The sequence below is a fragment of the Eschrichtius robustus genome, chromosome 9 (genome assembly GCF_028021215.1).
Source record: "Eschrichtius robustus isolate mEscRob2 chromosome 9, mEscRob2.pri, whole genome shotgun sequence".
Lineage (NCBI taxonomy): Eukaryota > Metazoa > Chordata > Mammalia > Artiodactyla > Eschrichtiidae > Eschrichtius > Eschrichtius robustus.
Genome location: NC_090832.1, coordinates 13,916,582 through 13,988,670, shown reverse-complemented (window position 1 = coordinate 13,988,670; position 72,089 = coordinate 13,916,582). Strand labels below are relative to the sequence as shown.

General features: G+C 36.9%; 1 protein-coding gene and 1 pseudogene across 2 annotated transcripts; both read left to right on the top strand.

Annotated features, from left to right (window-relative positions):
* Positions 1-29,837: 29,837 nt before the first annotated feature.
* Positions 29,838-44,532, top strand: MYCT1 (MYC target 1). 2 transcript variants are annotated; one of them, XM_068551378.1, is made up of 2 exons: positions 29,838-30,018; positions 43,902-44,532. In XM_068551378.1, the coding sequence occupies exons 1-2, from the start codon at positions 29,838-29,840 to the stop codon at positions 44,411-44,413; spliced, it is 693 nt and encodes a 230-aa protein (XP_068407479.1). In that variant the 3' UTR covers positions 44,414-44,532. The 2 variants fall into 2 exon arrangements, with proteins under 2 accessions (XP_068407479.1, XP_068407480.1); XM_068551379.1 differs by having other exon boundaries at positions 29,923-30,018; positions 43,993-44,532.
* Positions 44,533-52,045: 7,513 nt separating this feature from the next.
* On the top strand, positions 52,046-57,512 carry LOC137769092 (mitotic checkpoint protein BUB3 pseudogene; annotated as a pseudogene).
* The last annotated feature ends 14,577 nt before the right edge of the window (positions 57,513-72,089 follow it).

Sequence of the window (72,089 nt, the reverse complement as noted above, 5' to 3'; positions counted from 1 at the left end):
TGTAGGATCTGTTAAATCCCAAAGTTTTTACCCCCTGAATTTTTTTGAGCACAGTTTTGTGATCCCTCTGCTTATGTTCTAAGATAAATCTGGCAACCAACAGGGCCTGCAATGGATATAAAAATTAATTTTCCTCTCCAGGCGCAGAACCAGAGCCCTCAGATTCCTCTCCAGCCTTCATGTGGCATGACAGGGACACAAGCATAGAATGATAGTAAAGACCAGAAAAGGCAAGACTCAAAATCCAGGAAGATAAGCAGAGTTAGGGCTCAGAATATTCATTCATTCATTCATTCAATATTTACTGAGTGCCTACTATGTATAGGCCAGGCAATGTTCTTTGTGCTAATTAAAGCAGTGAACAAAACAGGAGACATCTTTGCTTTCATGAAGTTATCTTCTAGAGGGGGAAGAAGACAATATACACACAAATATAAACTATACTGGATAATGATAGATGCTATGGAGAAAAATATAAAACAGAGAAAAGATAAAAGTTGTGCCCAATAAATGGCTGAATTTTTAGTTAGGGTGGTCAGGAAAAACAGCACTGAGAATGTAACTTCTGAGAAAAGTCCTGAAGGAAGTAAATCAAGAAGTAATAGTATAACTGGGAAAAGCATCCCAGGGGGAGGAGAGAGCAAGTACAAAGGCCCTGAGGTTGAAAACTTGTTCTATCTGAGGAATAGGTAGGAAGCTGGAGTAGCTGGAGTGCAGTGAGTGATGGGGAGAGCCATAGGAGATGAGCTCAGAGAAATGCTGAGCAGTAGTGGAGGACAGATCCTTTCGTCCTGGTTAGTCATTTTGGGACCTTTGTTGTCACTCTGGGTGACTCTGAATTCACTGGACAGTCCTGAGCATAAGAATGGCATGATGTAACTTGTATTTTAGGAAAACTCTGGCTACTGTGTTGAGAATAGCCTGAATTATCAAAGGCAAAAGCAGAAAAACAAATTAGGAGGCCATTGCAACAGAACAGGTGAGAGATGATTGTATCCTGGAGCAGCGTGATGATAGTGTGGGTGGTGAGAAGTGATTAGATTCTGAATGTATTTTGAAGTGAGAGATTTTAAGATTTATTGACAGACTGGATGTAGCTCATGAAAGAAAAGTCATTAGGACCTTAAGACCAGCAGAGTGTTTCCAAAGGATTCCATGAAAACATGAGTTCTAACAGGTCTGAGATTGGAAGTGGGCCATTCTCCTGGAGCAATTAACGAGTGAAACTCTGGGCCAGTTGGGATGGATAGACTAACAAAGTTTCTTAACCCAGGATAAGATCCAGAGTGAGCTAAGGTGAGGCAGGAATGGCTGAGGAAAAAGTGACTGGCAGATCTATACCAGGGGATCAACACAGTTTTAGTCAGGGAGGCCTCAGGATGCCTAGAAACATGAATCATGATCATTTTGACTCTAGTGGACTTAGAGCATTGGGCAGCAACTTGATCATTGTGGAACAAGGAAGCAATTCATTGGTTCTGAGAGAGATCTAGTTACAGAGAATCAGACACATCGCTAGGACACCCAGGCTGGAGCTGGACCAACATCATAACAAATTTGATGCTTAGATATTGAACTATTGTCCTAATGCTCTTTGTATCGTCTCCGCTAAGCCAGGGCTGATCTCAGAGGTGAGGCTGGGATCAATCCAACTGGAGAGTACAGCAGATTACATGACTGGAAGCCAAGCAAGTTGAGACCCTGAGGCTTATTGCTCTCAAAGACTTGAGTGCTAACAAGACCTGAAGGTCAACAATAAACTACAGAAGGCATTTTTGTCCTTCTGGGGCTTCCACAGCCTCTGCTGCCTTGGCTGCTGCTCCAATGACTTTGTGGTGGTGCATTCAGTCTGGTCACTATGTATATCATGGAGGTGGCTCCCTGGGACTTCTTTGGACAGGGTTTCTCCTACTCCTGACTGTTACTGAAGTTGGAGAAAAGAAGTGCATTCCCAGATAGAGAAGCTCAGACTGTGAAAGCCATGGAAGTAAAAAATTATTTGGCATGTGTAGAAATGGTGAGGAGTCATATTTTTTTGAAACATGGGGATGGTGAAAGGTAAATCCAGGAAGAATGCCTTTAAAGACCAGGGTGAGAAATCCCTAGGGGGAGTCATTAACACTTTGGGAGGAAGAGAGTAACAGTATGAGTGCTGCAGTTTAAAAAGCATTATCAACCATCTTTGTGAAGGTGTCTTAGTCTGCTGAGGCTGCCATAACAAAACTCCACAGACTGTGTGACTTAAACAACAGAAACACATTTTCTCATAGCTCTGGAGGCTGGAAATCCAAGATTAAGGTGCCAGCAGGGTTGGTTTCTACTGAAACCTCTTTCCTTGGCTTGCAGACAGCTGCCTTCTTGCTGTGTCTTCACATGCACACTCATCCTTGGTGTCTCCTCCTCATCTTATAAGGACACCAGTCATATTGGATTAGGGACCCACTCTTATGACCTCATTTAACCTTCATTACCTCTTCAAAGGTTGTATCTCCAAATATAGTCCCATTGTTTAGGGCTTTAACATATGAATTTTGGGGAGATACAATTCAGTCCACAACAGAGGGGTGTGAAAACAGAGGCAAGGATACAATTGTAAGTTTCTAAGTGGGAGGAAATTGGGATCTGAACGAAGGTAATCATAATGGAAAGGAAATGAAGATGGGTATGAAAGACATTTCCTAGGTAAAAGCTACAATGACTGAGCAATTGGTTGAATACAGAGGCCAAGAGAGAGGAATCAATGATAAATCACAAGTATTGAGCCTGAGTGACAAGGAGAATGATATTGTCCTTAAACAAAAATACGGCCTCTTTATATGTATATTTGCCTCTTTCACTTTGTCCTTCATTTATTTTCTCTAGAAACCATCTCCACCCCATTATCTTTCTCTACTTCCCATCTCCAATTTACTACAGCAACAGAAATTCTGACATTCTCTACAAGGTTAATCTTCCTTAAGACAATGCCAGGAAACAAATCTTTCATGTCACTTTTACTGTACCTTTCTGCCCCTCTTCCTACATTTTCAGGCATTGCAATTGTTTCTTTTGATTGCTTTATTTGTTTACTAATTCATCTGTTTTTCTTGGTTAACCTTCTCCCCTCCCATCTTTGCTGTCATTTCTTATTATTGCCCTTAGAATCATTATGTCCAAGCTATTGCTGGATAGTGTACATGTAAAGAGATCATTTTAAAAGAGGGAAGCAAAATACAAATAAAGAAGTATTCCTTTACAAAGTATGAAATGTGCTTTTGAAACTAAATTTTCCAAAGTGCTACTGACTAAAATATGAATCGGTTAATATAAACTCAGGAATGAGGGAACGAACCCAGGTAGGATATTATAAGAATGCAGGCTTAGATAAATTTGTGCACAATTGTTAGAAAATAGATTATAATGGAAATTGTATTATTTGAGGGTATTTTCCTAAATTTTTGAGATTTATGTAACAGCAATATTTTCCAAATACTATATCTCAATAATCTGGGGATCTTAATAGAAATATGGGGGGTTTTTTTGGACCCCCAACCTCCTACATTTTGATTTTCTAGGTCTGAGATAAGGCATGGAAATCTGTACTTTAAATAGACTCAGGAAGCCTGGACACCTAGCCAGGTTCAGAATCAATTACAGAAAGGATAACTATACTCCAGTGGCTTACATAAGAGCCAAATACTGACAATGCTGGTTTTGATCTGACAAGTTTAGAAACTATTGTAATTTCTTCATACTAAAAATGGCTGATGAGATATCCTGCTGACTTTGCTATCTGAAGTTGACAAAATGGAACCATCTATAGGCAACTCTAGGAAAGAAATGTCATGCTAATAGAGTGAAAAATGAGATCCCTGCCCCCAAACAAAAACAAAGCAACAAAAATTAAAAACTGTTGCATCTGGGTAAAAATACCTTCTCATTATATTTAGAAAACTCTGATCATAGTAGACAGACAAAAGTATTTCTTAGTTTACATACTGTTTGTCAGGTGCTGAAGATAAAAAATAATAAATAAGCCTCAACTTCATTTGTAAGACAATCTAACCACTTCTACCCCTATTATATAGGAATTTACAATTAGAAATTAATATTGATAATAAATCTTACAAAGAATTCTAACATTTTTGAATTGCACAAACATATATGCCAATGTATTAACACTTAGCAAATTAAAACTTAAGCGTGCAAATAAATATTGTTGTTGTGCTTATATTTGTGCTTATTATATTGTGTTGTTGCAGTGTCAAACGTCCATAAAGAGTAGTTACTATGATACTGCACATGATTCAGCCAGGATATTTGATTCCATCGAATGTGAAAGTAACCCCCCAAATCACCCTACAGTCTGAAAATGCATTTATCTTCTCCTTTGTTACTGAAAGCAAAACAAAAACAAAACTCAAATCCTCAGAAGTATTACTTCCTTTTATTTTTGCCTTCCCAGAGCCATCAAGTTGAAACACTTATAGCTATGTTTAATTTGTATTTACCTTTAAATAACATGCTTATGTTGCTAATTCTTGATTTTGATATATTAGGCATTATCTGTTGACTTTTCACCATGGAAGACAAGCTTTTAAACCTGTTCCAATACTCCTCTCTACCTCTCTTGTACACACATACACTTCCTGTCCTCCGTGTTCCTAATAGAGTTTAATCATAATTCTACTTTGATATATATCCAGAATTTACAATATCATGGCCAGGTGAGTGAAATTCACAGCTGAACCACAGATTAAGCTGTGACTATTCATCATTCCCTGTACAATTCCTTGGTTTCCCTGGCGTTAACAATTTCCTTGTTACTTTGTTAGTGTATTTTTAATGAATTTTTTACAGTCTCAACACCCAGGTTTCCCTGTCAATAGTCGAAATCTCCTCTCAATATGCACAAATGAATCAAGTATCCCATTGGCTATTGTATCTTCGTGGGGGAATGACAAGTCAGTCATAGTCCTCCAAAACCTAAAATTTTAGCCAGACTCATGTTTTTCATAAAAAGGGCCTGGAGAATAACAGTGGGGAAAAGAAATCTTAGGAAATGCAGCTACCACAGCCATCAAACCTAAGTGGTTTCCCTCTGCTGGCACCTCAGCTGGATAGATTTTTGCCTGGTGGGAAGACCCAAACCTTCATTCTGAAGAATCTGAGCTCTTGGTGGTATTGTCTTTAATGCATTCCTGCAGTGCTCAATTTAGCACTACTAGGTAAGGGAATACACACGACATCCCAGTAAATCCCCTAGGTTCCAATCATAACTCTTCATGTCTCATTGAATAATAGCAACACAATTGCCCCTGGAATTGGTGCTCAGTAGGGAAACCCTTTTCTTTGTTCCTGTTGAAGAAGCCCAAGGAGCCTGCAATGGCCAGTGGAGAGTATCAATTTCCAGTTCGTTGGAATCACAACCGTGTTTCCTGGTGGACTCACTCCTCTTCTAGGCCATGGAACCTTCAAACCCACAGTGTGTAAGGTTGTGGGCACTTTAAGCAAAAATTCTTCCAGTGACGATTAGATATATATAATACCCAGTTCAAGGTATGTAACCCAGATGGCGCAGTCACTTGTTGTGTTAGTTTCCTAGAGCTGAAGTAACAAAGTACCCACAAACTGGGTGGCTTAAAACAACAGAAATTTATTCTCTCTCAGTCTGGAGGCTAGAAGTTCCAAATCAAGGTGTTGCCAGGGCCATGTTCCCTGAAAACCTTTAGGGAAGAACCTGTTCCATGCCTTTCTCTTAGGTTCTGGGGTTGCTGACAATCCTTGGCATTCCTTGGCTTACACATCACTCCAATTTCTACCTCTGTTGTCACACGGTGTTCTCCCAGTGTGTCTGTATTTGTGGCTCTTCTCTTTTTATAAGGACATCAGTCATATTGGGTTAAGGGCCCACCATGCTCCAGAATAACCTCATCTGAACTAATTACATCTACCATGACCCTATGCCTAAATAAGGTCATATTCCGAGGTTCCAGGAATTTTGGGAGACACTATTCCATCTCGTATACCTCTGGTTCCATGGGCAGGTGTTTAGTTTCTATCAGGACCAAGAAAATTCTTTCCCAGTCAAGAATGGTTGTTGGTAGAAGAGAGCATGACCTTACTCCCAAATCCTAAGGGTCTGCACTGCCATTCTCTTGACTGGGGCTTTTCAGAGGCTCCACACAGAATCTGTGTCTTTCCAGATACTTCTATTACCCACTGCGTCATAAGGGCCAAGGGTCAGGCCGCTGCCACAGCCTGGACCTGCTGCAGAGCCTTTTCTTCCTCTGAGACCTACTTAAAACAATCAACTTTATGGGTGGTAGTAAATGGGCTGGAGCATCTTGACCAAATGTGGCGCGGATCACCTCTAAAATCCAAGGAGGCTTCTGGAGGGTGAACACATGGAGGTGCTGGGAGGGTGACATTTGCCTGGAGAGGGCAGGGGAGCCCCTCACCCCATACCTTACCCCGTGAGTCTCTAACATTTGGCTGAAGTGGGACCAGTCCTGTGGGGCTGAGCCCTTACCCTGCGGGGTCTGCGCTAACCCTGGGGAAGTCAGTGCCAGCACTGATGCTGGGACACCATCTACTGTCCATGCAGAATCCGAGAAGCTCTCCATGTGGAAACCACACCCCCTTGGTGTCAGACGCACTGTGAGCACAGCAACGAGTGTCTTCTTCGGGGGAGGCTCAGAGAACGGCACCTTTACCCGCACTTATGGGGGACGTAAAGACCTCAGCCTGCACTCAGAGGAGGAGAGACACAGACACAGAGGAGAAGCCATGTGAAGATGGAGGCGGAGATGGGAGGGATGTGGCCACAAGCCCAGGGATGCCTGGAGCCCCCGGAAGAGGCAGGAAAGACCCTCCCCTGGAGCCTCTGGAGGGAGCGGGGCCCTGAGACACCTTGATCTCAGACTTCTGGTCTCCAGGACTGGGGGAGGATAAACGTCTGTTGTTTAAGCCCCCAGTTTGGGGTATTTTGTTACAGCCGCCCCAGGACTCTTACCCACTGATAATATCCCCACATTCATTCCCGTGTCCCATTTTTCCATGTGTGTAAATCCTTCCTCCAACAGAGAGAAACAAGATTCCTGTCACCCTCATTAAATCCATTCATTAGCTTAAAAAAAACCCCAAAATCCAAGGAGACTCACTATTACACAACCTGCCCCATGGTGGGCTGGGCAAGGTACAGCAACACGTCTCTTACTCTGGAAGAGATATTCTGATTGCCTCCTATCACTGGACCTCTAGAAACTTAACCTGTGAGGCAGGTTCTTGAACATCTAGAACATTTATCTGCCATCTTTGAGTAGTTAATATATATTACTAAAGAATTTAGAGCGCTTACTACTTCTTGCTCACCAAGTCCAATTAAAATAATGTCAACAATGTAATGGATCGATGTGATGTTCTGTGGAATATTGAAATGATTGATGCTCCCCTAGACTATGTTATGATAGTGGGAGAATGGATATAATCCTTTAAAAGTATACTTTGGCCTCTGCCACATAAATGCAAATTGCTTCTAATTTTCCTTGAAAATAGGAAAAATTGCTAGGCCAGTAACTTCATACCAAGTACCAAGGGCTGTTTTTATTTGCTCCAGCACAGATACCATATCTGGAAATGCAGCCATAGTTGGTTTCACTGCTTGATTAAAGGTGCTATAATCTACTGTTATTCTTTGTAACCCATCTGGCTTTTGCTCAACTAAAACAGATATGTTAAATGAGAATATGGTAAGAATCACTAGGCTTGCACCTCTCAAGCCTCTGATGGTGGCACTTATCTCAACAGTTACCCAGGTATGTGGCATTGCATATTGTTTACTCTCTAGGAGGAAGGTGGAGGGTAAGGGGGAGCAATTCAATTCCAGGGGTTTCCAGTCTGCCTTTTCTTCCAGAATGGACCTTACTCCGTATATCAGGGAGCTAATTTAGAGATCAATCTTGTACTAATTGTATCTGTTTCCCCACTGGACATTTTGGAACTAGGATAATAACTATGGAATAATGTTTGTGGGTTTAAATATGTTATTAGGAAAGGTCTTAAACATATACAGGAGAGAGAACTACCGTATATCCATCCAATTCTAGAACACAGACTTGGACAAGACTGTTACAGACTCCACAAGTCTCTACTTTGACAATGGACTAGGTGTTGCGGGGTCTCCCAGAATCAGGACAGAATCCTATTACTTCTTGAAGAACTGAGTATTTCCCTTTCTCCAGTAATCCTGCTAAATAGCCTCAGGTTGTCCGAAGAAGCCTCAGGGAAAGATTCATTGTTTTCATCTATGGTCAGTTTACAAGGCCCTTCCTTAAAGAAACCCATTTGCCCCCTCAGTCTAAAGACTCAGAGTTTGCAAAGTGGTTTGGGTGTGAAAATTAATTAAGAGGCTGTGAATCCCCATGTTGGCCATTTGAATTCTGTTTCTGCCAAATACATCTAAATTTTTCTTCCTATAGAAAATTGTTCTTCCTATATGTCATTTCCCAGAAGAATTTTGAAATTGATTATCTTACAGGTATTGATGTCATGAAAGAGAAATCTGATAAAGTTGATTCTTAATTTGAGTCTCTTTTGTTTGTAGGTAGTATTTTCTCTTTCAAATAGCATTTAAAATCTTTCCTTTTACCTTAATATTATGAAATTTCATAGGATGATGTATCTAGTTATGGCTAGATTTTTTTTTAATTGTGTTTTTCTTATAGCTGAGACATTCTCTTCTACTTTTTACTTAAAAATTTCACTTCCACCTTATCTTTGTTCTTTTTCTGGTAGAATATGTATGGAATATTAGACCTTCTAAGTGGCCCTCTGCATCTCTTACCTCAGCTCTCATTTGTTTGAAATCTCTTTTTAATATACATTCTAGAAGATTATATGACAAGTTTTAGTCTTTAATTTTTATTTCAGCAATCATAATTTTAATCTTTAAGCATTCTTTCTTATATGATGCTTTTTATAGCATTCTGTTTTTATTTATGGACGTAATAATTTCTCAAATCTCTCTCAGAATATTAATCTGGCTTCCTGAATTATCTGTCTCCTCTAACCACAATTTTGCTTGTTTACTTGTGTTGGCTCTTCTTTTTTTTAATATTTATTTATTTTTTATTGGGGTATAGTTGCTTTAGAATGATGTGCTATCTCCTGCTGCGCAGCGAAGTGAACCAGCCATATGTGTACACATATCCCCTCCCTTTTGGATTTCCCTCCCATCCCGGTCACCACAGAGCACCGAGTAGAGTTCCCCATGCCATACAGCAGGTCCTCGTTAGTTATCTATTTCACACCCAGTGGCATATATATGTCAATTCCAATCTCCAAATTCATCCCACCCTCCCCCTTTCCACCCCCTGGTGTCCACACATTTGTTCTCTACATCTGTGTCTCCACTTCTGCTTTGCAAATAGGTTCATATGTACCATTTTTCCAGATTCCACATACATGCACTAATATATGATATTTGTGTTTCTCTTTCTGGCTTACTTCACTCAAACAACCCAATCAAAAAAAGGGCAGGAGACCTAAATAGACATTTCTCCAAAGAAGACATACAGATGGCCGAGAGGCACATGAAAAGATGCTCAACATCACTAATTATTAGAGAGATGCAGATCAAAACTACAATGAGGTATCACCTCACACCGGTCAGAATGGCCATCATCAAAAAATCTACAAACAATAAATGCTGGAGAGGGTGTGGAGAAAAGGGAACCCTCTTGCACTGTTGGTAGAAATGTAAACTGATACTGCCACTATGGAGAACAGTATGGCGGTTCCTTAAAAAACTAAAAATAGAACTACCATATGACCCAGCAATCCCACTACTGGGCATATACCCTGAGAAAACCATAATTCAAAAAGACACATGCACCCCAATGTTCATTGCAGCACTGTTTACAATAGCCAGGACATGGAAGCAACGTAAATGTCCATTGACAGATGAATGGATAAGGATGATGTGGTACATTTATACAATGGAATATTACTCAGCCATAAAAAGAACAAAATTGGTTCTTGTTTATACTGCCAATTCTTCTCATATAACTGGCAATCCTTAGGTATCAGTTCGCATTTAAGAAAAAGGACAAGGGACTTCCCTGGTGGCGCAGTGGTTAAGAATCTGCCTGCCAATGCAGGGGACAGGGGTTCAATCCCTGGTCCCAGAAGGTCCCACATGCCGCAGAGCAACTAAGCCCGTGTGCCACAACTACTGAGCCCATGAGCCGCAACTACTGAAGCCTGGTGCCTAGAGCCCGTGCTCCGCCACAAGAGAAGCCACCGCAATGAGAAGCCCGTGTGCTGCATCGAAGAGTAGTCCCCACTCGCAGCAACTAGAGAAAGCCTGCACACAGCAACGAAGATCCAACGCAGCCAAAAATATAAATAAATAAATAAATTTATTAAAAAAAAAAAAGAAAGAGGACAAGATAGTTGGTGTGATTTTTCTTTCTATTGTATATATATGTCCTTTATTCTTGCTACCATTTTTCCTGATTAATCATTCTGACCGGGAGTTCTGTGTGGGCAGGGAGGGCCATGTATCATCTAACAGGCACTCTTGCTGAGTGATTGCCCACTTGCAAGTTGCTCAATTACCAGATTGAGGAGAATTTTGCTCTCTTGGGCATAACCATTGACACTGGAAGCCTTAGTTTCTTTTGGAAAGTTCATTAAAATTCTTTAGGAAGAGTCATAAACTTTGCTTCCCCTCTTTTCTCCCTTCCCCACATCCCGCCACTTTAGTCCTAGGCAAATTGGGACAGACAGTCACCCTCGTTAGGCTACCTGTGTTGGCACATGAGGTGGGATGGAGGTCTAGGAGGACCTCCTGGTATCTGTGTCCTATATACAGATCTTTAATGAACCTCCCCTTTTCAGCAATACTTCCCATTCCTACTCTCCTTACTTCTCTGACTTTGAGGCAGGAATCCCTATTGGGTACCTTGTTTACAGAAATCATCCACGTAGGATATTCTCTCAGTTATGGCTTTCTTTGTTGATTTCATTCATCAACATACACCCTTCAGTCTTCCAGAAATGCCTTGGCGCCTCTCTTATACTAAAGATACGCTCTCCTATTATCTGTCTCATTTTGTGGTTATTCCTTTTTCATGCTTCTATTTTTTTAATTTCATTGGAACGTCAGATGGATGAGAGGCAAATAAGTGTGCTACTTGCTGTCTTGAACCAGATGCTTCTTCTCATGTCATATTAACAAGATACTATGTGTGGCTTGGTACATTTTGTCATGAAAAAATTTTAAACAAATACAAAAGTAGAGAGAACGCCCAATATACCCATGACCTAATTTTAACAATCTTCAAGATTTTGCTTTGTCCAAATTTTAAACATGTTTTCCTTTGATGAAGTATTTTAAGGCAAATCTTAGGTATCAAATTATTTCACCCTTACATACTTCAGTATGCATCTCTTAAAAAAATGGTATTTTTTTAACACAACTGTAGTATCGTTATCAGTGACAAAATTAACAATTCTTTGATGCATCTAATATGCAATCTGAAATTAAATGTTCATAATTGGTTGTGAAATGCTTTTTTTAGAGTGATTTTCTTTGGGTTTTTTTTAAACTCAGGATTCAAACAGGGTCCACACAATGCATTTAATTGTTGAATTTCTTAAGTATATTTATATCTGGAGCAATTGCCCTGCTCCTCGCTCTTGATTTCTCCTGCCGTTTACTTCTTACTGAAACTGGGTCAATTGTCTTGCATAATGCCTGACATTCTGGATTTATCTCTTTGCTTCTTCATAGTCTTAGTTCATGCAAATGGAAATTGGGTCCAAAGTTCTGATTAAGTGCAGGAACACCTTCATGTTACAAATTTTTCATCTGTGCTGTTGAGTGCTTGACATCACCTCATATAAGGAGACACATGATGTCTGGCTATTCTTTTTGTGAAGTTTAAAATGACTGGTGGGCTCAGATGACAAAACCTGATACTTTTATTGTAGTGTTCCCTTTTAACCTATCTTTTGATGGGTTTACTCAATGATGACCGTCGTTTGATTAATTATTTCACTAAGCATTGCAAAATGGTGATTAAAAAAAAAAAAAAGAAAAAAACTTGATCATTTCTTCTACATTTAGCAGTTGGGAATCTTCTGTAAGAAAGCCTTTGCTTCCATCAGTTGGAGTTACCCAGACATACAGTTTGTTCAGGAAAGACAGAACAAACACTTAGTTATTTTCTCTCAGTTTCCAATTTTCAGAGTAAGAACTTCATGCTCTGGTTGAGTCCAGTGGTAGTTATTGTTTCTGTAAAAACTATTGTTCTCTCAATTTCTGCAATTGTCGCATAGATTTTTTTCTCTAACAGAATCATTGTTTAAGAGAGTATTCAAATTGTCACATGGAAGGGTACTTTGATTTCTGGTGTGTTGTTTATTTCTAGTTTTATTACTTATTGTTTTTTTAAAACTTCCTCGAAATATGATAAACATCACATTTAAAGTATTCATTTTTATCAGTTTTGACATATGTCTATGTATATTCTTCTTAACAATCAAGGTAAAAAAATATTTTCATTACCCTGCAGAAATTCCTTGTGCCCCTTGGTAATCCATCTTTCCCTCTCTAGGCAACCATTGTTCTACTTTCAGTCATGATGGACTAGTTTGCATTTTATAGAATTTTGTAGAAATGGAATCATATAATATGTATCCTTTCTATTGCTTGGCTTCTTTTACAAAGCATAGTGATTTTGAGATTCATTCATATTGTCGCTTATATCAATAAGTTTTTCCTTTTTATTGTTGAGTAGCATGCTATTATATGAATATGAAACAATTTGTTTATCCATTCAGCCACTGATAGACATCTGGGTTGTTTCCAGTTTGAGTAATTACAAATAAAGCTGCTGTGAATATTCTTGTATAAGTCTTTGAGTGGATGGATACTTCCTTTACTCTTGGGTAAATACCTAAGAACAGAATTTTTTTTTTTTGTCATTTTGTAGGTATATTTTTAACTTTTTAAGGAAACTGTCAGCCAGTAAGTTCTTTTTTAACCACTATGTGGATCTCAGCTTTTTAATTGGCATGTTTAGAGCTTTTCTGTCCAACACAGTAGCTACTAGCTACATGTTGCTATTGAGCATTTGAAATATGCCTAATCTGAACTGATATGCCCTTTAAGTGTAAAATACAAACTGTATTTAAAGACAGTCCAAAAATGTAATATATTTAATTAATAATTTTTATATTGATTACATGTTGATTCAAATGTAAAATTAGAGGGACTTCCCTGGTGGTCCAGTGGTTAAGACTATACACTTCCACTGCAGGGGGCATGGGTCCAATCCCTGGCCTGGGAACTAAGATCCCGCATGCCAGAATGGTTTTTTTTAATTTTTAAAAATTTTTTAAAAATGCAAATGTAAAATACAGCTAATTTTGATAAGATGATTCTACTTTATGTTCATAAATCTTGCTATGTACATTGTTGAAAATAGAAAAGGATAAGGAGGACCAGGACATGAAAGAGATGTCTTCCTATGGGCCTCCAGATCTGAGATTTTTATAGCACTGGACTTTTTAGCTACCTGGTCATCAATAAAACCCATAAATCTGACAATGCCCATACTGCCCAGTGATCGAAATACACGTAGTGGGGGTGGCCCAGTGGATGGTGCCCTGGTGGCGCAGTGGATAAGACTCTGAGCTCCCAGTGCAGGGGGCCTGGGTTCGATCCCTGGTCAGGGAACTAGATCTCACATTCTGGACGCAACTAAGAGTTCACATGCCACAACTAAGGAGGCTGCCTGCTGCAACTAAGACCCGGTACAACCAAATAAATAAATAGTTTTTTTAAAAAAGGACTTGTATCTCAAAACTCAATGGAACAAGCAAACAACCCAATTAAAAAAAAAACAAAAAAACAAAAAGCAAAAAGCAAAAATATACATAGCATGCCTAATGCACATGACCAACATGAAAAGGATTATTTGCAATGGAGGTGTTTTAGGCTGACTACAAGCAATCTCTAATCTTTTGGCTGCAGCAAATTTAATGGCAGAGAGATACGGAGTTATGTATTGCCATCTTCTGGTGAGTTTCATCTACTCCTGGCAGTACTTAATCAGATGGTGGATAAGGTTTCACAATAGACCCTTAACATAGCTGACTTTCCTAAATTAATGCCCTTATCAATATGAATATATGTATTTATTAAATTAACAGTGTAAATTACGCCTGAAAAAGAATTACCTATTTTTATTTTTGTTTTTTTTTCTTTTATTCTGGCCGTGCCACGTGGCATGTGGGATCTTAGTTCCCCCACCAGGGATCCAACGTGGCCCCTGGCAGTGGAAGTCCTAACCACCGGACCGCCAGGGAAGTCCCATTGAACTACTGACTCCTAGACATAGACTGTTTTTAAGTTTCAAAGGGCTGGGATTATGATTGTTTTGTTCATCATTGCATCCCTAGTACCTAACACTATTTAGGGTCAATCTAGGTATTCAGATATGTATGTTGAATAATAATAATAGGTTTTGTTATTGTCTTTATATTGTCTGACTTTGCTTTTTGAATCAAATGGAAATGATTCCTGAGTCTGAGGCCTCAGGGCTATCTCACAATTTTCTAAGCTCCTCGCCTTGCTTCTTGTTTTATCCAACGTATTTCCATTACTTCTGGGTGTTAAAAAGCCCCAGTTTTCTACGAAAGAGGTGATTTGCTTCCTCTTCCAAACATCCTGTCTCTTCCAACGTCCTGGTTAGTTTCAAGCACTTGATATTTTCCCCATGGAATATACAAACAATGCCCCAGATCTTTCCCTAGGGATGAAATTTTATCTTGTTGACTCCTTTATTCTCTACTATGGAAGGTTTGGCCACATTGACTTGTAACAATTCTGTTCTCCATTACTGTGTTATCCTTCACGCATGCTCCTCTGGCAGATGGACCTTGCGTCTTTACTGGGATGCCTCTTTCTGATGAACGACGATCTCAGAGAATGCACATTTTGGTTGTCAGAGCCAAAGTACTCACCATACGTATTACATACTGAATCTGGAGGGGATAAATATCAACTAGTCCACCGAATGGATTTTGTGTATCACAAAACAGTGGCATATCAGTTTAGAGTGACTTGTTTAAGGTTGTAAAGCACACCAGGAATAGATGTTCTTCAGCAGTTTTGCCACCTTTTTTCTCTTGAATCTTTTAGCCATATTTGCCTCTCTAGCACAAGAAAAATAATTTTATAGGAAAGCTGTTTCCTCATAGTCTTGTAGTGAGAAATGATTTTTCCTTCCTTATTTGATTAGGGCATTATGCTTCTCACTCCTCTCTGGTACATTTCCAGGAGGAACTTCATCTGAGATTAGTTTTTCCTTTCCTGCCCTGTATATCTGTATCTTTCTTCTTTTATCATCTCTCCTTTTCCCCTTCATACCAGTTCATTTTCTCATTATCCTCTTCCTGACTCACTGATTCCTTTGCGCTTATATATTTTCCTGTCCTGGCGTGGTCATTTCCTCCCTGTCCTGTGATTACCACGATTCCAAACATTTTTGGTGTTAAACTTCTGAAATAAACTGAGGCACTTATAAGACACTTTTTCTAGCAAATAAAACCTCACACCTTTTTCAAAGGCATGGTTTTTGTGTATAACCATTAACAGCTTTACTCTCTTCCCACTTGTTAATTGACAAAAATGATAACTACCATAATTGAATACCTACTATGTCTCAGGTACTGTAGGAATCACTTTCCATACATTATTTCTAATATTTATAAATTTCTTAGGAGGTAAGCGTTACATTATGCGAATAAATGAACAAAGTCTCAGAAACTAAAAATAATACATCCAAGGTCACTCAGCAGAGGTAGGATTAGAACCCAGAATTATCTGAGACCAAATTTTATGTTCTTCTCATGAGGTTATATAACCTTTTAAAACTAGGTTTAGTAGAAACCTAAATAGTAGAAGCATATTTCTACTATCTCATCACTACTTTATAACATTTGAATAACCCCAAAGACATTTAAAAATAATCCAAATTTAATGGAAGCTTTTTCCAAATCTGGTAATTGTAGGACAGCACAGTCCAATAAAGCTGTCTGTGATGATGGAAATCTGTATCCGTGGTGCCTAATATGGCAGCTACTAGCCACATGTAGCTTGAGCACATGAAATGTGGCTAGTGTGACTGATAAACTGAACTTATAATTAAATTTAATCTTAGCTCATTTATTTTTGGTTTTAAATAGACAAATGTGGCTACCACATTGGATAGGGTGGCTATAGAATGTACAAGCATTCCTCCAATTTTTTCCTGTTGTAGTAGTTTTACAGCATTGCTTGCCTACTTTTAGGTCTTTCTGTTCCATTTAGCCACTCTGAAATCACTGTGAGAAGGGCGAAATAAATTATCTGAGTCTTTGATTCTGATCATGGTAATGGGTGTCAGTGGAAATTATTTTTAAATATTAATTTCTAAGAGCAATATTATGGCATCACCATATATCTTTGCTCTTGCTTAGCTTCTTTTCAATGAATGTTAAAAACTTAACACTTTTTTCTTTAATTGGGACTTAATTAGCTTCCACGTGTAATGTAAAGGTTTTCTTTTAACACCACTAATTCACAGCATATTTTTTTTCTTTACTCCACAGCATGATTTATTGCTCTCTATATGCCTTGTACGCGTGCATTTAGTATTCAAGATACATGGAGGATGAGGTTACATACTCTACATTGTGGGTATCAGCCCTGTGTCATATAATTTATGTCATATAATTTATGTCATATAATTTATGTATCAAAACATTAAAAAAAAACCCTCAAAATGAACTGGGGATGTTAATATAATGTGTCATATAATTTATGTCATATAATTTATGTATCAAAACATTAAAAAAAAACCCTCAAAATGAACTGGGGATGTTAATATAATGTGTCATATAATTTATGTCATATAATTTATGTATCAAAACATTAAAAAAAAACCCTCAAAATGAACTGGGGATGTTAATATAATGTGTCATATAATTTATGTGTCATATAATTTATGTATCAAAACATTAAAAAAAAACCTCTCAAAATGAACTGGGGATGTTATTCACATAAATTTTTTTAAAGATATTCTTCACAAAGTATATCTTTTTAACAAACTAAAACATACAATGAAATCTGTTTGAAATAAATAAAAACAAAATTATGTAAAGATAAAATGTGGACCCACATAATACATATCTACCTTGTTTTTAAAATATCATTTATTGTTTGATTCTTTTGTATTATAAAATGAATCACCATTTTACCAAAAATAATCCTCTAAAGGTTCCTTTAATAAATGAACTCTTTTATTAAAAGGAGATTATAATTATCTTTTGGGGAGTATATCTATTGCCTACATATAATACATCTAAAATTATTTTGGTAAGGGCCAATTCAGGTTATAGTAATGAATAAACCAGAGTTGTTTCAAGGAAAAGTTTGTACTTTGTAGCGTATAACACAATCTCGGTTACAAAATGAAAGTATTTGGGCACTGAGAACTTTGAATGTATAGGCATTTGGTATCCACTAGTGTAAACTGTGTGTGATTAAAAAAAAAAAATCATTCACAGGGGAATACAATTCCACAGACTATACATAGATTTTCAAGGACGTTTCTCTACTGTCTCTTCTCCTGGAATTCTTCTGTTAGGGTGTGAACTAAGTAAGAGGAAATGAGCGTTTAATAAAACTTAAAAACAACTACTCCAGTGTTAGCCTGCTTTTTGTTTTCAAAATTTTAAAGACCTGTAAGAGATAAGGAAAAAAGCTGGTGGAAGCAAAAGTTAGAGAAAAAAAATTTAGTTATTTAGAGTATTGTATTTCTCTTAATATAATAACACCATTTCAAAGCTTAGACACATTTTATTTATAACCGAAAAGTACTTTTGGTGGAGAACACTGTTGAGAATATTTTTATATCTGGACAATTCATTTGAGCTGGTTAGCCATAAGCTTCTGTGTCATGAATTCCCTTGAAACAAATAAATGTGACGGAGGTATTTTTTCCACCTATGGGATAACACAAACTATCTTTCTCATTTATCGTTTAAGTACACTTCTTCAAGGTTAAATTTATTTTAAGTTATTCAAAATCATAAAATCATGCTGTTACATGTAAGAAACAACAATAAATTATGTTCAAGATTTAATACTCACCAAAAAATACTACCACTGTTTTCCTGTTTTCCTTTTCCATTTCTACTAGTCATTTATTTTTTGTTATTTTATATAAATATAATTTCTACTAAAATATATATTTAGATACTGAATAGACCCATTTTAGTCCTGTCGAAGTCCACTACTACTGTTTCAGCTTAACTTTATTTTATATCTTCTCGATTAATAGCGTGACATTTAAAAAATGAGAACTTGGGGCTTCCCTGGTGGCGCAGTGGTTGAGAGTCTGCCTGCCAATGCAGGGGACACAGGTTCGAGCCCTGGTCTGGGAAGATCCCACATGCCGCGGAGCGACTAAGCCCGTGAGCCACAATCACTGAGCCTGCGCGTCTGGAGCCTGTGCTCCGCAGCAAGAGAGGCCGCGACAGTGAGAGGCCCGCGCACCGCGATGAAGAGTGGCCCCTGCTCGCCGCAACTAGAGAAAGCCCTCGCACAGAAACGAAGACCCAACACAGCCAAAAAATAAATATAAATAAATAAATAAATTTACTAAAAAAAAAATGACAACTTATAATAATGTCACTATAATTAGGAAATTATCACCATAAAATTATCTAAAATAAAACCTAGAATAGCTCTTAGAGATTTTCTAATCCAAGTCATTTTTTAAGACATTAGGAATAGGGTTTGTATACGTCAGGCACTATAGTTACCATGGATTGACCTCGGGATCTAAATGCTTTATAAGAGTCCTTTCATTAACTCATTTGTTAGTTTTGGGATGAGTATTATAATCACCTCAATTAACACATGAAAAAATTTAAGTTCAGAGACCTAGGAAAGAGTGGAAGAAATGAAAGAAAGAAATCAATAGTCAAACAACCGAAGAGGTAAAACACCTGCTATACATGATAGGAAAGAGGAAATTAAATTTCTAATCTATCAAGTTAGAAATGATTTGAAAGATAAAATTGAAGCTCTCTTGTTTTCTGAGTACTCCATTGTACAACCCTTTCGGCCTCGGACAACTGACTGTCATGTAAAATAAGCTTTTAGGGCAAACAGAGTTTAAGTATGTGCACTTCCGGGTTAAATTGTTGAATCTCATTTTACACGTTAGGGAAAAACCTCATTGTAGTTAAATGACTTGGCCAAGGTCATAAAGTGATTCCTTTAAGTACCTGAATGTTGACAAAAAGTCTAGACCAGGGCCTGGGGGCTGGGAGGAGGAGATTATAGAAGGGGAAAAGAAAAGGGAATTCTTACCTCCTTCCCTCCGTAGAGCCATTTTCCATGTTCCAATTATTTGAGAGTAGGAATGAGCTTCCTGGCTGTAACTTTAGCAACTGCCTTGATGTCTTGGCAGACAGGAACAGAAGGAATTTGGGCAGCTGATCTTCTGACTGTGGATCCCAGTGGAATGTAAACCACCGAATGCTTTGTGACTAAGCTAAAACTTGAACCAGGGCAGAAGGGGCAGAGGGTGGGGCTTGGCTGAGAAGACGAACCTGCAGCAAGCAGTGTGTTAATTATCTCTACACCACACCCCACTCCCACCACAGTCTTCAGCCTTGCTCTCCATTTTGTTCTTTCCTCCTTAGATTTGTTAAAAGAGAAACTGAGGCATATTAAACTTTTTAAGAGCTAGTTGAGGAAAAATCTGTTGGAATTGGGCGGGGCCAAACCAGAGAGGTTGGAAGACCTCCGCCCCACCCATAAGGGCTAGGGGAAAGATTTTACCGAGAAGAGGCGGAAGCCAAGCAAGGAGATTATTCCATTGGCTAAGCTTAAGCATTTACCTTATTTGGCTGTTCGTGATTGGCTGTTCTTAGGTTCTGACTTCTTAACCTTGAGACATTTCAAGCTTAGGTTTTGGTTTGCTTGTATAGGTTACTATGGCATTAAAGGCCCCTCAGTCTAATGGCGTCCTTGTTAAGTTAATTTAACAGATTTAACACTATTATTATTAACCAAACCTTGCCAAATTTTTTTTTTTTTTAATAAATTTATTTACTTATTTATTTATTTATTTTTGACTGTGTTGGTTCTTCGTTTCTGCGCGAGGGCCTTCTCCAGTTGCGGCGAGCGGGGGCCACTCTTCATCACGGTGCGCGGGCCTCTCACTGTCGCGGCCTCTTGTTGCGGAGCACAGGCTCCAGACGCGCAGGCTCAGTAGTTCTGGCACACGGGCTTAGTTGCTCCGCGGCATGTGGGATCTTCCCGGACCAGGGCTCGAACCCGTGTGCCCTGCATCGGCAGGCAGACTCTCAACCACTGCGCCACCAGGGAAGCCCCCTTGCCAAATTTGTATTTGCCAAAACTTGCACAGTCTATCACACTTTGTAAAGTTATGTTGTTTTTTTTTTATTAACCCAACTTTGTGTAGCCTATCACATTTTGTGAAGTTATGTTCATATCCATTCTCTTATTTAATTTTTACCATAACTGGACGTGCCTGATATTATAATCTCCATTTTACAGATAGGGCCTTTGCTTGACTGTGAGTAGATGGGGAGATTGTAAGCAGACAGGGTAGGGGGTCCCCGGAGAAAGAGAAACAGGTATGGTCTTCTTGACAGAAGTAGAAGCCAGTTTTAGCCTAAGCCGTTTTGTGATCTCAGCCTGGCCGCAATCCTTGCCCTTGAACAGATCTCAGTAATTAATGATCTTAAGGGATCAAAAGAATGCAGAATCAAATGACTAATATCAGGCAAGAGAAGTAACTATAGCAAAGATAATATATCAGTTGTAAAGGCTCCCAGTTCTGTTTCAGTGGTAATGATTAGCCTGAAGCGCTCAACCACCAGATCAACTGGAACCTAAGGGATGATGTTGTTGACCTTTTCTAACCCTCATGACTTCAACTGAAGCTTGGACTCTGTCCACGGCCCAAGCCCTTTCATGAATATGTATGTACTCAGCTTAAAACTTCCCCAATTTTGCTGTTTGGGGAGACACTGCTTTGGGAAAGATCCCCGGTGTTCTCCTTACTTGCTGCAAGTAATAAATCCTTCCTTCTCCTGCTCTTTGGCTTGGTTGTGTCTTTTTGCCTGACACCCACAAGAGGCGAACCCTGTTTTCGGGTAACTGGATGGCTGTAGTTCTGTGACATCCCGTAAATGCTAGCGTTCACGTGCTTTGCTCTGGAACATGAACTACTAGACTGAGTGCTCTAGTTTTCCCCAGAAACTTCATAGAATCTCTTTAGAAAGAAAACCACTTTTTGCAGAAGGGAGGAGGGGGGAGTGGTGATGGAGGAATGGGAGTTGGGAGGTGCTATGGAGAATACCTGGTTATCTGGCTGTCAGGTGTCATTTGGGGGGAAATGGGCAGTGGACTGCACAATAAACGTATTTACAGTCAATCAACTTATTTTCATTCCCACGTCTCTCATACTTTTACTCAAACCTGGCATTTTCATGTCCCAAGATTCTCTGAGGTTTGGCGGGATAGACTTGATCCCTAGAGACCTCGTCCTGTGTCTCCTGTCCTATTTCATTAGTCGCCACTCCATAGCTCATTTCAGTCTTTCACAAAGTTTTTTCTAAATCCAACTGTGTATTCCTCTTTGTTGTATGTATGCTCCATTCCTTTTCCTATACTCCCTTCCTGTTCCTTCCTTCCTTTTTTTAAAAATTTTCATTTTGGTATCATTGTAGACTCACATGCAGTTGTAAGAAATCATAAAGAGGGATCCCTTGTACCCTTTACCAAGTAGCTGCCAATGGAAACATCTTGCAAAGCTATGGTACTACATCACCACCAGGATACTGACATTGGTACAATCCATTGATCTTATTTAGATGTCCCCAGTTTTACATGCATTCGTGTGTGTGTGTGTGTGTGTGTGTGTGTGTGTGCATGTGTGGGTGTGCTTATGTCCTTGCAATTCCCTCAAGATTCATCCAACTTGCAGGTAACAATGATTTGTTCCACCTTCTTGCTGGATTCTAGCATAATGGGAATTTGAATATCAACTTATCAAATGTAGCTTTAGAGAGCCATAGAGAATACGAAAGTTTTTATTTTTAAAAAGAAAGAAATTGGTTCCAAAACTTTTAAATATTTGCCATCACTCCTAATAGGTTTTAGAAGGAGTTTTTGAATGAGTGACTTGGGGAGTGCTCAAGAATGAACCCTGATCATTGGAGGAGCCTGTATTATTGTGATAAAAGCAAGTCATGCCATGTGAAATTAGTTTTCTTATTAAAATATGTCTAGGCTGTAGGACCCTCACTATTAACAATGATCGTATCAAACAAAGTGAACTATTCCTGTGGGTGGGATAAAATCAGTGAAGCATCACTGACTCAGCTGTACTGCATCCTTCAGACCCCACTGGGTTTCTTCTCAACGTGACAGGCATGCAGAGATTTGAGTGTGCTTTTCATGTAAAAATGCAGGTAGGTGATGCAGGCTGTATGGTAGCTCCAGTTATGAGAGTTGCAGGTCCTTTTCTTGGGTTCACATTCCTGACTGTGTTGTTCATCTCCTGGTCCTGGGTGTCTGCTCCAGCAACTTCCATATCCTCTGCATTCCAGCAAGAAGAAAGGAAAAATGGGGAAACAGAGGGCACTTACCCCTAACAACAGGGTTGAGAAGTGACCCTTCTCACTTCCATTCACACCTAATTGGTCAGCACTTAATCCCCTACACATACCCAGTTACACAGCATACTGGGACTTTATTTCACCCAATAAAATAATACACAGAAGAGTAAATATATAAGAATGTACGAATGAATACATATGTAGACACATGAACTTCTCTTTAAAATCCACTTCCTAGAAATATATCTACAGTTCACTGCAGCATAGATTGTGACCATAAAATGCAATCTTTTTGTTGAAAAAACTTTTGAATTAGCAAAAAACTTGGGAACAGCCTAAATGTCCTTAATAAGATCAGTTAAATAATTCCATTTATTTTATTGGATCCAAATCCAATAAAATAAAGGCAATAAAATAAATCTTGTTAATAAGATCTTTTAAAGTAGATATTGCAAATGAATCTTTGGTATAGTATAGAATGTACTGATATGTGCTGATATCTTTACGTTTCATGGTCTTCCTACTCCAAGAGTATGGTGTTTCTTTCCAAATATTTCTTTTCTTTTATGAACAAATTTGATTTTATAGTTTTCTTGATATAGATATTGTACATTTCCTGTTAGTGTATCCTTAACTATTTTATAGCTTTTCTCATTAAGATGACTATATTCTACTACATTTTCTATTGTTTATTTAAGATATATAAGAAAATCACTGATTGTTAGTGTGTTGGTGTTTTATTCAGTAAAATTACCAAACTCTTATTGCTTTTCATAGTTTAACAGTTAATTCTCTTGGCTGATACCTGCTATTGAAAAATCACAATCCCTCTCTCAGATTCCAGACCTGAGCCAGTCTTAGACCCAGAGTCTATCAAATACAGTGGAGTCTATGACCTCTTGAGGATAGAAACTATAATGCCATGGGAAGAGTTACACAGCAGCAGTTTCTTTCAGTCTTCCCACAGAGTGACCTATGGCTGGGATATTCCTTCGAAGGGATAGGAAGAGTTATTGCATCTTGCACCTGACATGTAACATTCTATTATATACTACAATGTCTTTGGAAATAAAAAATAAAACTATAATTATTTGTAGATAGAGTGATTGTCTATTTGCAAAATTCTGAAATCTATTGACAAATTATTAGAAATAATAAGAACCTTACAAAAGTTTGCTGGATCAATATACAAAATATACAAATATACAAAATCGATTAAGTTTCTACACCAGTTTGTGGTTTGTATTTTCATTTTCTTTCTGACTTTTTTTAATGGACATAAATTCTTGATTCTAACATATTCCATTTAGTCAACCTTTTCTCTTAGGTTTGTGTTTTTGGTACGTTTTGTTTAACAAGTCCTACTTTGTTTTCTAAAAGTATCTATCTGGAACTCTTATTTTTGTATGGTACAAATTTGGGATTCATTTTCTTCCTATGTGGTTATTCAATTGTACGACAGTGCAGTTTTCTGAACAAACCATCTTTCTCCATTGTTGCTGTCATACATCAAGGATCCATTTCTGGATTCTCTATGTACCTGGGATCCATTTATGGATTCTCTATTTATCCCGAATCTATTTCTGGATTCTCTATGCTGCATAATTGGTCTGCTATTTTACCCCTGAGTCAAAACTATACTGTACTGGGTACAATACATTATAATAAGTCACAGTATGTTTATAAGTCTCCTAAGCTAGTTCTTCTTCTTAAGTGTCTTGGCTATTTTTGACCCTTTGGTCTTTCATATATATTTTAGAATCAGCTTGCTAAATTTATTGAAGAATGCTCTTAGGATTTTTTTAGGAGTTAAAAAACAATATGTCTGAAAAATATATGTATGTTGAAAAGAATTGATACCTTCTCAGTATTGAGTGTTCCTATCCATGAATATATTATATCACATTTTAAAATTCTTCCTTCACATCCTTCAATAAAATGTTATCATTTTCCATATGAATCTTGCACAATTTGTTATATTTTTCTTCTTTTCTGTATTTTGTTGCTATTAATAACTTCTTTTTTTCTTTTGTACGTTTTGTATTGTTTGTGGTAATATAGATAATCATACATAGATTGTAAGAAAAATTATAATTTCATTTCTATCTTCCCATTGTATATTTATTTCTTTTTCTTATTGTACTGGCAAGGCTGTGCAGTCCCATGTTGAATGGAAATTATAATAGTGGTCAGATTTGTCTTGTTTCTTAAGGGAATGTTTTAAAGGAATTATAAAGGGAATGGTTTAATATTTCTTCATGTTTATAATGTTTACTGAATTTGTTTTTAATTCATACTACATTTCAGGTTAAGAAAGTTTCATTCTTTTCTTTAGACTATAATTAATCATCAGTATCTTTATCCCTTTTTTGGACAATTAAGGCACCTGAATATTTTAGCTCATTTTGTACCTTTTACTTATAGGCTGTACTTTCCTACAGGATTTTAGTTCTGTCTTGATCTTTTTAGTCCAACAATTTAGAATTTATTGTTATCGTTTTCATAATATAAACTTTTGGATTGACCCACACACTTGCCAGTTTTTTTACATCCAATTTGCTCTCTAAAATAATTTTCCTTCTTTCTGACCTTAAGTCTTTGGTAATTCTTAGGATAATAAAAATCACTCAATTATTGTTTTCCTGAAAATGCGTGTATTTTACTTTTATCTTTGAAAAATGGCTTCATTGTATTCTCAGTTGTCTAGGTAGACAGGTTAATATTTTCTCTCACAACTTTGAAGATATGATTGCATTGTCTCTGGTTTCCACTGTTACCACTGCAGTTCAGCTTTTAGAGAAATCGACTTACTTTGGAAATAATCTGTTTTCGTGGGTCGGAAATCTGGCCACAGTGTGGTTTAGCTAATTTCTCTGCTCCAGGTCTTATAAGACTAAAATCAAGATGTCAGAAGACCTGCATCCCTAACAGGAGGCTTTGGGGGAGAATCTCCTTTCAAGCTCATTCAGGTTGTTGGCTGAATTCAGTCCTTTGAGATTGTAGGACTGAGCTCCCCATTTCTTTGCTGGCTGTCAGCGGAGTGCTGCCCTTGTCTCCTAGAAGCCTCTCTGGTTCCTGACGCCTACATTTTAGAACGAGCAGCAGCGTGATAAATCCGTATTAGTCTGGGATCTCTCTGACTTCCTCTTGGCTGCATCTCTACTGCCTCTTTTCCATCACATCTCTCTGACTCTAGGCAGAGAAAGTTCTCTGCTTATAAGAGTTTATGTGATCACATGGGGCCCACTCACATGATCCAAGATAATCTTAATTTATCCTCCAAGCTACTTTTTAAAAACTTGATTTTTTTTGATAGATATAAAATTTCAGTTTTTGTGGGTAATTCATGTATGTTCTGAAAGTACTCTCAATTTAGCTAAATTGTTTGGATCTATTTAATATGGAGAAGGCAAAACCCATGATAGTTTTAAAAGATAAAGCTAGAAAAGGAAGTTTAAAGTCAAATGTGTATTTAAAGTCAAATGTGTTTTATGTAATGTGACAATTTTCTTTGTATCACTTGACTCTGTATCAAGTTATAAGTCAAACTTTCAATATACTGAATGCCCATTAATAAAGATTTCTAATTTGGGTTTTTGAGCAGTGACATTTTTATTAACCTGACTTGGGATGTCCAAAATACTTTTGAAACTGGGGATTAGATCCATTAAACTATACCTTGCTTGTCTAATCAAGAGTAAATTGTAACCTGCCTTCACTGATCAAGCTCATTTTAATTGTTCTTGCAAACTGCATACCCTCCAAGCTTAGACATATCACTAGACTCCTTTAACTACTCATTTAGATTACACCTCTGATAGTGCATCCACGCTGAGTTTCAACAGATGACCTTTCCACGTAAACTTTGACCAAAAGCTCCACCCTCAGATCACGCTAATGCTGCCATTTTCTGGACATGTGTCCCGTGAAGAAGCATGTAACTCAGATATGCTTGCACAAAGCAGCAATGACCTCACCTTTTTCCTGCCTCCAATCACCTTCCCCTGAACCCCTGACCTATACTCTTCACCCATAAATATCCGGAGCTCGTCACCTCTGGGGAGGTGGATTTGAGATTTGTTCTCCCATCTACTTGCTTGGCTGCTTCGTGAAAAAGCCTTTTCTCTGCTGCAGATGTCAGCATCTGGCTTGCTGCAGATCAAACAAGCCTGGTTCAGTAACACTTTCACCTTCAGATCCCTTAGACTTATTTCATTCCCTTATTAAATAAATATTTATTACGAGCCTGTTATTAAGAGCCTGTAGCATTATTATTAGTAACATTAGCAAACGTTATTAAGAGCACTATATTGGCCACAGGATTGACTGATATGAGCAAGATACATAAAGTTCCTGTCCTCATGGAACTTAACTTCTGGTGGAAGAGACCAAAAACAACCAAAAAAGCAAAAGCATGCGTAGAATAATGTCAGGGGGTGATAAGTGCTCTGAAGACAGTGATGATGCCGAGTCAAGGGAGAGAGTGGCTCAAGTGGAAACGCTTTAGACAAGGTGAGCAGGGAATGCCTGGCGAAGATGCAGAGACCTGAATGAAGGGAGGGAGTGAGCCGTGTGATTGCCTCTACAGGGAAGAACAAACCTCCAGAAGTATTTTATGACTACTGGAGAATCCAGATCTAAAGACCTAACCAACAGTAGAAGAGCACACCTAACATTTTTGAAAGATAAAAATCAACTTCCTGTTTTGGCATTACGAATCATGGGATTTGAAAATCACATAGACATAAACACCCTCTTCTATGGATCTCTGCCAGGAAAAATATGAATCCTTTACCAAGCAAATGACATACACAGATAAGAGCGAATGCTACCAACAAGCTGTTCACAGAAAAGAAAAATATTCCTAGGTCACAAAGTGCTAGAAAACAAATTTTCTTCAAGGTTTTGACAGGCTTCTGGACATCTGCAAAAGTGAAAACTGGGAGAAAATCTGCATGATTAAACACTAAACAATGAAAGGAAGTCTCAGCCTGTATCCCAGCCCTGAGATGGAGTGAGCCCTGCTTCTGCACAGAAGGCATTTCCACCAAACTAGACTCATCCACTCCACTCATCTGGTTTGTGGTTTTAGGCCAAATGCACTCTATATACCTCTTTATAAAAATATGTCCATTTTTGAAATTAGTGTTTATTGAATCAGGTAGCCTATAGTACAAAATGTGTACTTAAAAATACATGTAATAATTGACAAATCCCACAAGAATTTAGAAGTATGACAATATATTTTCATCCAGATTATGTTTTTCCAGAAATAAGATAGTCTTTTAATTTTCTATTTTTATAAATTCTGTCAAAAATTTTGAAAAGTAAAGATAACTATTAAAATATGAGTCCCTTTTTTTGTTTTTTTAAGCAAAAAGATAAGTATTTTATTTACTCAATTATATGGAAATAAACCTTAACAAGAATATTATAGAGATAAGTTTTCATATGTGCTCAGTGAAATCTCTAAATTTTTTATAATATTCCACTATTCTCCTTTAGGTGTCTCTATTTTAATTTCCAAAGAATTTAAAGTTAATGTAAATATATCAAAATTAAGAAAATGAGCAGAAACAACCTAATTTTTAGAGAATTAGGAAGGCAAAAATTTATATGTGCTCAACTTCATATTATGTTTTTTTTCAGACTTTCCTAGATCTACTCAGGAATATATTACAGATTTCATGAAGATGATTACTGCTTCACACTAAATCATATTGTGATGACAATTAGGATGAATGCAAGTTACACAAGAGTTAATGCTAGAGTTAATCAAAGATGGAGGAAACCAGATTCTTGAATGCAGTTTAGTGAATTTATTAAGTACGGGTGGGCACTGTTACTCCTACTTCCAATGGCTTCCCAATGCTCAGTGGATCCAGGCTAAGCTTGTTAAGCTTGCAGACAAAGACTCTTGAAATTTTAACTAATCTATATCTCTTGAGAAGTCTCATGTAATTCTTTCCCATAGCGCACTTTCCACTATATGCATCCAGAATACCCACAAAATGAATTGTCATGATTCCTCTCTTTTTTTTTTTAACGTCTTTATTGGAGTATAATTGCTTTACAATGGTGTGTTAGTTTCTGCTTTATAACATAGTGAATCAGCTACACATATACATATATCCCCATATCTCCTCCCTCTTGCATCTCCCTCCCACCCTCCCTATCCCACCCCTCTAGGTGGTCACAAAGCACCAAGCTGATCTCCCTGTGCTATGCAGCTGCTTCCCACCAGCTATCTATTTTACATTTGGTAGTGTATATATGTCCATGCCACTCTCTCACTTCGTTCCAGCTCACTTCGTTCCAGCTTACCCTTCCCCTTCCCCGTGTCCTCAAGTCCATTCTCTACATTTGGTGATGTTGTTCTTTCTACCTTATTACTCTTTCTCCAGTTGGTAAAATTATTTTCATACTGTCATACACAGTACCAAAGTCATCACTCCTCCATGAAGAAGAACATACTGTTATCATTGTACTGCTTACTATAAGGCTTACCATTCTGTCGTAATTGAATATTTGCATTTAGGTTGCCCCTAATTAGTTTTAAGTAGGGCCCTTCAGTGTAGAAACTGTTTTTTCTCATATTTACCTACCAATTTTCATAAAAAATTAAATATAAATAACATTTTAGAGGTATTAATGAAATGAAGAAATGACTTTTCAAAATCAACATCCCAAATAGAGCAAGAGACATTAAGAATTTTAGTAAGTAACTGAGTTATAGAATAGGTATTAGATAAAATTAATTGTACTGGAACAGAATATGGATTTCTGAAGAGCTTCCCCCCCTGACTTACTACCTAAGTATAGCTTTCAAACATTGGAAAGCAGTCTATTTCTTTACCTGATATAAGTTTAACCCCAGTTAGATTTATATCTCAGCTGTAGCTGAGAGTTTGGAATCTTCCTCTGTATCAGTAGGAGAAGAGGAAAGAACAAGAAAAGGAGCCTCTTATCCCCAAAGCAGTTTGGAGATGGTGGAAAGGAGGGTACTTAGCAATTCAGCTGAGGAAATGACGAGAAGGAAATTGTTTTGTGTCTCAGGAACCGTGTGGAATTCCAAGATAAGAAAAACAGTTGCTAATTTGAGTATAAAAGCAGGAAACATGATATACTTATTTCCTTTTATGCAAACACAAGTATATGAGGGGTTGTGTGAAAATTATTTTTCTCCTGCTGAACCACAAAGACATAAAATCAAAGTGCTTCTTTTGGACATACTGGTTTTTCTTCTCGCTTTTCTCTTCCTTGTGGATATTATGGCTAATAACACAAGTTTAGGGAGTCCATGGCCAGAAAACTTTTGGGGTAAGATTTTCTTTAACTGTTTTTAATTTAAAATTAGGATGCAGAGAAATGTACTGCCTGAAAGTTATTGAAACATTGGAAGTCTCTGAGCCATTTTTTTTATGGTAAATTGATTACCTAAAGTTTTCATAGATTTATTACAAACAATTTGTTCATATAAAATGTCCATAAAGTGGGCTATGAAGTCATTCAAGGAGAATCTGGGCAACACGTATAGATTATGGCTGGTGTTACAAAATAATAAGAAAATAATAGGAAATGCTAATTAGAAAACAGTAAGAATAAAACTGAGAAAAAATTTGTAAGTCATTGCTGTTTGGAAATTGATAATTGATTTGTTGGAAAATTAAGTTTTATTTGTCTTATGGTTATATAGATTATGTACCTTGTTTAATGAAACTGAGAATTTCTATAGAGATTATTTTAACTTACATTGTCAATGTTATATTCTTTAATTTCCAAAGTGAATCTAAATAATAAATCTGTACTGAAGGAGTGTGATGACATGATTAAATAAGAAATCGTATGAAATTAGACGAAAAAACTGTAACAGAACAAGTGGAAATAACACCACAAATAACATTATAAAGAAAGCCTATCAAGGGGAAAAAAGGAAAAATACAAAGTAGCTTTTGGCTGGGTTCAGACACAGCTTCTAGGCAGTTAGCAGCAGCAGGACCGAGCTGAGGTCAAAACCACGAGTCTTCCAAGGCTGGAGACACAGGGAGAAGGGCTGAGGCATGAAATTGACACGGGTGCTTGGGTTCAGGGAAATTTAAAAAATAAAGGGGGCAAGTTGAGTTAAATCCAGAAAAAAACTTTAAAGAAGATAATGGAGTTTATGAAGAGATCGATAGCCCTATTTATTGGCCCAGAACAAATGTTTCATCTCCACAGAGAACTATTTCAGACTTTCCGTTGTGATTCCAAGGTACGTTTTGGGAACTATCAGGTGAAAAATGAGCAGCGATGCTGCCTGCTCCTAACAACCTACCTAGTCGTCCCCCATCACAGAAATCTGCATGGAAGGAATTAATTCTTTTTTACCATCAACATTTATGTTTGTTTCAAGTCTGAAAATGAGGGATATTAATAAACATCATAATGTAATTATTAAAAAATTAAGAAAAAGAAAGTAAATCATACTTGCATATTGTAAAGAATGGCTTTGGTAATAAGTTATTCTATGTAGAAACCAATAGACAATAAATCTTTGAATTGTGGGAGTCTTACTTATATAGGTTTCTTACAATACAGTTTGCTGTCCTCCTTTACAGAGAAAGTGAATGTGCTAAACACACGCTAAAAAATAGCTAGAGTGTGTTTACCCTAAATTCATCATTGCAAAAATAAGTAACTAAATAGATTATTCGTAAGTAAAGTAATTCTTACTGCAAAAAATAATCTGTAAAAGCCAAATCAATTTTTTTCAGGCCAAAGTTAAATTTCAGGTTTACTTAAAGACTTACGGAAAAAAAATCATTATCTACTGGTTAAAACATGGATAATAATCATAAAATAAACCTCAATTAAAAACAGAATGTTTAATTGGAGTCTATTTACCAATCCTGAAAATTTTTTTTTAATATAGAAATCTATGCTTAAGAAAGAATTCAAACTTATTGTTCCAAAGATAGTTCCTAGTGTTTCTTTATCTTACTTTGTGAATACAACAGAAAATAGATGGAAATAATGAAAACCAGGAAGGGGAGTGTTACCTTGATAAGCATTAACAAAGCCAAACAAATATGTTGAGTAGATACAATGTTATAACGTTTGATGATATGGGGAAAATATATAAAAGATCACATTAGTTCCTCTGGGGTTCAAGAAAATATCAAGTGTAAAATGCAAAAATGTAAATGTGAATATATGAAATGTAAAAATTTCCTAAAATATAAATGTTGATCTTTTAAATTTTTATTTCCTTTTTGTATCTAAATTGATATCTACATCACTGTCTCCGCAAAAATATTATTTGAAAATCTTATAAAGTACAGTGCAATACATTGCCTATTGCTTCCAAAATCAATTGTCTGCTTGGCACTTTGAATTCAGAGAATAGAGAAAGAACAGTTTAGAGAAGCAAAACTTGTACATTTAACCATATGAATTTCCCAAACTTAGGCTGCATGAAAGTTGTTTTCCAAATATAATTTTCCTGATTTACTTTAATGAATGTTGAAAAATAAGATAATGATACCAGGTTATTACCAATAGTGATAGCTTGAATTTTTTTGGTGATCACCCATTAAAACTTATTAAATGTTGTGCAAACATTACAGTAATTAGTGCGAAGGTGGGCAATAAAGTTGGCCTGAGAGGACAACACAGCTGAAGACCACCACCTTGCATTTCTCACTTTTGCTTTCTTTGATGCATTTCCCTTCCCTACAAACATCCCCCATGAAGGCAGCAGGAAACATAACCTGTGAAAGTTTGCTGCGCTCTGCTTTAATGAAATAGACAAGTGTTGTTAAACTTGGTTAGTTTTTTGGTATTCAGAGTATTAAAGAAGACCGTTTGGTTATACTTCTTGCCTTACCACTTGTGTTTTTCCCTTTTGTCTAGCATTGTGAAAAATTGGGGAATTTATTGGTTTAAGAACTTGTATTTATTCACCTCATTTAATCCTCACCAAAACTATAACGTCTGTCCTCAAGAAGATTACACTCTTGGAGGAGATTATGTGACCATAAATATGCAAATATATGCCTATACTGTCATGGAATAATACGAGATAATGTACATTAAAATGGCAATGATTGTTATGAGTTAGAAAGACAAATATGGCAGAAATGGTCCCTAAATCCTCCTTAGAAAAAAAACCGAGGCTTTATCTGTTCCTATAAATCAGATGAGTTTCAAATAGGGAGACAATTGTAGGAAGAACATTGTAGTCATTCATTTTTCCTACATTAACTTATTAACTCATCCTTTCATCCGTTTATCTATCCAGTTCATTAGTTTACTCAGAAGCATTGACTGGCCACTCCTTATATATTAGTCAATGTGTCAGGTGTTAGTGAGATAAATAAGTCATAGTTGGAGAATTTCAGGGAGTTCAGGAGAAGTGTTATCAGCAAATATGCAGAAGTAAAAACACACAAGCCGTATTTGTGGAGAAGTGTGAATGACTTGAGAAAGATTTGTGTAGTTTTGAATGTCACTGTAAAAGTTTGACCTGATTTAACATAATTATTTTCAATTTACTTACTTCAAGTCTCCCCACTTTCCTCTTCCTTAGGACTTTTCTCTAAAGTTGGAAAGGGACAGTGGTGGTAGCTATACACTATCAAGGGTATTGGAAGGAGAGGGCCATTGGTTCTTGATCAAGTTCTGGTCTCTGCTGACTACTGATGTGTATTTCTCATCTGCTTTAGGGGAATTGCCCTTTTTTCTTGCCTCCCCTGCTGAGGGCTCTTACCATAAAATTTGACTCGTATGGTGTCTGTGCAACATTTGCTAATGTCATGATTTTTCCTTTCTGGTCTACTGGCTCTTATTCAGGTACTTTTCCTTCTGTCTCAGTGGCACAGAACAATGTTGAATGCTCTCCCATAACCCTGGAGCTGTGGGAATTTGGACTGTATATCAGACCCCTAGACCTGGATATACTAATGTCCACACTTCCTCATTCCTCCTCTGCTTTTCAGGGACCCAGAGTTTCTCAGAGGGGATTGTCATCTTTCCCATCTGGATCCCTCTAAGAAGATGGGAATGGATACCAATTTCTCTGGCATTCCCTAAATCAATCTGTAGCTCATCACAGGCAGAGATGGAGTGATGGCCCCTTCTCCAGAACTCTTACTGGTCACATAGTTTATAGCCCTTCTTCTCTCTCCAAAACATCTCCTCTTTACACTGCTTCTGAAAGTTTACTTGTTATGGATTGAATGTTTATGTCTCCTCCACCGTTCATATGTTGAAGCCTTAACCCCCAATGCAGTGTTATCTGGAGATAGGACCTTTGGGTGTAATTTGGGTTAAATTAGAGGGTGGGGACGCCATGATGGGGTTAAGGGCCTTAAAAGAAGTGGAAGAGATGGTGCTCTTTCTCTCTCTGTCTGCGTGTATGCACTGAGGCAAGGACGTGGGATCTCTCCAGAACCTGATCATGCTGGCACCTGGATCTTGGATTTCCTAGACCCCAGAACTGTGAGAAATAAACATCTGTTGTTTAAGCCACCCAGTCTATGGTATTTAAAGGGCAGCCCAAACTGACAAGGGCATGACTCGTAGACCATGGTTTATTTTTCCCACTACAGTTCATTATAGTAAAAAGGTATGTTCTTGAGTCCTTTAGGCTCTTAGCATTTTGAAACTGCAACAAACAAACAAAAAAAACCAAAACACTTTTCTCTGTCTCACATTGTCTAGTGATTGCAGTAAAACAATTGGTTTTCAAGACTATCATCTATTCTATGTATTTAATAATCCTATTACCAATTCTAAACATTAACTTTTTCTTTATTCTGGGTATCCTTGATAACAGCCCTAATCCTCCACCAGATAATTGAGATGGAGGATTGTTAGTTGATTTGTTGGGCACTCAAGTGCAGTCAAGGGCAGAAAACCTTGGTTAATAGCTGAAAATTTTATTTCTTAACCTGTGGAAAAATATGTCACTTAGAGACCTCCCTCAGCAGATGGGAGTAGGTTGTTTCCAGAGAGGTTGAGGAGGGAGAAAGTTTTGCTGGGCACGCATCCCAGTGATGTTCTTTATATTCCCTCTTCCCAAATAGTAAACAAATACTGACTATATTTCAAATTCATATCTTTAATTTCCACTTTAAAAACTCTTGGACATTTCATATTAACAGCCTTCTAATTACTTCCTTTATATCAGTTACCTAGGAAGTTTGAATAACAAATGCTTTTCTTTAAAACTGCTGTATCTCAGTTCCATAGAGAGAAGTTTGAAGATTCATTTCTCACTGAACTCCATGCTCAGAGATTATGATTCAGTAGGTATGGAGCAGAGCCTAGAAGAATGTATTTTTTGATAGGTTCCTGACTTTAGAACTTCTGCATCTACATTAAGGAGAGAAATTTGCCTATAGTAGTCTTTTCTTATAATAGCCTTGTCAGGTTTTGGTATCAGTGTTATGCAGGTTTCCTAAAACAGGGTAGGAATTGTTTTCTATTATCTGGAAACATTTGTGTAAGAGTGGCATTGTTTATTGTTTAAATGTTTGAAAAAGTTCACCAGCGTAATTATCGGTAGTATTTTTAATAGGAAGGCTTTAAATGAAAAGTCAATTTGTTTAACAATATTGGACTACTCAGATATTCTACTGCTTCTTTGATTGCTTTAGGGAAGGAATTGTATTTTCTAGGAATTTGCCCGTTTGAAGTAAATTTCTAAATGTGTTAACTTAAAGTTGTTCATGATCTTCTCTCATATGTTTTTCTAAAATTTATTATGAAAGTGTTCAAATATACAGAAAAATTTGAAGAATTTTACAGGGAATATCCATATACCTACCGCCTGGATTCTACTATTAACATTTTTATAATATTCATTCTATCTACCAATCTATTAGTTTATGTTTCCAAGTAAGTTGCAGATATCAGTACACTTCCCACTAATTAATTCAGCATGTATATTATTAACTGGAATTCAATATTTTTAAGTTTTTTTTTCTTTTTAAGGTCAAATGTACATACGATAAAATGTGTAAAATGATCAAAAATGAAGTGCACAGATCATAACTGAACATTTGCTGAATTTTGACAAATACATACACACCTGAGTAACCCAAGCCCCGATCAAGATACAGAACATTATCTCCAACCCAAAAGTTCCCTAATGACACTTCCTAGTCAATCCCTGTCTACGTCATCCCCAGAGGAAACCACTAATTATGTATTTATTGAAAAAAAATCCATGTATAAGTGGACCTGTGCAGTTCAAACCTGTGTTGTTCAAGGGTCAGCTGTGTTTCTATCTTTGTGAGGTCTACTTTTTTTCCTGTTTGCTATTACTCTTAGGGAATAGCTGTTTGGAAGCCCAACTCAGAGTCTAGAATATTTCCCAGAGTCTATCCTCCTTGGTATCACCTGAAATCCAGTCTTTGTTTTCCAAGCCTACTGAGATTGCACAGAGTTCTACTCAGATTTTTTGCCTCTTTTGCCTTGCTTTACAGATTACTGTATGAGAGATTTTCTTTTCTCTTAGAATTTGCTCCCTCAAGTCAGCAGTTTGGGTAGGTCTCTGATGGCTTCAACCAGATTTAAAAAAATATTATTGATCTGTATTTTATAATTGGTCCCAGTGGTTTGATACATGTTAGTTTATCACACACAGAAAGTGATGGTCTACCCTGTTCCTTCTGAACATAATTTAACTTACCTTCTACTCTAACAATACTGTTGACTAATTATATTCAGAGTATGACTTACGCCTTGTGACTTTGGTCAAAACTACTTCCAGATCTCCCAGATTTTTCCTTGCTTGTCCTACAATTGAGTCTAGTTTCCAGTAAGCCAGAAAGAAAAAAGAAAATCAAGGGTGGCAGTTAGGCATCAGAAGTGGGACAGGATAAAATTTACATAGGGCGGTCAGGGTAAGCCTCAATGAGAAGGTGACATGTGAGCAAAGACCTGAAGTCACCCTTGTAGATGGCTGATAAAAGAGTTTCAGGAATAGGTTACCGCAAGCACAAGGCCCTAAATTGGGAGCATAGCTGATGTGTTTAAGGAATGGCAAACAGGGCAGTGTGGATGGAGCTGAATGAGCCAGGGGAAGAATAGTGATGAGCACAGATAATTGAGAACAGATCAAATTGGAGCTTTAAGGCCATTTGGGAGAGTTTACATTTACTCTGGGAGAAATGAAGGGTTTAGAACAGAAGAGTGATGTGATTTGACTAATACTTTCAAAGGTTCACTCTGGCTACTGTATTGAGAATTGAGCAAGGAGAGAAGCAGGAACAAGAGAGAAGGCTATAGTAAGAGACCAGGTCACAGATGATTCTGACTTGGATCAGGGAGGTAGCAGAGTAGACAATGAGAAGTTGAACTGTGGATATATTCTGAAAACAGACCCAATAGGATTTTCCGGGAGATGAGATACACATAGGAAATACTTACTCTTTGTTTAAAGTATTGTAATTAAAAGTTTTCTGAACCTTAAATATAATTCCTCCTAAAAACGATTTTTGCCGAAGTCTTATTGTCTGAACCATCCTCCTGTATACTCTAGGGTACCAAGAACAGCATAGCCTACTTCAATAATAGCTAAGCTTAATGATTCTTACAACTGGAAAAGATTTTGTGAATGTTCTGTTGTCAAAGATAAAATCACTTTTCAGATATCAGAACGATTCAACTCAAGGCCACTAGATGGTGACCTCTACTAAATTTTGACACTAATGGACAGAATTCTAGGTATGGGTAAGATTTATTGAAAACCAGATTCAATATTAGAATCTTAGAATTGGAAGGGACTATAGTGACAATTATCATTAGGCCAGGAAGGGTAAAATGACTTGGGAAAGTTATATACCATTAGTAATAATAGCTGTCATTTATTGAGGACTTATGTGCCAGCCCCTTGGTAGTTGTATAGACACAGGTTACAAAATAGGATAACAACACTTAATTTATATGCTATGCCCTGCTAATGTTAGAGTTTGTTCCTTTTTTCCTTTAAAGAGGGATCTATCTTTTCTAAGGCAATCATTTGGTCTTTTTAGTTGCATTACATTGTAATTACATGAAGTAAAATTATTTCCCCTTGATTCTACATTTTAAAAGTTTCTATTTTCTTTTTTTTCTTGAAATGAACCTTATGCTACTTTTCTCTATAGATTAACCTTTTGGAACATTTTATTTGTCAGAAGAGACTGTGGTAGAGAGGCTCAAAAGGCATGTACACTGAGACCATGTATAGGAATGCTGTAAACTTTAAATCGAAATAGTCAAAATAAAGTAAATATGTCTCTTTAATCTTATCTGTTATACCTGCTTATATCCTGAGATATTTGGAATCTTCCATCAGACCCTAGTGGTTACATTGGTTTATACACAAAAGCAAGGACATGTACTTTGCAAACTTGAGTATTTGTCTTTTCATTTTATGTCATACCTGAGTGAAAGCCCCCCGACCAGTGCTAGTTGTCAATATTCAATTATTAAAATAAATTTTGTTAGTTCTACAACATAAACCTTAGACTCTGTTTCAATATCAATAAAATTAGGAGACTGTGGGACTTCCCTGGTGGTCCAGTGGTTAAGACCCCACACTTCCACTGCAGGGGGCACGGGTTCGATCTCTGGTCAGGGAACTAATATCCTGCCCACCATTCAGTGCAGCCAAAAAAAAAAGTAAGAAATAAAAAATAAAATTAGGAGTGTGAGCTGAAACATTTTTAAGAGTTTGTTTTAATTGAAACCTTGTATCTCTGATTCTATATCTGAAGTTGTTCATACTTAAAATTCTCCAGTGGAGGCTGTTGATTTAGGGAAGTATAACTGTAGAATACATAATACTGCCTTACCTATTTTCCCCAAGTATCTCTGTCCGTAACAGGTTACTAAATCTGGTATTAAATTGATATAATTTTTATGCATTTTCACTTTTATTTTAGATTAATATTTTCTTAGAACACACCAAAGAAATAAAGCATTTCCCTAATTGGGTTGTTTGACAGTTAAGTGATATAGTACACTTAAAATAGTGTCCAAGACCTATAAATTAAATTAATCAAATTAGAAATGGATATTACTGTTTACCACAATAATAAAATAAAAATAGGTTTGCATTTTATAAACTATATTCCTCCAAACATCAAAATTTTCTTAATCACAGTTTTAGTGAATGAAACCTTTCTATCTTGGAATAATAAAAGTTCAAATTTAAAAGGAGCTTACAGTTTACCAATGAAGTGTCTACCTAATGCATTATTTTCCTACTCAAGGGCATAATAGCATTAAGATGGATCATAATATCTCTTTCATTCATCTATTCTAAATAGGAAGACAGAAAATCTGAGTGAGTTTATTCATATTCTTTGATTAAAGTTTCTCACGGTAATCAACTCATGGATTCTCTGGAGTATAAACTAATGAATAAACTCTTTCAGGGGCAACTGATGACAATGTACAGTAATAAATTATTCAAATATGTGCAATATGCCACACAAAAACAAAGATTGCCAAAAACTCACTGAAATAAGGTAAAATTAGGTATTTTTCTTAACCAAAGAACCAAATTTAGCAAAATGCCTGGACTCACGTACTTATTTGGAAAGAAGACAAAAGGACTGGGTTTTATGAAGTATTTGAGCAGTTCATGATTTTTACTTAGCTCTTTTCTAAGAGCAACTAAAACATTTTTTTCAGTGAAATCCAGAATTTAAGTAGCCATTATAAGCAACACAAAACTTAAAGGAACTTTATAATGATTATACTAATAATTAAAATTTGATCCAGCAAATCTATTCTCTGATAAACTATTATGGCATAAAATGGCAAAGACAAGTAAGTATAATAAAGTAAGCAGATGCTAAAATTTCTAAAACATAATTTAATCTGATTATTAAATTACTGCTAGAAAATAACATTATCATTTACATCATGGGAGCAAGAGTATCTAAGCCTCAGTTTATCACCACTACCCCCCTCAATGTCTTATTTCTAGGACATTAGGTGGTATGATACTTTGGAATAATTTTTACATTCTTTTCACTTTGGGTCTCTCATGACCAGGTTCTTTCCTATTCTTACTACAACTTCCCAGATTAAACCATTATTACTGCATGTTGGAACCATTGCTTCACTATCCTCCCTGTTTCTCTGCTTTCAGTCTACCACAGATATCACTACCTGCTCCATCTTCATCCTTCCTAATGGGTAATTTTGCTCAAGCCTCTTTGCCCACAGTGGAGAGGTTGAACTTCTTGGAGAAGTACTCATGGTCTTCCATCATCTGACCCCCAACTTATTGCAGGTAAAGTGGCCAATGACCCACTCATTGCCACATCTAAAGGACATTTTTCTTATTTTAAGTCTTCTAGACTGTTAACTCTACTAGGGCTGAGACTTTATTTTCTTCCCTGCTCTCTCTGTACTTAGCAGTACTTGGTATCTAGTGGGTGCTTTATGTGTTAACAAATGAATAGTAAATATCTCTGGGGCATCTGGTTGCTAATCATACTACCTAAAATTCTCTCCTCACTTTGATTCAGTGCTAGTAATCTCTCTTGTCTCTGTGGACCACCCTAATTAGCCCTTCTTTGTTTCCCTGGTGTTGACTTCCACCACCGGTTAAATTCTGGTTTTCCTGGAAGTTTGTTCTTAACTCGCTTCTATAAACATATTCCTTTCCTTTAGTAGAAATGCTTTCCATGAATGGTTGAACTCTTGTAGCATGAAGATTCCCAGTTTTGCTTCTCTTTAAGCTCCATATTTATTTAACCCTGAATTCCAAATATATATCCCAGGGACACACAAATTCAACATCTTTCTAATATCAGCTTCAGCCCCAGTTCTACATTCTCACATTTCTTCCCTGTTTGGATGAATGATACTAGTATCAACCTATCCACCCTCACCTGCCCAAGCCAGAGCCTGAGAGTCATTCTAGATTCATCCTTTCCTCAGTGTAGCAAAGCGTGGTTTTTTTTTACTGGTTGACTTTCTGTGTGTGTGTGTGTGTGTGTGTGTGCGTGTATGTGTGTGTTTGGTTGGTTTTTACTGGTTGATTTTTATTTTTAGGAGATGAAGGTGGGGAGGGATTGTATGTCCTTTGTTTTAAATTTTCTTTTGTTTTGAAGGATCCCCAAGTTTCCCTCAATCTTGCCTCTTTTCTTCATTGTGTGGCTCCCCAAAAGTACCTATCCTTTTCTTTCTTTCTTTTTTTAAACAGCTTTATTGAGATATATTTCACAGACTATGTAATTCACCCACTTAAAGTATACAATTAAATGTTCTTTTTTATAGTTACAGAGTTGTGTGACCACCACCACAATCTGATTTAAGAACATTTTATCCTTCAAAAAGAAACCTGTCCCCATTAGAGGTCCCTCCCATTCCCTTCCATCTCACCCCCTTGCCCTAGACCATCACTAAGCTACTCTCCATCTGTATAGTTTGTGTGTTCTGGACATTTCATGTAAGTAGAATATAAAATATGTGATCTTTTGTGCTTGGATTCTTTTCTTCCCTACAGGAAGGTTACTTTCCAAGACTGCCTCTTCCCATACCTATATTCACTTGTAAGTCTGTTTCCTATAGTCAGCGTGCTCATGGACCAGTTCACCTTTTCATTATTTTTACAGTATTTCCAGAATTGCCCTTCTTCTCCATGATAGCTTGTGGTAGAAGTATGGGAGATAATTTACTGGTTTCTGTTTTCCATCATTTATTTTTAATTTACTGGTTTCTATTTTCCATTGCTTATTTTATTTTTTAATTAATTAATTAATTAATTAATTAATTTTTAAATTTTTGACTGCATTGGGTCTTCGTTGCTGCCCACGGACTTTCTCTAATTGTGGAGAGCGTGGGCTACTCTTCTTGCGGTGCGCAGGCTTCTCATTGCGGTGGCTTCTCTTGTTGCGGAGCACAGGCTCTTGGTGCACAGGCTTCAGTAGTTGTGGCTCGCAGGCTCTAGAATGCAGGCTCAGTAGCTGTGGCGCATGGGCTTAGTTGCTCCGAGGCATGTGGGATCTTCCCGGACCAGGGCTCGAAACTGTGTCCCCTGCATTGGCAGGCAGATTCTTAACCACTGTGCCACCAGGGAAGTCCCCCACTGTTTATTTTTTAGGTAAATTGAAGTTTGAATTTTTTTTCCATCTTCTAATTATGCTGAAGGCATGGTTTTGTATATTTTTATTTGGTCATCTTGTTTTTCTCTATTGTTTTTTAGAAGAAATTTTGGAAAATTCTGATTTACATGGTTTCACTGCCTTGGCAGCCCAGATTTTCTATAATTCCATTTTTAGGTTCCAAATTTTGGGGCACTGATAAGTACCAGTTAATGTGGAATTTTACTGTATTATCAATAAGGCTAATTTTAGGTTCTGACTGTGTTTATTGCTTTTTCCAGAGCAAGCCTAACTCTATGAAATCCCAGTCTCAAGAGATTGCACTTTAAGGCTATGACTCAATATTATTTTGATGAGAGACATTTTTGAAGAACAATACTGGGTCTAGAAGATCTGTCATAAATCATCTTGTATTTCAGAAGTCATCTTCTTAGTATAAAGAATTTATTGCTTAGATTTGACTTAAATAGTTGTTTTAGAGGATTTTGATATAAGCATTTGTGATAATTGTGAAAATAGGACATAACAAATATAGTCTTACCATGGGAGATAAATGTGACAATATAAGGTGGAAAGACACTAAAATATATCCAAAAATTAAGGAGCAATGATTTTTCTTTTGTGTTTGTTAATATTGGTTTGTTTTGTTATTTCTGCATCATAGATTTTGTGTATACCATCATAGATTGCAACGATAAACTGGAGGGAACTTTGGCAATCATAAAATCTAACCCCTTCATTTGAAGAAAGTAATAAAATAAGTGAGTCTAAATAAATTTTATAAAAATCACACAGTATGTTAGGAATAGAGCTGAGTTTGGCACCCTAAATCAGTCATCTTTTGCTGTGTAACAATCCACCCCAAAACATAGTGACTTAAAACAACCATTTACTTAGCTCACAATTCTGTGGGCTGGCAACTTGGGCTGGGGTCAGCTTGATGGATTTTCTGCTGGTCTTCTTTCATGGACCACACTCAGTTTTGGGGTTGACTGTATTTAAAATTCAATGCATACTGAGTTTTCCAAACAGAAATTTTAAAATTATATCCAGGTATCAGGAAAAATATGTTGAAATGCACAGAATTTGAGAGAGAAAGACAGGCTTTGGGATAGTGGGAAAATCAACGTGGCTTGTGGGTTAGATCAGGGGGTAGAGGGTCGGTAAATGTGGTGGGTGATAAGGCCAGAAGGGTCTTCTAATATCCAGCATGTCTTTCGATTCAATGCAGGGTCTCTGCTACCCAGTTTTATTCAAGAATATGTTTTTAGTTCACAAGAAGAAGCGATAAGGTAGAATTTCCATTTGGGAATGGCATTTTTCCTTCCTAGCAACAGGAAATCTGGACAAATACAAGTTCTGTGAGTTGGAGGATACTGGCGTTATAGCAGAGATTCCCTGGGGAATCAGGGGACAGGAATTTCATATCACAAGGGCATGATAACAGCATGAACCAGGTTGGGAACCAAGAAAGAGCACAGTAGTCTGCATAGGTCATGTCATCAATGAGTCAAAGATATAGGTGACAGTCCACTAGTTCTGGAAATATGACATAAATCAGTCAGCCCCCCAGGTGGTTCTAGCCCAGCACTTCCTGTCTCAGAATGAGAACAGGAAGTGAGGCATCATGCAGCCTGCAGGTGGAAGACATTGGTGGGGATGATGAAAGCAGACAGAGGAAAAGGCAAAGTCAATGTGACTATGAAATTTTTTATCAATTTTTGGCACATTAGTTGCTACTGTAACTCTAAAGGAAATAATCTCTGGACTATATTTGCAACTCTATAAAATATATGAGCTAAAGAACAGGCTTTTTAAAAAAAATGAGACTTTTTAATTACTAATTTCTTAAAGATAATAAAATAGCATAAACAATGTGGAACGCTACAGTTAAAAAATCTCATTTTGTATCCTTTATTCTTTTGCTTTGATAAACGGAAGCATATCAGCTTCATTTATTCATATCCACCTAGCACCATCTTCTATTTCCCAAATCCAAAAAAATCTAAGTTAATCATGTAATCCATAGTAACCATTTGTATTTTGCCTGTGTATTTAGTTGGACACCTATTTACAAAGCAAATTGCCTCTTTGTTTTCTTTGTTTCAGAGGGTGTTATAACGTCCTTCACAGTGTCCATGGCAACTGTACTTGTAATTGGAGGATTTATTTGGGCTTTGTTTGTTTGTTTGTCTCGAAGAAGAGCCAGTGCCCCCATCTCACAGTGGAGTTCAAGCCGGAGATCTAGATCTTCTTACACCCATGGCCTCAACAGAACTGGATTTTACCGCCACAGTGGCTGTGAACGTCGAAGCAACCTCAGCCTGGCAAGCCTCACTTTCCAGCGCCAAGCTTCCCTGGAACAAGCCAATTCCTTTCCAAGAAAATCAAGCTTCAGGGGCTCAACTTTCCATCCGTTTCTGCAAAGTCCACCACTTCCCGTGGAAACTGAGAGTCAGCTGGTGACTTTCCCTTCATCCAATACCTCCTCCACCATCAACACTTCCCACAGTCTGGGCCGTCCTGATTTCCACTGGTCCAATCACAGTCTTCGGATTGGCCTTTCAACACCAGCCCCACCTGCCTATGAGTCAATCATAAAGGCTTTCCCGGATTCCTGAGTAGGGTGCTTTTGTTTCTGTTTCTCTCTTTTCTTGTCTTTTATTGAAAGGAAATGACAAATAGGCTAAACAGAATTTTGAGGACATGGCCCAAATGCCTAATGAGTTTCTAACCTGAAACAAGCACACACAAGTTGGACATTACAATGTAAAACACATTTTCTTTGAACACATCTTTTTTCTTTGTCTCACAAAAGAATAATATTTTTCCAAATAGTTGTATATTTATGTATTTTGTATTCGATGTGAGAATTATTAAAGATAGTGATTCTTACCTAAGAATCAGCTGGATACAGTATATATATTTTAGACTAAAATAAAAACTTTAGATATTTGTGGTTTACAATCCTCATTTGCTGTCCAATGTGACTATAAAGGGGAAAAAATCACTTAAAAGTGTATAACTTTTTTAAAAAAAATTTCTATCCTAAGGAATTTTAATTTAATTTTCTTTAGAAAGACAAGTGAACCACATTACCATCTTGGATTTTTAATGGATTATATGGACACAAAATGACAGAACATAGGAGATTCTAAAGTTCCTTGATTCCACTCATTTATGAGAAGTGAGGGAATCAAGCAAAGGAAGCTGAACTCAGTGGGTGTTGCAGAATACTGTAATAATTCTGACACTTATTTTCCCCCCAGACTCCTTTTGTGCTTTCCCCAAGAATAGTTATCCACATCACTGAGGCAAAATCCTTGTTTTTACTCACACGGTGATTTAACATTTCTTTACTGTTGTGGTTATATTGTTATAAAAGCAACAACAGCAAATCCAATTCATTTGATCTAAAAACAAACTTTAACACTGAGCTTACATTTTTTTTTTAAGGGATAAATTTTATTTCTTACATTTAAAGCTAGCAACTGGGAAAGCACGTTATCTAGGGATCTTCTGCAACTTCACAGACAAATAACGAAGGGTTAGTGGGGAGAAAGTCTTTCAGCCAAATAGGTGTTACAACCATGAAGAATCCTCCTTCCCGGATGGACTCATTGGTCATCATCTTTTATTTGCTTCTCTATGAATTTCAACTTCAGCTTCTGTGAAGAGTCTTTGCACAAAGGTTAAACTATGTCAAATGGTCCTTGGTGCAGATAGTTATTTAAGGAGTCCACCTCCACAGGTAGCCACCCTCCTAAAGGAAGAGAGCTTCAGTGGCCAGATGCCTGTGGCTGCCCTTTTTCATTTAAGGACACGAGTTCACAGGATTATTACTCAAAAGACCTGTGGTTTGTTTCTGATATAATGAATATTTAGCTTATGTTGCTGTTTGTTTCTCTGAACATTGGAATTTTCCGTGAAGAAAAATGTACTCTCATTTTAGTTTCTGCAATGCAGCTGTCCCAGCTAATAGTGTCTGAATATGGCTCAAGAATGGAATAATTTTTACTTAATAAAAAATTCTGTATAGCATTTTCTTTCTTGTTTTTTATTTAGCTTACATTTTCCATTGTTCTTCAAGGACAATTATGCTAAAAGATGTCTATAGTAAATGTCTATAAATAGATGCTCTCTAATGCAATATACCTGAAAGAAGAAAGAAAGAAGGAGGGAAGGAAGGAAGGGCGGAAGGAAGGAAGAAAAGAAAAAAAAGCTCGCAGGATAACGGATTTGTTGTAAGTTGTTTTTGGACAAACTTGGCAGTTACCATATAGCCACGTAAGGTTTTAAGAGATCATTAATTTAGTAACAAGTCTATCTTTTGCTTGTGAGTCATCCTTAATGTTTAACATGAGAAGTAAGCAAAGTGTATGGTTTTTGTCTAGAATTTATGTTGGGAGTAAAAACTGCTTTATGTCTCTCAAAAGAGGAAAATGAGAGCAGAAATCCCCTGGGTATTTAACCATCTGGCAGAATTATTGCCTCCTCTCTCCCCAAGTTATGAAACAATCAAAATGGGTATCTTGTAAAAATTGTGCAATGTATGAAATGTGAAATTAAAGCAAAAATTAGAGACATTTTTTAGTTGTATTTGTTTTATTTGAAATATTTAGTTGATTACAGAATAAAATTAAACTGGTGTCAATTTTGATTCAGAGTTTATTTATTGAATAGCCTGTGACTATTTCCTATTTATTTGGTATTTTAACTCAGTTAAGACCATTCTCTTTAAACTATTCCAGAGACACAAACCTTACTTTATCTAATAACGTATAACAGAAAAAGGGTAACATCACAAATAAAAGAACCAGAATTTTCAATGTATTAATACAGATGTAAAAATAAGTAAGTTATTTGTTAAAAACATTAGGTTCTTACCTCGCTAGATAAACAATTCCAAAATTATTCAACTTTTTTAGAGAATAAACTTTTTTATCGAGATATAGTTGGCATATAACATTATATTGGTTTTAAGTGTACAACATAAAGATTTGATATACTTATATATTGCAAAATGATCACCACAGTCCAATCAAATTAACATCCATAACCACACATAGTTACTTGTGATGAGAACTTTGAAGATCTACTCTCAGAAACTTTTAAATATACAATATGGTATTATTAACTATAGTCAGCATGCTGTACATTACATCTCCGGGGTTTATTTATTTCAGAACTGGAAGTTTATACCTTTTTTGATGACCTTCACCCATTTGATCTCCCCTCCCTTCCCCCGCCTCCCATGTCTGGCAATCTGTTCTCTGATATCAGTAGAAAGTCCCATTTATTCATCTGGAATTTTGCCTAATATATTCATGTCTTGAAGCAGCTAGGAATAAACTTTTTGAAACTAAGAAAAAGAACCCTAGTAATACATGAAAACCACAAGCAAAAGCTGAAGAGCTATACAAGTGTCTAGTTTTATTGCAAGTGGTGGCTGATTTACAGATAAGGAAGAAAAAAATCAAGCCAGAAATTTCCAAAATTAATTAGCTTCTGGGTAACGGGAGCAAAAGACGGACAGTTTGCTTGTCTTTTATAGTGTGAGAGTACAGGACACACTCTTCTGTCTGCCAAACCCTCTGCTAGTCTGAAAACCTTATTCCTTTCCCCGACTATCCACATGATTATGGCAGGAACAATCACTGCGTCAAATGTAACCTCATTAATTGGTCTAGGAAAAGGCATCTGACCAAGTAAATCCAGTGGTCCTTTGCAAAGGATTTTGTGGTAGGGATCCCAAGAGAGGCCAATATCTCTCAGATGCTTAAAACTGTAAGAAGTAAAATTTAAAAGCATTTTCTCTGCCACATGGTAGGAAAGAAAGCAAACTGATCCACAGAGAGAAATGGAAAAAAAAAAAAATGGAATTGCCAATGGATTTGAAATTCTTAGTCCCTGTAGCTCCTGAAGGCTGGCTGTATACATCCCTTGCCTTCCTAAGGCATGGCTAATGAAATCTTTCTTGGATTCGACTGAATATCACAACAGCTTTCTAGCAAATTCTCATTTTTCTATAAACCAAATTGGGTTAGACTACAATAACTTGCCAAAAAGGTTTCTAACTAAACAGATATTCAATATATACTGCTTTCTCTCTGAAGCTGATAAATTGCCAAATATGGGCATAAGCATATTATGAGAAATTATATTAGCAACTGCTGGTAAAATTAGAGTATCTATCTTAGGAAAATAGGTATGTAGACAAAAAACAGATTATATAGCAAATGGTAGAAAAGAAAGGAAATAATGAAAACTAAAAAGTGAAAGCATAAGATCAGAACTAAAATAAAATCAATTACATTCTTTACAAAATTAATTCAGACGAGATAAACACAACACAAAATAACAGCTTCTATTGGATGAAAAAAATTCCAGCTGCAAGCCAATTGTAAATCTTGCCTAAAATGAAGTGATTCAGAAAAGTTGAAAGTATAGGCAAAGATATATTAAAGTATACCAATTATGAATATCAGAAAAAGTTGAATTCAAGATGAAATATGTGCAAAGAGTATTGCTTTATAATATTAAAGACCATAATCCCAATGAAAATATAAATTATCTTGAGTCTTAGGTAGCAAGTAGCAAAGCACAAGAAATGTTAAAAAAAATTAATTTCTTTTATTTATTTATTTTTTGGCTGCGTTGGGTCTTCGTTGCTGCGTGCGAGCTTTCTCTAGTTGCTGCTAGCACGGGCTACTCTTCGTTGCAGTGCGTCATTGTGGTGGCTTCTCTTGTGGATCACGTGCTCTAGGCGTGCGGGCTTCAGTAGTTGTGTCACATGGGCTCAGTAGTTGTGGCTCACAGGCTTAGTTGCTCTGCGGCATGTGGGATCTTCTCGGACCAGGGCTTGAACCCATATCCCCTGCCTTGGCAGGCGGATTCTTAACCACTGCGCCACCAGGGGAGTCCCCAGAAACGTCTTCATAAAACAAACTACAGACACAGTGAGGGATATAAAGAAATATTTGAGTGCCTTAATTTTTAAGATATTTTATGCCTAAATTAATTTATACATTATTTGAAGATATACATAATTAATTTAGTATATTAATTCTATTGAGAAATAGAAAAAAAGAAATGGAATTGCCAGTGGATTTGAAATTCTTAGCCCTTGCAGCTCCTGAAGGCTGGCTGTATACATCCCTTGCCTCAATATTTTAAGATATTTTATACCTAAATTAATTTATACATTCAATCTGTTTCAGTCAGAATCCTTCTATAAAGGTTTATGTTTTGTTTTTGTATCTTTTTTTTTTTTTTGTCTTTTAACTTAGATGAAGATAGAAAGTCATGTTGGAAATAAAACTTAAGAGACAAAGTCATCAAAATTCTGAGAAAGAAGAGTAATAAGAAGAGACTTGGCCTATTAGATATCAAAATATTCTTAAAGCTAAAGTAGTCATTCAACAAAAAAATCAAAAGAAAATAATGTACAAATCAACCGAACAGAATAAACAACATAGAAATAGAATGAAGTATGTATGGAAAATTAGTTATGATGAGGGTAGAATTTCTAATAAATGAAAAAATTGATCAACAAATGTTTTGGGGAAAACTGGATGGCCATAGAGAAAAATCTCTCACTTATCTTAAAATAAGTTCAAAATGAATAAGAAAAATAAAACATTAAAATAAAATAAAGGCATATCATAAAAATAGAAAAACATTTTAAAAATATATACTTAGAAATAACTTTTCTAAGTGAGTTTGGATGGTGGGAGATCAGATTTTTTTAACTCTGAAGGTTAATTTTTTTTAATGAATAAATCTTACTATTTAAAATCTATATTTGAAACCAACTTTATGAGACTTAATTCATATGCAATTAGATGCAGAGCATTTTAAGTGTTGAATTTGATCCATTTTGACATAGGTACACACCCATGTTACCATCACCATATTCAAGATACATAACACTTGCATCACCACAAAATGTTCTCTTATACTCCTGTCCCAGTCAATCCTCATTTCCTACCTCCAGGTTGAAGCAAACATGGATGTACTTCCTATCATTATAGATTAGGTTTATTCATCCCGGAGTTCTGTACAAATGAAACCACACAATATATGCTATTTTGTGTCTGGCTTCTTTCCCTCAAGATAAGTATTTGAAATTCATCCATGTTGTTGCATGTTTCAAGGATTCATTTTTTTAACAGACAAATAATATTCCATCGAATGCATATATGATGACTTCTTTATTTGTTGGGCATTTGTTTCCCAGTTTTTGGCTATTATGAATAAAATTTCTGTGAACATCTGTGTCCAAATCTTTGTATGGATCTATAGTAGGCTGAGGAATAGCCTCCAAAAAAATCAGGTCCTAATCCCTGGAACCCATAAATGTTACCTTTTATGGGAAAAGGGTTTACACAGATATGATTAAGTTAAACATTTTGAGATGGGGAGGTTAGCCTGAATTATGCAGGTGGGTTCTAAATGCCATCACAAGTGTCCTTAGAAGACAGGCAGAGGGAGATTAGACACACAGGGGAGAGAAGGTGATGTGAAGACAGAGCAGAGAAAGATTTGAAGTTGCTGGCTGTGAATATTGGGGTAATGCTGTCACAAGCCAAGGAATGTCCTCAGCCACCAGCACCTGGAAGAGACAAGGAACAGATTCTCCCCTAGGACTCCTGAAGGAAAAGCAGGCCTGCCAACACCTTGTGCTAAGATTTCAAACTTTTGGTCTCCTGATCTGTGGGAGAATACATTTCTGTTATAGCAAACTACCATATTTGTGGTAATTTTTTACAGCAGCCATAGGAAACTAACAAACACAAGAACTACATTCTGAGTTTTCTTTTTTTTTTTTTTAAAGATGTTCTGTATAGCAATTTTTTTTTTTTTTTAAAGATTTATTGATTGATTGATTGCTATGTTGGGTCTTCGTTTCTGTGCGAGGGCTTCCTCTAGTTGCGGCAAGCGGGGGCCACTCTTCATCGCGGTGCGCGGGCCTCTCACCGTCGCGGCCTCTCTTGTTGCGGAGCACAGGCTCCAGACGCGCAGGCTCAGTAGTTGTGGCTCACGGGCCTAGTTGCTCCGCGGCATGTGGGATCTTCCCAGACCAGGGCACGAACCCGTGTCCCCTGCATTAGCAGGCAGATTCTCGACCACTGCGCCACCAGGGAAGCCCTCTTTTTTTTTTAATTTTGATTTTTATCAGGTAAATACCTAGGAATATCATTGCTAGATTGTGTAGTAACTATATGTTTAACTTGATAAGAAACCACTAAATTCTTTTCCAAAATGGCCACACCATTTTCAGTTTTCACTAGCAATAAATGAGTTTCATGTATTCCATATTCTCATGAACACTTCTTATTTTCTGTTTTCATTTGTTTGTTTAGTTTTAACCATTCTAGTAGGTATATAATGTTACCTCAATATAGTCTTAATTTGCATTTTTCTGACGACTAAAGATCATAGTAACTTTTATTGTGCTTATTTTCCATTTGTATAGTTTCTTTTGTGAAGTACTTTCTCAGATATTGTGCCCCTTTAAAAAAAACGGAATTGTCTTCTTGTGAAGATCTGAGAGTTCTTTATGTAGTTAGGTAAAAGTCCTTTATCAGATATGTGTATTAAAAAAATGTTTTCTCCCAAGTTTGGCTTGCCTTTTATGTTGTTAATGTGTATTTCAAAGAACACAAGTTCTTAATTTTGATGAAATCAATTTTATCAATTTTTAATGTTGTTTTATGATATCTATCTGCCCCAGAGTCAGAAGGATTTTGGAACTAGTTTGTTCCTGATGTATAATAAATGTGTAGCAACTTGTAGCTACCTCAGTCCTCCTGAACTGTGAACTCCCTCCTCAACTTGGTAAGACCAATGTGCTGTGCTTGGGGATCCCTCTCCCTGCCCTGTAATGTGTCTCCCAAAAATGAAATGTGATGTGATTGTAGGGCTTACCTCATTTGCTTTCATTCTTTCAGGAATCAAACTCATGTGTTGCCTGTTGCCTAATATGCTCAATTTTACAGTTTGTTTGTGGTCAGAAGGTAAATCTTGTCCCTTTTATCTATTGTGGCTGGAGGTGGAAGTCTCTGAAAAGCTATTTTTTAAGAATAAAGAAAATTATTAAACATTGCCTGGGCAGGGGATGCTATTAAACCCTATTAAAAGACAAATTATGAACTGTGGGTAATATTTGCCATATACATGTCAATAAGTTAACAACCTTAGTATGGATTAAATGTTCTACTGTTTAATATAGAAAAATATCTCAATAGAAGATGCACAATGGATCAGGTAATTTGCAAAGTAAAAATATAAAAATGGCCAGTATGGCCTTGACAGTTACTTTTCTGAAGTGTACTTTGGCCATATAAATGTAAAATATAAATACTCCTTGAGGATTACAAGCATTTGCTCTGGGAAAGTAATTCTAGCTAGCTGTTTTAAATTTTATATTATAACTTACTTCCTCAGGTGCCTGATGACTATTAAACCAAAGCCTCCACTGAATAGACAGCGCACAAAACAGTCCTCTTCCCCAAACCCAAACCCAAACCCAAACCCACTTACATCTCCACTGGACTAAGAATGCACTCTTGACTTAGAGGTTGCTCAGTCATCATCGGATTGATGAGATGAGCTGGGATTTGAATTTGTAGTCAGAGAGGGGATGAGTGCAAATTTAAAGGTCTCACTGTACTCCACGCAAAATAACCCAAACTCTCTGATCTCAGACAACTGTCACATTCTGCAAATGCTCAAGTAGAAAAGTCTGGTGGCCTACAACAAAGTAGGTATTAAGCAGGAGTTACAAGTAAATGGCAGGAGCTAGAACCAGAAGTCGTGGAGACATAAAAGATGAAGTGCGTAGTACAAATTTAGCCAGGGTGTGAATAAACAAAGCAGGAGGAGAGAAAGAGAAGCAGATTATCAGAGAAAGATTACTGGAGTGGGAAGACAGAGAAAGAGAGAATCTTCCCTGCTTTCCCCACAGTTACCTAGCTCTCTGGTTTCCAGCCTTTTCTGAGATTTATTTTGTGCTCCTGAGTTCCACTTGTAGCGGACAAGCATTTCATTTGCTTGTCCAGCACACCTGTCCATTTTTGCTTACTTAATTTTCTCAGGGAAACTATTCTTCCATTCGACACGATCTTACAGTAACTCTCAGCCACCATTTCGCACCTGTCCCTATGCTTACCACCCTGCTTATCAGAATGGAGAAAACATCCCTCTTTCAATCAATATTCCACTAGTGCTTTTAGCTTCATTCCCTCTTTCCTTCTTAATGATAATGATCTTACTGTTTCACATACCCCTTCTCTCTCTGGTATTAACAATACTTCCATCTTAAATTGAGATCATTGGAAACAGACTCTGAAACAGCAATGTGTGTGAAAAATATAGACGGGGGCCGGGGCAGTCTCAGGAAGAATATCTATAGATGAGCAAGGGAAACAGGACTTGGCAGAAGGAAAATGAGTGGCTTTTCCAATAGAGGTCTCAGCCAGTCCTGTGGAGATATAGCATGGTCCTTCAGAGTTGTCCCTGATTAAAGCAAAGGGCTGGACAATGGTTAGGCTTAGGGTTAGGGTTAGAGTTGAGTGAGCTCTAAATGAGGCAACACGAAGACATGCCCTATAAATGGGGTTTTCAGGGAGCTAGCTGCCAGTCAGGTCAAATTGTGACTATTCTGTGAACACGGGGTTTTCTCAGGAACTCTAAACTGACAAAGATTCTCTCCATGCTGAAATTCTACTCAGGCTCCCCTCAAGTCTCTTCTCAACTAGACTTTGACTTTTGAGCTTCCATTTTCATCTCTGCATTGTCCAAATTTAGCAAGAATCCTACTAAGTCAGTTTAGCCATATTCCTCCATTCTCCATATCTGATCACTCTTGGTATCTCACTGGGTTCCCCCTCCTCTACCATCCCCCAGGTGATGTCTGGTCACCCTGGCCTGCCTTTGGTAAGAGTCTCATTAGGCCAATTTAGCCAGAATCCCCTCTTCACTGTGATGTTTCCTTTTAGTAATTTTCCATCCACTGACCCCCACCTTGCTCCCTGACTGTAAATTGTGAATTTTCCTTATTGTATTCAGAATTGAGCCCAGTTCTCTATACTGAGGTCTCTTTTCCCCTATGTTAACAGTTTTTCTGAATAAAATCTGTTTTTACCACTTTACTGTCCAGCTCTGTTTATTCTTTGACAAAACCTACTTTGACTTCTCCAGTGACTGTTAGGCTGTTGGTTTTCATTGGTACTGTGTTTGCAAGGCTGCTGATTTTCAAGCTACGATGGAACTGGCAAGAAGGAGCTGGGAATAGGCAAGTTAAAAATGCCACTTAGCTCACTGTTCTTACCAAGACTGTGTTTTTTTTTTTTGAATAAATGCTCCTTGAGTTGTTGCAAGTCTTTGGTTAATTTCCAGAGTACTGAAAAAGTTCATAATTTTGGCCAATGTCCTCACTGTTTTTATGAAGAAGAAAGTTTTCAGAGGTCCTCATTCCATCACTCCAGAAGTGCTTCTGCTTATCTTGGAATTTAGACAATCGTGCTGTAAAAACCTACTGGCATAAAGTGCATAGGTTCTAAAAATTAGAAACAGAGATGTACTGTAGTGATTCCCCCTGGCTCTGCTTTTCTTATGATATGAAATGACAGGTGAGAGTTAACCATCCTTTGGGAGGAGCTGGCTGACTTTAACAGCATAGCCCTCCTCTCCACCATGAATCTCTTGTGAGTTAAAACAGAGTGTGGAATGCCTACTGTTGGCTAAAAGACTGCTACAATGTATCTCAGTTTCAGAACTGGACCATTTTTCCAAGCCTTTCAGTCCTCCAACTCTCCTGTTAATTCCACAATTTCATTTAACCTATTTCTTCTGGACAACTGTAGAATTTTATAGTTCAAATCCCTTCCCCAAAGGTCGTGGAATGAAGAGATGCTCATGTGTGATAAACATCAAGATCAAAGGTGTTGCTTGAGATAATTTCAATCTCTGTTTGTTTTTTTTTTAAATTTATTCATTTTATTTATTTATCTTTGGCTGTGTTGCTCAGGCTTTCTGTAGTTGCGGATTGCAGGGGCTACTCTTCGTTGCGGTGCGCAGGCTTCTTGTTGCGGTGGCTTCTCTTGTTGTGGAGCACAGGCTCTGCACACAGGCTTCAGTAGTTGTGGCTTGCAGGCTTAGTTGCTCTGAGGCATGTGGGATCTTCCCGGACCAGGGCTCGAACCCATGTCCCCTGCATTGGCAGGCAGATTCTTAACCACTGCGCCACCAGGGAAGTCCCAATCTTTGTTTAGACACTTCCGTTCACCTCACTGGAGGGAAATACAGCCATAAGTGGTAGAAACAGGCGATGAGACTTGTGTGCAGGGACTTTTTGTCCTCGGCTCTACCTCTAAGTGTGTGCTTTTCCATAGTTTTTTCCACACTGAAATTCTCATCAGAGGAGACACTTTAGCAACATTTCCCACATGCTTTGAAATTTTTTTTTTTTTTGAGGAAAATGTTTCATTCTATTAGGTTAATTCCACCCTAAAGTATTTGCATAAGTGGTGTGGGTCTGGCCTTTGACGTTATCTTCCTGAATGTTCTCTGACTGCTCACTCAGGCGTATTGTAGACGCAGGGTCTGGTCTCATTGAATCTTGTGCTATCTTTACCAAATCAAATCTGTAAAGTTCACTTGCAATTTAACGTATTGTTTCTGAGTCATCTTGACATTTTGACTTCATAAGTGTAAACTGAAAACTGCATTTACTGGAAATTTGTTTTTAAAAATAAAACAACATAGGCCAGATCCCTGATCTACAGATGCATTATAAAATTAGGCAATGCTTATGAGATAATGCTTCTGAAAGAAATTTTTAAAAAGAAATTTATATCTGTTTTTAAAGCACATAAAAGTGTAAGACTGTGTTCAATAGGAGCAGAAAATATACAAGCAATAGTGTAAATTATTAGGATGGAATCTAGTTTTTTAAAAGGTGGGGGGGAGGGGTTCCCTGGTGGCCTAGTGGTTAGGATTCCGAGCTTTCACTGCCATGGCCCGGGTTCAGTCCTAGATTGGGGAACTGAGATTCCACAAACTGTGTGTGGCGGCCAAAAAAATAAAAAAATAAAAGGGAGGCAGAGAGCATAGTCAAATGTTAAAAGTGACGATGTTTAGCATTGTTAAAAGAACTGACCGGGAAGTTTCTCTTTATTTCAAAGTTATAAATATTATAAATAAGTAAGATTTTTGGCATAGCGAGCCTATATTTGAAAATCAGTGCATAATGGTTTTTATTAATAGAACCTTTGCATAATTCATAATAAATGACTCCAGTAATATTGAAATTTTCCTGGAGGATAATTTTTATTAGTGACTTAAAGAGTCTAGAGTTATTTCTTGCTGCTGAATGGGATCACAATATGATCAATTCCATCACTTTATTTTTCTTAACCATTTAGAAATACCCAGGCACGTTGGCATTTAGAGGTAAACAAAATGGCTAAGTGGAGGTGAAGAGGAACTTTGAGTATACTTACCTCATATATTCTAAGGTTAAGAATTTTGGGCAGTTATAAAAGGTTTTTTTTGGGGGGGGGTAGGATACCTGTGAAATTTGAATATAGACTAAGCATTAGGTGACATTAGGAGATTATTATAAATTTTGTCAGGTGTGAAAATGTCACTGTGATTATGTAGAAATAGATGTTTACTTTTCAGGGGTGCACACTAAAATATACAGAGGTGAGATACTGTAACATCTGAGGGAAGCGAAGGGGAGGAGGTGGTGAAGTGACTTCTGAGTGGAGCCCGATACGTTCGGTTCTAACGAGTTCAAGCTGAACCACCCACTGAGGATTATGTCTCTCCAACACCTCCCAGGTCCTGCTGGTCTCCTCCTGAGATGTGGCGGTGCATCTGTACCATGTGCCGGCCATTCAGCTCAAGTACCAGCATCCAACACTATCTTGGATGTGCATCTAACGGTCCAACACATGCCTGGAGTGGGGGATCAAACCCTCGACTGAAAACACATGATTCCAACACTGATCAGGAAGATCTGGTTGGAACCCATGATGCCCCTATCAGATGTGTTGAATACTGTCCAGAAGTGAATGTGGTAGTTACTGGGCCTTGGGATCAGACAGTTAAATTGTGGCATCCCAGAACGCCTTGTAAGGCTGGGGCCTTCTGTCTGTGAGTAATACCCTCTCTGTCTGGAGATCAGCTGATTGTGGGCAAGGTGGGCAGTAAAGTGTTAATGTGGGAATTACAGAACATGGTTTACGTGCAGCAGTGCCGGGTGTCCAACTTGAAGTACCAGGCTTGCTGCCTTTGAACATTTTCAAACAAGCAGTTATGTATTAAGCTCGGTTGAAGGCCAAGTGGCAGTTGAGTACTTGCTCCCAAGCTCTGAGGTACAGAGGAAGCATGTCTTTCAAGTGTCAAAGAAAATAATATTGAGCAGATTTATCCTGTCAATGCCATTTCTTTTAACAACATCTACGGTACGTTTGCTATGGGTGGTTCTGAAGGATTTGTAAGTATTTGGGGTCCAGTTAACAAGAAGCGATGACACTGGTTCTATAGATACCCCACCAGCATCACATCACTTGTCTTCAGTAATGATGGGACTACACTTGCAATAACACCATTATATATCTATAAAACGGATGACATGGGACATCCTGAAGATGGCATCTTCTCATCTGCCAAGTGACAGATGCAGAGAAAAAACCTAAGTCCACCTAAACATCTCCTGAAAGCAGTTTCTCTATGGAAAGCTTTTCTGCTTCCTACAAATCATACTTACCCCCTGGATGTGTTAGAGCCATTGTTGTTACATTATTTAGTATGGATTTCTCTGTTTTCTGTCTTAGGAAAACCTTGTCTGTGTGCCTTTTCATACTGACTTTGTGTAGAATGAGGATTCTTTGTGTCTTTTGTATTTGTTATTTACTCTAAAATACTTTGGCAGAAGAAAACTAAAAGAAGCAAATATGGCAAAATTTTAAAATCTATGAGATGGATACATAAAGGAGTGTTCATGATACCCTTTTCTCAACTCTTCTATATATTTGAAAGTTTCAATAATAAACAATTTTTAAAATGTTTTGTAGCTAAAAAAAATGTTTTGGCAACTGAGATTTTGCAACATGTGGATTAGCAAAATTTTTATTACCTTTTTCTGTTTTATTTTTCTAAATTTTCTAAAGCCTTATAAAGCTTTAAAATATAAATCAGAATCAAATATTTGATTAATTGCTTGCTTTGAAAGAAATTGAATATAAAGGAATATAACAGTTCATCTAAAAACTGTTTTTCATCTTTTTCTTTATCCTTTTTTTCCTCCTTCTTTGCAATGTGATACAATTTCTATAAAAGGTTTCTAAACGAGATAACATAAATAAGAAGTAAACAGTAAAGTCAGGGCCACGAAGAAGTAAAGTAGAGCCAGTAATGAGACTAGTGCTCGAAAAAGAGAGTCTTACATCCTAAACATTTACCAGCAAAGGGCCACAGATCTGGTTCTTAGCTTTCTAGCTATAAATTTAAAAACAGGAATATGAACAGTTATATCATTCAGAGTGCTCATAAAATAAAGGCAAATTATTCACCCAGGAGAAGCACAAAAATTTCTGATTTGAAGTTTATCCTAAATAGGATCTGTGTGATATAATGAACAAAGCCCTAAACAATATGCTTAGGATAACTACAGCAAGGAGTTTTTTGGGTGTGTGTCTTAATGTAGGCAGTTGTCATTATGACAAAAAAATAATCACTGAAAATAAACCTATCGGGGCAAATACCATGGTGTCATCCAGGTAAGCAGCACCTCAGAGGTCTTGAGAGATTTTTGGAGTATCTTGAACAAACCTTCTTAACCAGTTTCCAGAACCCAAAGGGAATTGCTAGATAAACATTAAAATAGTTTTAGGGAGCCTGTAAGTTGTGTATGTTAGTGGGCATGAACACATTTTTCTGAGGACAGGTTTTTTAGCTTTTATCAGAAGGATCTTTGCTTCAGAAAAGATTGAGAACCACTAATTTATAGAAATAAAGAGGCTATGCAGCCATTAGGGATATCTTTTTCTTGATGAGCTTTTCAAAAATATATATGATAATGAGTTTTGAGATTGTGCTCTCTGCCTGCTTCTCAGAATGAAAAAATTCTGCATGTCCACTAAAAAAGGAAAACATATATCCCATGAGTCAGCTCACCAGAGCAGGCTGGACCACCTATAAAAGCTGAGGCACTGATTTAGGACTGATTGGTAGAGAAACCTGCTTCATATATGCTTGGAGGTAAGGCCAGTGTGTATTTTCAGTAAAGATGAAGGTTTTTATAAAAAATAATTTTGTGTATACTCCAAATGAAATGAAAAAAAATTCATGTACTGCATTGATAAGTTTAACATGAATATTTTTAAAGCTGGTGTAATCAGAAGCTTATCTTAAACATTACAAAATAAAAGTTGAATAAATCACCCATAGACAGTCTGGCTTTGAGTGATGCAATTTCCTGGAACAATATACTAACATAAATTGCTTTGCAAAATGTATTCCTCTGTAACTGAATGAGATACCTTGCCGAATGGTGTTTTAGCTGTAAATAAATTAAAAGTTTTCTTTCTGGCAGTAATGAGTCAGGCCAGAAGTTTCTTGAGGTCTTGGCTAGATCATAAGTATAAAAATTTATTATGCATCTTGTGTGTGTGAGTACAAATTAAGATTTCATATATATTTTATATATTAAGAAAATATATATTGACTATATATATAAATATATTTACATATATAGCCTTAATATATTTTTCTTAATATATAAAATATATACTATATGAAATCTTAATTTATACATACATACGTATATATACATACATGTGTATATATATTCTTAATATATAAAATATACAAAATATGTCTGTATTTATATATCTATATCTATATCTATATCTATATCTATATCATCTATATCTATATCTATATCTATACTTATAGCTATCCCAGAAAGATTGAATAACTTGCTTAAGGTTTTACACTGTATGTAAATGGTGCAGTGGGATTCAAACCAAGGCAGTATATCTCCAGAGTGTACACTTTGGCCATTAAGCTAGACCCTCCATGTGCAATAATACAGTCATGCTATTTGCTTATAAAAGAATATGCCTTTCCACTGTTTGTGTCTGGTCTAGGAGCGATGCATCTATTGCACTCAAAATGCTATTCAATTATTAAAGAACAAGTTAATATGAAAGAAGGAGTATCTATCCCTATTATTTTCACCTGGAAACAACTAACTGCTCTGTCAAGAGCATTTGTATAGTGAACATTTTATTTAAGGCTTCACAGCTGAGAGAAGTCTAGAGCAGCTAATACAATAGCTGGATGTCTCCTTTTAGGTAGCTACTGTTTAAGTGTAGGAAGTATTGTTTCATTTGTATTAAGAATTAAGAGCGTCCACTAAAATGGTTTATTCTTCATTCTTTCAAATTTCTCCAGCCAGCTTTATGACTGTTTACACCAGAATTGACACAGCAATTCTACTCTAGGGGTTTATCCCAATGAAATTACTTAGGGAGAGCAAAAAAGCTATATTCATGAAGATATCCAGTATGTCTTTATTTGTAAGAGAATATAAGAAAATATTGGGAAGAAAACACCCCAGAGACCTTATATTAAGGGGGATAAAGACAGCTATATCAACACAATGCAATATTATAAAAATATTATGTATAATTATAAAAATTTGTAAAATCATGGAAAATGTCTGGCTAAGCATCAAGAAAGGATAGCAAAATACTAATTTATAAACATATACTTAACAACCGTTATAATTTCAACAACTAAAATTATATACTTGTAAAAGGAAATGTGAAAGAAGTGGAAATAGTCATACTGTGTTGGAATTATAAACATTTGTCATTCTTTCCTTAATCTTGTGATTTTTATTTCATAAATATTTCAAAAATTCATTGACAAGTTCCTGCATTTTCATTAGAGTTTTTCAGGATTTCATTAGTCATTAATGGACTTCCTCCCTTTCAAATACTGGCCCCTCCACTCATTAGTGGACAAGATTGTGCCAATTAATTAACTTCTCTAGACTGCATTATTTTTTCCCCTGCTGAAGATGGAGAAAATAACACAGCTCATAGGATTGTTTAGGTCAAATGAGATGGTGTTTAATACAGTGTTTCCTACTACATAGTATGTGCTTTAAAAAACAGAAAGAGCCTAAATGGATAAGGAAACTCAGCTACCATTTTGTTGAGTGTTCAGAATTTCACACTAATGTGTGGGACATTACCATTTTATGGTGAGAGAAAGAACATCATTAATAGGTCAGAATGAAAGTTACTCTGTTTTTAATCCTGTCTTGGGATAAATAATGAATCATAAAATACCAAGTATCCGACAGAGCTTCATTTTTTTTTTTTTTATCTTTTAAGGAAAAAAAGTTATTTCAATTAAAAGAAGCTAAAACTCATGAATAAAAATTTGAAAAATTGAGAAAAAGAGGAAAAAGATAAAACATGGTTTTATGGCTCCCTCCAAAAATATAGCTCCTATTAACATTTGGGGACGGGGAGGGTTTATTCTCAGCTTTTTGTTTCCTATACATAGGATACTTTTCCAAAAGTAATACAGTTATATTTGCAATTTTGTATTTCTCTTTCCACTAGAAATGGTTTTCTTTGTTGCTAGATAGTTTCTTTAAACAGAATAGTAAAATGGCAACATAATATTATATTGATTGGGTAGTATAATTTATTAAAATGTTTTACAATAGTGTACCTTGTTTTTTACTATTAAAAAATAAAGCTATAATGAACTTTTTGTGCATAAACTTTTTTGGTTTTTAGGATTATTTCATTATTACTTTAGAATAGTTTTCTAGAGGTAGAATATTGGTTTAAATCATGAATATTTGTAATGATTTTGATATAGAATGATACACTACATTGCTGGCAAAGAATGAATAAAGAATAAGACAAAAAAACAAAAACTAGATATTTTGGAAAATGAGAGTGTCTATTATTTAAACTTGTCTCTTTTATCTTCCATAACCATATGATAGAATTTTTTACTGTATTTATTGATCATTTTAGTTTTTCTGTGTGGATTATCTATTCATATTGCTTACACACTTATTTTTAGGCACTTCATATTTCATTACCAATTTATATGAATGCTTACATTTAGAAGATTATTACCTTTTAGCATGCTTTCTTCAAGTATTTTTCCAGTGTCTTTCCATTTTAAATTCGATATTTTTAAACAAACAAAAATTTTAAGCGTAAGTTTTCAAAGGTGTCTATGACTTCTTTTGTAATTTTTAAATTTCGCTTCAAATTTTACATCTTTCAATGTTATAAACTTGATAAATATTCAATTCTATATTTTTTAAAATGTTACACCATCATTCGGTTTCTTTTATTTGTCTCTATTTTGGTGAAAACTGAATTCAGTTGCTTCTTCATGTTCATCTCCTATCAGAGGAAGGTGTTTTCACTATCTATCTATCTATCTATCTATCTATCTATCTATCTATCTATTTATTTATTTATTTATGGCTGCGTTGGGTCTTTGCTGCTGCATGCGGGCTTTCTCTAGTTGCAGCGAGCAGGGGCTACTCTTCGTTGTGGTGCGCGGGCTTCTCATTGTGGTGGCTTCTCTTGTTGCGGAGCATGGGCGCTAGGCATGCAGGCTTCAGTAGTTGTGGCTCGCGGGCTCTAGAGCACAGGCTCAGTAGTTGTGGCGCACGGGCTTAGTTGCTCCGTGACATGTGGGATCTTCCCGGATCAGGCCTCAAACCCGTGTCCCCTGTATTGGCAGGCGGATTCTTAAACACTGAGCCACCAGGGAAGTCCTGTTTTCACTTCTAAGTTCTTTTCCCTTTAGAATTCTTGACATCCTAAAAGTAAAAAGAAAAAAAAATTAAAGAAGAAATGACTCATTCTGAAATGTTGTAATTATTATTTCCCTTATCTTTTATTTAAAAAAACCCTTTCATTTGAGTAACTGGGAGAAAGTTCTCGAATGTCCTTATTTTCTGATAAATGCTTAAAAATTTGATTCTTTTCTTACTGTTTAGTCAGAAGGAATCTTAGGCAAATTGACAAAAGAGCCCTAAATAATCAAAAGTAGATGTAATATGGAAATCGAAAATTAAACTTGAAAAATAAACAAAAAGAAATTAAGTACAAACATACCTCATTTTACTGTAGTTTGCAGGTATTGTGTCCTTTATAAATTGAAGGTTTGTGGCAACCTTGTGTTGACCAAATCTACTGGTGCCATTTTTCCAACAGCATTTAATTTGCTCACTTTGTGTCTCTGTGTCATATTTTGGAAATTCTCAAAGTATTTTTAACTTTTCCATTATTATTATATTTTTATGGTGATCTGTGATCAGTGATCTTGGACATTACTGTTGTAAGTTTTTTGTTTTGTATTATTTAATTAATGTGTACACTTTTTAAAAGATATAGTGCTATTGCACATTTAGTAGACTATAGTATAGTGTAAACATAGCTTTTATGTGCACTAGGAAACCAAAAAATCTTTGTGACTCACTTTATTGTGATATTTGCTTTATTGTAGTGGTCTAGAACTGAACCCACAATATCTCTGAAGTATGCTTGCAATTCTAAATTTTACGAAATGATGTAAAATTTGTAAGTACAAATTTGAAGTAAATGCATAATAAATTGATTTCATTTTAGTAAATTACTCTGCTCCAAAAGAGGCTGAAGTTTAGTCATTTTAAACAAGTGGGCTTCTCTCAGAGGGAATCATTTTTGGATTGAGGTGTCTTGCTGGGAAGGAAGAACAAAAAGATGAATATTCTTCACATTTGAAAAATGAATATTGTATATAAAAATAAAAGGATATTTAGTCATATCTGATTTATAGATATATTTTTCCTTTAGCTATAAGCACATTCTTTAGAAGAATAGTTTTAGGGATACAAAGTAAATTTTGAAAGATCTTTATAGGTTCAGATTGTAAGGACAGGTTAAAAAAAAGTTTTCTCTTTTCTAGATCTTTCCATTCTGACAAGGCATCTGCCACCTTCATCTTCGTCTCACCTACCCCAGAAAAGGAGACTAGCAAGCAGGCAATCATCCTACAACTCTGAGGCACTAGCTTTAGACTATCCAATATGGTGTAGCTTTTGTGATACAGTTTATGATTCTTCATATTTAGTGACTATCTTGTTTAATCTATTATAATTATTTATCCTGTTATTCATTTATTTACTATTTTTCAAGCTATTGACATTCTCTAGGTCCTTCAAATGGTTTCTAAGAATGAGGGAAAATATTCAAAATTAAAACTATCTAGGGACAGCTAAGATATATTTTTCTCAGTTTGGCTTTATAAAGCATATGGCTTCTCCATGTCTGTGTTAGTTTAGTACCTTAAGAAGTCAGCTATTTACCTGATGACTCTTGGGTTAACAAAGTTGAGAGGGAGGTTTTAGGAACACCCTGGCCATTTTTTCTTGCTGTGATAAATGTATATCAGGAGTGGAAATGGAAATGGGTAGAATAAGTATACCAATTCTGAAGCCCAAATTAAATAATATTTTCCTAGTTTGGTGCATTAACTTGAAGCTATATCAGAGGGCAAAGAAAAAAAAATCCCAGCACTGGTAGTGTTTCTAATCTAGGTAAAGTGACTAAGTAGTTTTGACATTCAATACGCTCACCTATCCTAAGGAAAACTCTTAGTTTAAATAGACCCCCACTATGGAAGAGTTTAGATCCTGGAATAATCTTGATCCTTTACACTCTAAATCACAATTCATAGATGAATTGACTTAGGGGGATTTTTTGTAAAGACACAAAAATCCTCATGCATTTGAAACCTGCTATTTCTTTCTTTAAAAAAAAAAAAAATCTGTATTGGAGTATAACTGTTTTACAATGTTGTGTTAGTTTCTGCTGTACAACAAAGTGAATCAGCTATACGTATACATATATCCCCATATCCTCTCCCTCTTGAGCCTCCCTCCCACCCTCACTATAAAAGTTTTTAAACGTTGAAAATATATCTATATATAGTACTATTCAACTATTCATGGATACCTCTTTACAATTTTATGTATCTCTTAAAAATAGTCCATATTAATTGCAGGTATATTAAAAGCAGGTTGAAGAGAAAGTGGTTAGTAACACTTCCTCCTGCCCCAACTCACAGAGATAATTACTATTATGTATCGATTTGTATCCTTAAAGAACATTTATGTGTACACTTACAATATATACCCCAAATGGGGATCATATTCTTTTTTTTTAACATCTTTATTGGAGTATAATTGCTTTACAATGGTGTGTTAGTTTCTGCTATATAACGAAGTGAATCAGCTATACATATACATATATCCCCATATCTCCTCCCTCTTGCGTCTCCCTCCCACCCTCCCTATCCCACCCCTCTAGGTGGTCACAAAGCACCGAGCTGGTCTCCCTGTGCTATGCGGCTGCTTCCCACTAGCTATCTATTTGTAGTGGGATCATATTCTACAGAACATTTTGTCGGGTTTTTTTTTTTTAATTAACTGGTGTTAACATATCTCTATTTCAATAAACAAACTTTTTTGGAGTACACAGTACTCCGTTTATGCATATACCATAACTTATTTTACCAAATGTATATTCAAAAAATTCTTATTGGCCACATAATGCATGGTAGACACATAATGCATGGTAGACACGGTAGTAGATGCTGGGGAAAGAGCGATGAAAACAAAACAGGCACAGCCCTTTTTTGGGGGGAACTTATATTCTGCTGAGGGAAAAAGACCTGTAGGTTATTTCCATATTTTGCTACCAGTCATTGCTTTCTTCAGAAAAACAGTTGGGCTCCTAATTAGTTATTCATCCAGCCCAAATTCCTAGAATTAGAATTTTTGTGTCAATAATAAAGCACATGTTTAAATATTTCTAACATCTGTAATATATTGTACATATTTTTCCAAATTGACCTCCAGAATATCTACATAATTTATAGTTCCATTTGCTAAACCATCTTCAATAAAAGTACTATAATTTTAAAATTTGTGACATATTGAAAGACCAAATTTTATCTCAATGTTTTAGCGTGAATTGCTTTTTCACCTATTAAAACTGAGTAGTTTTTCATGTGTTCATTGGCCTTGTGTATTACTTTTTCATATAAATTACCTATAGAAGTATGCTTCTTGATTGTTTTTTTTTTATTGGTGGGTTCATTTCATTTTTAGAAAAGAAATCTGCAATAACTTTATATATTATATATTAAACATAAGAACCTCTCCTATGTTTTAATGATTTTTCTCTATTTTAATTTCCTTTTGTGCAAAATCATGGGGCAGGGTTTCACTCTGTAACATCACTTAGTCAAGTGCAAATATAGTGATCTCATCTGGGTAAGGGGGGCTGTCCTTGCCACTTCCACCTGTCTCGAATCAGCGCAGTAGACAAAGCCTCCTATGGCCAAGCTAATCAGCTCTGACTATGTCACGCAGCAAGTGACATAAGTGCCTCATAAGGATTGAGCAGCCCGTAGCTGTCCTGCTAGTACCCAAGTGCAAGCCCAGTGTGCACAATTTCCCCCCTCCACTCCTTCCTTCCAGTAAATGTAATGAAAGCAAGAGGCTGTCTAGTTTTCTAATTGGCGGTGCCTGCATTTTTTTTTTTTTTTTTTAAGTGCACAAGACTTCCCCTCAGAATTAGTGAAGATGGGCTTTCCGATTAAGGAATGGCAGCTGTTTCTCTCTTCCCTTTGAAACTTGGGGTGGTCTCTATGTTGAAGGTCAGGATCCGGGGGAAACTGACTCTGAGATGAAGATTCGAGTGCAGGAAGTTTATTGAGAAGTGTACTAAGAGACAAAGCCTGTGGAGAAGTGAAGAGAATGGGACTGGACAGCAGGAGAAGGTGAACCACAGGGCAGTTCTCCCAAAGGTCTCAGCTGAGGCCACAGGGAACTCATACCCCACATCGGTCAGTCATTGGAAGTGGGTGGGCTACCCGCTGTGAAAGCAGCACGGCCTTGCACAAGGTCAATCTCTTCAGCAAAGGGCAACTGCCAAGCCTGTCAGACAAGGGCTGGGGTAAACTACCAAAACGCCCAGTACCTGAGGGCTTCGGTCTTGGGGCAGCGGAGGAATCTGCTCGACACATCACAGCATTCACTGCAGTCCTCTCCTTATGCTTATGTAGTACATTCTGGAAGGAGCTCTTCCAGGAATTTGATGGGTCTCTTTTCCCAAGGAAATTTATAAAAGGATAGTGGAACAAAATACCACCCCTGCTGCTGGTGGTCTATAATTCACAATTGAGACTGATACTCATATTCTGTACTACCGCCCAGTCTAGATTTCCCTCAGTCTGGAGGAGCACACCGGAAGGCCTCTATAGCACACTTGTAGGGTAAGATGGCATAGACCCGCATCCATAAGACATCTGAGTTTCTGGCCACCAGATGTGACTTCTGTATTTCTCTATTATACAGAGTGGAAGATAGAGCACCAAAAGATAGCATGACTTCAACGTGAAAGGAACTCCTGCAGTATCCCTAGATGGTAGCTAAAAAGATGTAAGGACTGTTTATTTATTGATTTTTTTTTTCAGTAACTTGCGTTGAGCAGAAATAAATAACAGAAAACACAGTTCATTTCTTATAATATTTTGGTACAATTACTGTCATCTAGGAACAACTTATAATTTTGTTTTCATTAACTAATCATAATTCTTTAAGGCAAATTTCTCCTAGCTTCTCTTCAATTTGGCTTCTTTTATTTAACTCCTAGAAACTTTATTCCTGAAGGCACATGTGGTTCTGTCGCTCAGTGGCCATGCAAAAGGTCCTAGAGGATAAATAATTCTTCTGAGGACCTGACCCTTTGCATTAACAAGATTAGGCCAACGTTCTTACTTATCAAGCAGGGAGGGTCCAGCTGTCTTCAATGGAACCAGTGAGGACAGTGGACAGGTCACATTTAGGTCCCCACCTCTGACCTCCCCAATGCCCCTCAGAAGGTTTGACGACGTCCAGGGAAAAGAGGAGAAAACCAGGTAGTGGAAGAGCCTAAACCCCAAGGTAACTACATATTCATCAGATATGTTTTTTTGTTTGTTTTGTAACCTAGAAATGTTTGTTAGCTGGAATTGGCAGGTTTGGACTATTCATTATCAGCAGAAGTAAGGACTCCTAGAGCTAACTGAAATTTTACAGAAACAAAGTTACATTCCTTCCCACCTGAGTTTGGGACTGTCCATTTAAAACCGCTGTGAAAAATGCTCAGATTTCCCCATATTAAGAAATAAACTCTTTATTCTCATTTCTTTTGAGCTGTTGTCACAAATCGCTTCTTCAGGACAAAACTGAGCGCCTTGAAATCCTCCCCTTTTCCTTCTCTTTTCAATTTCCCCCCCTTCCTCACCTCCCACAAGCTACTGTGGTCTGACTTCTGCCCCTACTCCCCAGTGAAATGACTCTTGTCAAAGACACTCCATATTTGTCAAATCCAGGGGGAACTTTTCAGTCCTGCTCTTTCTGTTGCCCCAGAGACCTGACTGGAATTTCTCCCCTCCCTTAGTTTCTCCCCTTTGCTTTCTCATGACCACCCTGCTCTTCGGCTTCTGTGCTGTTCTTTCGCAATCGCATTCAAGGATTTGTCCTCTGTCCATTCCTCAAATATTGGTTTTCCCTTCAAAGGTCTGCTCGGGCCTTTCTTGTCTCTCTACACTCTTTCTTCCTGGGCAAGCTCATCTACTCCTCTGACATTGACTGTAATATCTATGCTAGTGACTCATTATCTCCACCCCAGATTATATCCCTGGACTTCAGGCCCCCATAAATAACTGTCTTTTCAATATCTACATCAGAATGGCTCATACCTAACGCAAATTCAATCTCTCCAAAACAGACTGAATCATCATCCCTTTAAAATCTGTTCCCCATCCTGGATTTCTCGTTTCTCATTTGGGCAAATAGCATCAACCGACTCAAAATATTTTCTGTTTTCTAATATTCTCAGTCACCATTCTCACTACTGAAAACTAACTCACTGAAGAACAAATGATTAAAAAACTAATCCACTGAGCTTCTCAACATTGTCTAAATATTCAACTGTGTATCTCTAGTTACCTCATCATCATCACCATCATCATTATTGTAATGATTAGTTTCAACCCTCCTTTGCCATAAAACTGTTTCTTTGGCATAAAAATATTATACTTCCGCCTGCCCCCTAACAAGATCTCACCTTTTATTTTCCATAAAAGCCATAAGATGGAATTTGCTTGGTTTCCTACCAATAAATTCTCATATCTACTTGCATCTGTATCAAATCTTTTCTTCTTTCTCCAGGTGCCATGGAGTTAATAGGCCTTACTGACTACTCAGAAAACTTGCACCATTGATTAATCCACTTTCTGGGTCTTGCATCTTCAACCTCTTTCCACGGGTTTCTTTCCATCTTCACTAAAACATGCTGAAGCCCCTTTCATCATGGAAAGCCTCTTCTTTCCAGTTGCTGTATTGTCTTCTTTCTCCTTCTTCACAGTCAGAATTTTCAGTGGAGTTTGTGGCTTCCTTTATTTTCTTTCTGCTGAAACCCCAACATGTTTGGATCTGGATTGTTTTCTTCACCATCTTACCAGTATTGCTTTTGCTGAAAGTCCCATGTAAAAAAAATTTTTATGTAAAGTTTTCAATTAGCCTCTTATTTGGACTCAGAAGGATTCAGCACTACTGAGCACCTTGAAAAAAAGTAGCTTCCATTTACTTTTAAAACCCATATTCTTTGGTTTTTGTCCAGGCTTCTTTTCACTTGTCTTTCTCCACCTAGTGATAAATCATGAAGTGCCTTAGGGTTCTGTTCTGACCCCTCTTCTCTCTCTACATTACCTTGCTAGGCAATCCAACCTAGTCCTATGGTTTCCTTTACCTTACTCAAGTTGATAAATCTATCTCCTACCCATACGTTTCTTTTGAACTCCCAAGTCACACATCCCTCTAACTACCCTCCGTTATTCTGGGTGGCTGACATAGCTCCTTCAACTCAACATGTCCAAGATTTAACTTATCCTCATCCTCTTCACCCAACCTGATGAAGAGTCAGTCTGTTTCTTCTTTATCTCCTATTCTGCTAGAGGCTACAAGCACCCACCTCGTTCAAGCTAGAAATCTGGAAAACCTCCTTGACTTTTCTCCCACATACCTCATACCTCAACAGTCCCCAAGTAGCCCATCCACTGCTACCACCTAAACCAAGCCACTTTTATATTTTCGCTTGTACTACCTCCTGACTCATTGCTTTGATAGAAATTGCTGGGAAAAAACTCACCTTGGGGTCTATGCCCTTTTAAGGAACCCCCATCCACACATACAACCACTGAATACTGTTGTCTTGAAATGTTCTTTCATGATTTTATAAGACTGGTGGATAAAGTATTCAAATCCTACAATCATTCGCTATAAAAGCTACTAACATAGTTTGACTGAAAGAGAGCAGCTTGAATGTGGGCACCAGTGCCATGGCTTTGGAATGTGAGCATGTTGACTGACATGGCAGACATGTGCTACAGGATGGTGAATTGTTCTTGCCCTGGTGTTCCAGACCCTGAACTCCTGGCCAGTCTAACCACTTAATGTCCAATCACCTTCAAATCAATCAGCTCTCCAACACACACACAAAGCCTCAGCAGATTCTGTTGTACATCTTAAAAGTGTTTTCCATCAGACAAAGGACCCAATTTTCTGGTTATTAAGAGAATGCCTACCCACTCAACTCTGCCCTGTCGCTGTACCCTTACCACATACTGAACTCAGCCTGCAACTTCTTTTTTTTTGAACTCAGCCTGCATCTTAATCCCCTTTTTGACTAAACTGTCTCCTTTTATTCCTTCTGTGTATTGTGAGGTAGCACTGTTTGCTTGTATTTCCCTCATATTCTGTAAATCAAAGTGTCTATAAAAGATAGACATTCTGAGAGACAAAATCTGCTTTAGTATCCTCTGGAACTAGAACACTAGTCTTGGCAGACTGACATTCTGGGTTTTCTGCACCCGGTACTTTACCTGTTCTCCATATAGCAGCCAGAGTGATCTTTCTGAAAAACAAACACAAGCTCATATCATACCCCTACTTATTGGCTCTCCTTTCCCTTAAGATAAAGTTCCATATTAATTTCTCATTTATGCCATACTTCCAGGTCTTCTAAAATATTTTTTTGTTATACCTAGAATGTTCTTCCCTCTTTCTCTCTTTTATTTTTTAAGCCAAGGTTCATGCACTCAATAAATCTCAACTTTGCTATAACTTCCTCAGAAATACCTGCTCTACCTCTCATAATACACCATACTTCTTAGGCCAATTCACCTTATAATTTGAATTCAATGTCTGTACTGATTTTACTCTCCTTGAGAGCTGAGACAGTGTTTGGCTTTTCAACTCTGTGTCCCTAAATGAAATAGAAAACGATGCCTCCTTTGGATATTGAATCCCTATAATCTCTCAAAACAAAGAGGCAGGACTACATTATCTCTCTAGCTAAAAATTATGGTTTTATGAGTCAGAAATTAGAACATTAGTCGCTCAGCCTGGGAAGTACAGTGAAATGACTACAGATACATGATATTAGAATGATGATTAACTAAAAAACCAAATTTATCAAATAGCCACATCTCCTGCTTCCTAGACAGTGAGAGTTTATTTCCTGAGGATGAGGCGCCAGGAGCCCTGGAGAGGTGGAGGCCATGTTGGCCTCAGATCTCCTTCCCAGGGCCATTGTGCTGCTCCCCACAGAGACCCCCATCAGGGTTTGGTGTTTGGCTGCTGGTAGTACACTGACCTTTCCTCCTGACATGTGTTACAATAGATCCAGCCTCTTTTCCTGGGGGGACTTGAGTAACAACAAGGGTCTGAAAGGGCTTCTCGTTTATTTGTGTTTTACAACCTTTAAAAACCAATTGCTCACCAATCCAACAGATGTGCTCAGAGCTAGAGAGACCTTCCTACAAGATTCCACATTGATTATTCTAAGGATTCTCTCAACTTAAATTTAAAATATTAAAACTTTAAAAATGAGCATGACTCCTAAAGCTATTGAATCCTAAAATTAAATGTCTCCAGTTATTCTTAGAAGTGTGAGGTTGGGTTTGGGAGTGGGAGTGCATGAGGTATGGTCTGGGCAGGACACACATGGCTCTCTCCAGACATTAACTGAGCAGAGTTTAATAAAGATATAGCAGAGTTTAATAAGGATTGAGGAGAGTTTGATAAATATGTTGAGAACCAATGAGGTGGCAAAGGACTCATGCAATAACCTC

Excerpts from the sequence above, each read along its gene's own strand:
- MYCT1 (XM_068551378.1), top strand. The coding sequence starts at position 29,838 with ATGCAAACACAAGTATATGAGGGGTTGTGTGAAAATTATTTTTCTCCT. Across the intron at positions 30,019-43,901 it reads ATGGCCAGAAAACTTTTGGG|AGGGTGTTATAACGTCCTTC; the intron begins GTAAGATTTTCT and ends TCTTTGTTTCAG.